At 37.9% G+C, this 72089-nt stretch overlaps 2 protein-coding genes across 5 annotated transcripts; one reads left to right on the top strand and one right to left on the bottom strand.

Annotated features, from left to right (window-relative positions):
* Positions 1-40026: 40026 nt before the first annotated feature.
* POU1F1 (POU class 1 homeobox 1) lies at positions 40027-51111 on the top strand (the record flags this gene model as incomplete). Of its 4 annotated transcripts, none has more annotated exons than XM_082751999.1 (7): positions 40027-40168; positions 43178-43243; positions 44072-44189; positions 44532-44773; positions 46462-46626; positions 48090-48150; positions 50898-51111. In XM_082751999.1, the coding sequence occupies 7 exons, from the start codon at positions 40027-40029 to the stop codon at positions 51109-51111; spliced, it is 1008 nt and encodes a 335-aa protein (XP_082608125.1). The 4 variants fall into 4 exon arrangements, with proteins under 4 accessions (XP_082608125.1, XP_082608124.1, XP_082608127.1 ...); XM_082751998.1 differs by having other exon boundaries at positions 43094-43243; XM_082752001.1 differs by lacking the exon at positions 44072-44189 and having other exon boundaries at positions 44528-44773.
* A 5480-nt stretch (positions 51112-56591) lies between these two features.
* CHMP2B (charged multivesicular body protein 2B) lies at positions 56592-66977 on the bottom strand. The gene is made up of 6 exons (XM_082751549.1): positions 66861-66977; positions 63921-64012; positions 61503-61697; positions 58867-58969; positions 57884-57990; positions 56592-57718 (listed from the first exon to the last, which is right to left on the bottom strand). Exons 1-6 carry the CDS (start codon positions 66892-66894, stop codon positions 57605-57607), a joined length of 645 nt encoding a protein of 214 aa, XP_082607675.1. The 5' UTR covers positions 66895-66977; the 3' UTR covers positions 56592-57604.
* Positions 66978-72089: the final 5112 nt, after the last annotated feature.

Raw genomic sequence — 72089 nt, 5'->3', positions numbered from 1 at the left:
TTCAAGAACTTAGGCTGCCCTGGAAACATGGGGAGCTTTTGGATTTGTTTTCAGTATTTGGGATTGTATCTACAATGAGTTAGATGGCATAAGAAATCTAGCATTCCAACATTCATATGCAGGGCTTTATGCAATATTGTAAAATAAACTTTGTTTGACCTTGCCTTTTATTCTTGAGGGAATAAAAAATAAAAATACAAGCAATCTGAGAAAATGTTTTGCATTGTGGGAAAAAAATAAAATTCTCTACCTGTTTCAGTTGCTGCCTGTGCAGCAACAGGAATATGACACAGATGAATTATTTATTGCTATAATATAGGTTGATTGCTTGGTGATAATTTCAGAATTCAAATCTTTTTCTTCTTTCCTTTGTCTGTCTTCCTTCCTTCCTTCCTTCCTTCCTTCCTTCCTTCCTTCCTTTCTTGTGTGCTTGAATTTGAGCCAAAAATATTTAGTCTGAGCAGATGCCAATTCTGAATTTTATAATCAAATATGTAATTCATAATTTTCACTGTTGGTGGTTTGCAGCATAAATAGAAGGAGTAATTAAATCAAAATAGGAGTAATCAGAATGTCATGCAACTTATCAAGTAGACCACATTTAGAGTTTGTTTTTCTATTACAAAACAGGGGTTTGAAATATTTGTAGAATATAGCAGGCATTTTGAAAGGTTTGGTTTTCCATAGTAAATCAACAGAAGAACAAATGCTCAAAAAGAAATGCTCTGCATTATTTTGATTGTGCATTGCTACCTTGGCATGCTGTGATTCTGTAGATCAAGGTATGTTAAGAGATGGGAGAGATTTTTCTGACAAAATTTCTAGATGAAAATTTTGTGACAGCCTTGACTTCTTGTATCAATCTGTAAAGTGACTCATGCCAATCAATTATTTAATAATTTATTTATTTATTTATTTATTTTTTGTACAAAATCTGATCCTACATCCCAAAAGGGACTTTAACCAATGTCTGCTGTTGCCAGATAGGTAGATCTAGTCTATTTGCCTATGTTGCATGGGAATTGTAGCGTGGAGGGTGAGGGTGTGGGGGTGGAGAAGGAGGACAGGCCTCCAGTTGGCCTTGTAAATTGTTCTCTTTAGAAAACCTCCTCTACCAAACTTAGTGCTATAAAATTCTTACTTAGTTCTACTAAAAATAAATAAATAAATATGAATTCCTATAAGTTTTTGCTAATCTCCATTTAGATTTTCCACAAAACAGATAACTAACCATTTACGATTCTACTCTAGTAGAATTAGGCATTTTTCCATGTTGTGTTACATAGAACTTACTTCTCAGAAGTAAAAGAAAGCTGTTTCACTTCAAAAATTAGTGTTTCTAGTAACCATTTAAAGAAGCATGGAAAGAAAATACAAGTAAAAGTGATGTTTATTTTACCCATAGTTTACCTACTCATGAAAGTGTGTATTAAGTGGCAAATAATTGCAAAGGATTTTGGTAATTTAAAGCAATATGTTAATCCCTTGTGGAGGGTTAGAGAAAATCAGTATCTTCCTTTAAGATTACATCTAACGTTCCCACCTTTGATTTAGCTAAATAGTGAACAACTGAACCATGAAAGCAGGACAGGAAGCAATAACACTGGATGACCTTGCTAATGCAATAAACAGGATCGTTTTGAGACAGTCCCTGCCTGGTGATGATGTTATTTACAGTAACATCCAGAGAGACAGATGTGATTTGTTCCTTCTTTTACTGAGCATTTTACAAAACTACAATCTAGGTATGTAGTTCAGGAAAATGTTGGCACACAAAAATGCAGTATGTTCAATTTACTACTTCTCTAAAACTTCTGCTATCTAAGTATAAATGATTTTGAAGACTTCAGTTGATTTCACTTCTCATTTCCATATCTAAACAGGATTTAGTTTAACCTTTCCCCACTAAGTAAATAACCTGCTTACCTTAAGGTCAATGTTATCATTATATCAGTTGAATGAGAATCTAGGAGACTTCCCATTCTGGCCTTGGTCGTGATGCTTGCCATTTACTTGGTGAAATCTCAGTTAGCTAATGAACGTTATGGTCTCTTGCTTCCTACAGTAATAAACTTGCACTCCTTCAGCTTCTGCCAATCTCTGTTTCATCCATAAAGTTGGTAGGTGTCCCCATGACCACAGAAAGTGTTGAAACAGTGATATTGATGCTACTTGACCTATCCATTATTTGCATCTATTTATTCTGTCAGGAGTTTAAAAACAACATTTTCTAGTTGCCTTTGCTGTCCATTTTCAGTATATCCCAAAAGGCTGTGATCGATAACTGTCTCAAGAGCTCCAACTAACAAAGTTCACAACAGTTCTGTCCTGTCACTACTGAATCTTATTAGTCTCAAATGCTTTGTTGAGCCTCGTTAAAAATTTCCTGAGGGCTAGGAAAGTGGGGAGGGTTTCCTTTCGTTGATGACCAGTCTGAGGAGAGCATGCTGCCATTTCAAGGCAGATAGCAAAATTGCTTCAGTGCAGGTTCTGAGACCACAGGCAATTAAAGGCAGGTAAAGGAAGAAAAAAAAAAATCTATTTCAACGTATCTCCACTCTAAGTATTTGTCACTTACATGTAACTAACCTGATTTCCTTTTATGATAAGATCACCCGTATGGTGGACCAAGGGAAACCAGCTGATGTGATTTTTTTGGACTTCAGCAAGGCTTTTGACACGGTTTCCCATAGGATCCTACTGGACAAAATGTCCACCATACAGCTAAATAAAAACATCATACGATGGGTGAGCAATTGGCTAACGGGCAGGGCCCAAAGGGTTATGGTAAATGGGGCTGCGTCAGGCTGGCGGGCGGTCACCAGTGGGGTCCCTCAAGGCTCCATTTTAGGGCCGGTACTTCTCAATATTTTTATAAACGATCTGGATGTAGGAATAGAGGGTATTTTGAGCAAGTTTGCTGATGACACCAAACTTGGAGGAGTTGTGGACTCAAATGAGGGCGTAAAGGCCTTGCAGAGGGATCTGGACAGGTTGGAGAGCTGGGCGATCACCAACCGCATGAAGTTCAATAAGAGCAAGTGCCGGGTCCTGCACCTGGGACGGGGAAACCCTGGCTGCATGTACAGACTGGGCGATGAGACGCTGGAGAGCAGCCTAGAAGAGAGGGATCTGGGGGTCGTGGTAGACAGCAAATTGAATATGAGCCAGCAATGTGCCCTGGCAGCCAGGAGGGCCAACCGTGTCCTGGGGTGCATCAAGCACGGCATCGCTAGTAGGTCAAGGGAGGTGATTGTCCCGCTCTACTCTGCGCTGGTGCGGCCTCACCTCGAGTACTGTGTGCAGTTCTGGGCACCACAGTATAAAAAGGACATGAAACTGTTGGAAAGTGTCCAGAGGAGGGCTACGAAGATGGTGAAAGGCCTGGAGGGGAAGACGTACGAGGAACGGCTGAGGTCACTGGGCCTGTTCAGCCTGGAGAAGAGGAGGCTGAGGGGAGACCTCATCACAGTCTACAACTTCCTCGCAAGGGGTTGTCAAGAGGCAGGAGACCTTTTCTCCATTAACACCAGTGACAGGACCCGCGGGAACGGGGTTAAGCTGAGGCAGGGGAAATTTAGGCTGGACGTCAGGAGGGGGTTCTTCACAGAGAGGGTGGTTGCACACTGGAACAGGCTCCCCAGGGAAGTGGTCACTGCACCGAGCCTGTCTGAATTTAAGAAGAGATTGGACTGTGAACTTAGGCACATGGTCTGAACTTTTGGGTAGACCTGTGCGGTGTCAAGAGTTGGACTTGATGATCCTTAAGGGTCCCTTCCAACTCAAAAAAAAAAAAAATTTAAAAAAAAAAAATAATGTGTTATACAATTAACAAAAGACAACCTCAACTTGTATCAACAAAAAGAAGTTGTTGGAAATGGAAAAACAGCTGTGTGCTTTACTTCTTGGAGGTCAGTAAAATAGTGTAGGATATGTCTGGGTGCATGGGTGGGGGAGAAGTAACAGCCACAATCTGGATAATATTTTCTCCCCAAACACCTAAATATCAACAGCACAGTTAGCAGATATCACTCATTATACATGTATATTGACCAATGCAATCAGTTCACTATATTTGCTGGGGTTTGAATTCCATGTTCAGCAGTGGATGATGATGCTTTCTGTTTTTAATTAGTGTTATGAGATGAGTGGTTGGAGAGCTGCCAGGCAGAGAAGGACTTGGGAGTATTGGTGGATAGTCAGCTGAATATGAGCCAGCAGTGTGCTCAGGTGGCCAAGAAGGCCAACAGCATCCTGGCTTGCATAAGAAACAGTGTGACCAGCAGGGCTAGGGAGGTGATCGTCCCCCTGTACTCAGCTCTGGTGAGGCTGCACCTCGAGTACTGTGTTCAGTTTTGGGCCCCTCGCTACAAGAAGGACATGGAGGTGCTTGAGCGGGTCCAGAGAAGGGCGACGAAACTGGTGAGGGGCCTGGAGAACAAGTCCTACGAGGAGCGGCTGAGGGAGCTGGGCTTGTTCAGCCTGGAGAAGAGGAGGCTCAGGGGCGACCTTATTGCTCTCTACAGATACCTTAAAGGAGGCTGTAGTGAGGTGGGGGTTGGCCTGTTCTCCCACGTGCCTCGTGACAGGACGAGGGGGAATGGGCTTAAGTTGCGCCAGGGGAGTTTTAGGTTAGATGTTAGGAAGAACTTCTTTACCAAAAGGGTTGTTAGACACTGGAACAGGCTGCCCAGGGAAGTGGTGGAGTCACCATCCCTGGAAGTCTTCAAAAGACGTTTAGATGTAGAGCTTAGGGATATGGTTTAGTGGGGACTGTTAGCATTAGGTCAGAGGTTGGACTCGATGATCTTGAGGTCTCTTCCAACCTAGAAATTCTGTGATTCTGTGTTATCTAGATCAGAATGGGAAGCCATCAGAAGCTTTGAAAAGTGTATTTTCAAAGGACATAGTGTATCACTTTTGGAATAGAAAGAGAAAGGGGTTGGTTATACTTTGACTGAAGCAGTCAAAATTTATAAGACTGTGGTATTTGAAAGATTGCATTTTTTAATATAAGAGAATAAGTACTCTTTGACAAAACGTGTAGTCATCATCTTGTATTCCATGGTGCATGGTGCAGAACAAATTGAAAAAAGTTGCTTGCTTGTTTGTTTTTCGTTTGTTTGTTTCTTAGTAGGAATACTTTCTGGCAGTAAGATACCATTGTAAGGCAGAGTACAACAACAGTATGAATCACTGAATTTTATGCTTCAAGATATAGAAACTGCTCCTCTCAGAAAGTGACTACTACTTCCTAGATGGATGTACAGTTTTTCCTCATTGACCATAGTGCTTATGCTTGAAATTAAGTTCCTTGTATTAGCACAGGATACCAGATTGAATAATTAGTGCAATAAGAATTAGAGACCAGGAAGTACTTTGCCATTGTCACAGGATAAAGGGGAAAAAAAAAAAAAAAAAAAAGCTTTCCAAATACATCTGAAAGTCTGGGTAACAATATGTAGGGAAAAAATAATAATAAAACAAACAAACAAAAAACACCAACAAAAAACCCTAAGTGTATTGCAAAGACTTTTAATATTCCTGATAAAGAATTGCTTTTTATAAATTTGAAAGTTTGATTTGCTATGCTTCAAGTACTTTAAAATTCTTTATTATTTGATGGCTCAGTATTGCTGACTACAACAAAAAGATATGATGTTATAAAGTAAAAGCAGAAAAATATCATGTTTTTGTATTTGTCATTTTGAGCTATTTTTATTTTTTGTGTAAACACTGATGTGTGAATACTGATCCAACAGATGACTGCACTTGTAAATCAAAGCCTATTATTAGAGGTATTTTTTAGGTATTATTATCTAAAAGGTATTACTTAGAAGTATTATTAGAGGTAATTTTTCTCTTGAGTGTCAGGTTCACTTAGGTAATGAAACTCAGCTTTCATCCTGAGGAACTGCAGCTGTGTGACAATTCTGTCCAGCCAAGGACAGGTCTAGAAAAAGGATGCTCCAAATTTGGTAAATGTCTTTACCAAAAATCAAAACTGTAGAAATAAAATACGAAACATGAGTAATTCCTGTTTATTCACCTGAAATGTCTAAGAGTGTGATAGTGGCTATAGCAGAAAGTTAAAGGAAAATCCAGTCCTTTGAACTACCACCACTACTCCTCCTTCATGGCAGTGTGATGAAAATGATACAGAAAAGTGTGCTCACTTTCTGAAATGGCTGGAGAACCGTCTAGGCAGTGGAAGTCACCAGCCTTATGGGAAGTCCTGGACTGACCTCCTGCCTCTCTGGAAACTGGAGAAAGAGTAAGAACAGAGAGACAAGGACTGTGTGTCGGGTTTAGTAACCTTTTGAGAAGAATTGGTCAACCTTTTAGGAGAATAAAGCCAGCAAGTGTATTGTGTTTACAAAGACAGTGTTCTGGTCCTTCTCTAAGAAAATTAAAAACTGTATTTTTGATATCTGTAGTTCCAAAACTCCCAGGCAGAGAAGGTCATAGTATTTTTTTTTTTCTGTTTCTTCTTTTAATTACATCCTGCACATAAGAATACTACAAATACTTGTTGCTGAAGCTGGTCATGTTTTTAGCTGCTGGTGTTAAATAAGGATTAATTCTGAAGCTGTGTAGTATATATATATATATATATATATATATATATATATATATATATATATATATATATATTTTTTTTTCTTTTTAATAAAGAAAGTGACAAGTTACTTTGCAGGTTTAATTTCTGACAACAAATGTTACAAACTTCTCCATGGTATTATTTTTGCTTGTAAAGGATGTCCTGGAAGGACATGACCTGAGGAGAAGAAGAAGAAGAAAAAAAAAAGCAACTGATATAGTGCTAAGTAAACAGCAGTCAGTATACCCTGACACTGACAATTTGAAGACTGCTAGTATGCTGAATACAACAGTGTCTTCCAGCTTGATATACCCATTTTAAACAAGGTAAAGGCAAAAATTAACAAACAAACAATTTTTTCCTGATGATGATGAATTTTGGAAAATAAAGAAATATATTAGCTGTACGTGGGCTACGGCCTCATCGTTATGCATATTTCCCTATTTTTTTTTTCATATATATATATATATATATAGTTGAATGACATTCATTTGAGAAGAGATCATTACAGTATTGAAGTTGAATATTTAGGAAAACTAATGTGCATAACAGTGAAGGGAGAATGTCTGTTTACTGCTTTGCTTGGTTTCCCCTTCTCTGTCCATGTTCTAAGTACTGGAAGGAACATTTAATCTGTAGAAAACAGCAAACGTGGACAGACTTAGACCTGCAGACTTGTAGGAAAGGAAATTTGGCATACTGAAGTTGAGAAAACAGCTCCTTTAAAAAAGCTGGAGAATAAGTGGAGCTAGAAAAGTGTTTTCATAGAAATAATGTACAAAGAAGTCAAGGTAAATAACATTGAAGGCTATAAGCAAAGCTGTAAAAAGAGAAAGAATTCATAATGAGGTATGCAAAAATCTTACTGAAGAGGCTAAGTAATTTGATATTTTTTTATAAAGAGGAATATTAGCTGCAAACTCTCCAAAAGTAGTGTTGATCCTCTGAGCACAATGTGATTTATAATTCAGAGATGGTCTTCTGTGTCAGAATGTCAGCTGCACCATCGCGTTGCCATGGAGGAAGGACAGTTGAAAAAAGAAAAAAATAAATAAAAAATCCACACACACACACACACATGAAAAAAAAAAAAAAAAAAACCAACTCAAAAGACAAGAAGCATTTCTGTTGACTTCCAGTGGTGTGAAACTATAGCAACTTTGGATCACAATACTGGGTGCGGGTGGCATTTGTCTTTTCCACGTCCTGCTTTCTCGCTGTGGCGATGAGCAGAGGCCAAGGTAAAGAAAACAATGGGAGCTGAGCTGCCAAGAGCGTAGAGAGAGGCTCTTCAGTGTCCTTCTTGTCTTATAGGGGTCTTGCTGCTAGGCTTATACTTTCCTATTCTTCATATGGACCCAGTGCATCTGCGACATTTTCAAAGTCCAGCCTTACACTACTCCATATAAACTCCTCTCCAGTAAGTGCAGTACTTTTTGAAATTACCTGTTCAATCTTGCTGATATTTGTGAATATATAACCTCAAATTTATGTCTCATGTGATTTAGTTACATAACTCAGCTTGCCCTCCATTTTCACTATTCTCCCTTCTGCTGCTTTGTAAGTAACTGGGAAAAAAAAAAAAATCCTTTTGACAGTTAAAGTCTCCTTAGCTTTTTCTGGAACAGATTTCAGTTTTCAGAGTGTAAAGAACAGATGCTGCTGTTGACTTGTGCTTTGAGCTCTGTTGGGGGAGAGAAAGAGGAGGGGTACTTTGGCGTTTCCCTAAAATGCTTTCAGAGTTCATTCCTTGAATTTTTTTTCCTACTCCTAGCAGGTTTCAGTACCACAGAGGAGTGCCATCCATGAGTGTTTTTTTTTTTTTTTTTTTTTTTTGTGTGTGTGTGTTTGCAGTATGTTATTTGCTTATTAATAGTAATTAATCAGCTATGAAAATAACCCAGGAAAAGACAAGTGTCCTACTAGAAATCAATGAAGAAATTATTTTTTGTTTGTTTCTAAAAATAATTCATCATGTGTAAATGCCTCCTTTCAGAAATGGTCTAACTGAAGGACACACATGGCCAAAATCATTCCCACAGAGTACAAGTTCTAAAAACATGTCTCTCTAGTCATTATTTCATGTGGACTCCCACTAAAGGCCCCATGACTAAAGAAGGTGCTTAGGAAACTGAAATTTTGGCAGGGGTATGGAACAAGCAAACATAGATACTAAATATTATGCTTTTTTTTTTTTTTTTTTTTTTTTTTTCCATTGACATACTCCTTGCATGTTCTGGAAGGATCCCTGAGTGCCTGTGGGATGGCCTGCAAGCCTGTTTTACTCTTCTGGATCTCTGCTGAGATTGGCACTGAGGATGCCAGCACTAATTGTGATGGGTTTTTGTTTGTGATCTGGATACCTGCCCATTAGGAAATGAATTGGAACAACTTGGTCTTTTAGGGATTAAGCTGAGGGAGAAAAACAATCTGTCAGTTTCAATCAATGCTTAATTCATATCTTTGCCCATGTTGCCTTGTACAAGAATTAATTTTCCAAAGTCCAGATTCTGAATTCATTGAGAATAACATCTGTGAATGTGAATGGGAGTTTTGCGTGAGCAAAGACTGTATTTCTGAATATCACAAACAGGGAAATGTGCATGCAGCAGTGCAAGGTAATAAAATTTAAGAGGACTGCTCCCAGAATGTTTTCCTGGAGAGAAAAAGTTTGCCAGAGACTTGACAGACTTGAGGCCTCATGGGTCTATAAGATATTCTTTAAGGGCAAAACTATGTCTTGTACTTTATGTTTTTGTTTGATTTTTTTTGTTTTGTTTTGTTTTTTTGTTTGTTTGTTTGTTTTAACAAAAAAAAAAGTTTATCTTTTGGAAAAAACACCTGTTTTTGCAAGTTTTCCATAGTGTTTGCTTTTAAGTAAGAATCACAGAATCACAGAATTTTCTAGGTTGGAAGAGACCTCAAGGTCATCGAGTCCAACCTCCAACCTAACGCTAACAGCCCTCCACTAAACCATATCCCTAAGCTCTACATCTAAACGTCTTTTGAAGACTTCCAAGGATGGTGACTCCACCACTTCCCTGGGCAGCCTGTTCCAATGCCTCACAACCCTTTCAGTGAAGAAGTTCTTCCTAACATCTAACCTAAAACTCCCCTGGCTCAACTTAAACCCATTCCCCCTCGTCCTGTCACCAGGCACGTGGGAGAACAGGCCAACCCCCACCTCGCTACAGCCTCCCTTGAGGTACCTATAGAGAGCGATAAGGTCGCCCCTGAGCCTCCTCTTCTCCAGGCTGAACAAGCCCAGCTCCCTCAGCCGCTCCTCGTAGGACTTGTTCTCCAGGCCCCTCACCAGCTTCGTCGCCCTTCTCTGCACCCGCTCAAGCACCTCGATGTCCTTCTTGTAGCGAGGGGCCCAAAACTGAACACAGTACTCGAGGTGCAGCCTCACCAGAGCTGAGTACAGGGGGACGATCACCTCCCTAGCCCTGCTGGTCACGCTGTTCCTAATACAAGCCAGGATGCCGTTGGCCTTCTTGGCCACCTGAGCACACTGCTGGCTCATATTCAGCCGACTGTCCACCATCACTCCCAGGTCCTTCTCTGCCTGGCAGCTTTCCAACCATTCCTCTCCCAGTCTGTAGCTCTGCTTGGGGTTATTGCGCCCCAGGTGCAGGACCCGGCACTTGGCCTTGTTAAACTTCATGCAGTTGACCTCAGCCCATCGGTGCAGCCTATCCAGATCCTCCTGCAGAGCTTTCCTACCCTCAAGCAGATCGACACACGCACCTAACTTGGTGTCATCTGCGAACTTACTGAGGGTGCACTCGATGCCCTCGTCCAGATCATCGATGAAGATATTAAAGAGGACCGGCCCCAGCACCGAGCCCTGGGGGACGCCACTAGTGACTGGCCTCCAACTGGACTTGGCTCCATTCACCACGACTCTTTGGGCCCGGCTATCCAGCCAGTTTCTAACCCAACGAAGCGTGCGCCAGTCCAAGCCAAGAGCAGACAGTTTCTTGAGGAGAATGCTGTGGGAGACGGTGTCAAAAGCCTTGCAGAAGTCAAGGTAGACCACATCCACAGCCTTTCCCTCATCCACCCAGCGCGTCACTCTGTCATAGAAGGAGATCAGGTTCGTCAGGCATGACCTGCCTTTCATAAAGCCATGCTGACTGGGCCTGATCGCCTGCTTCCCCTTCAAGTGCTGCATGATGACTCTCAGGAGGATCTGCTCCATGAGCTTTCCTGGCACTGAGGTCAAACTGACAGGCCTGTAGTTTCCTGGGTCAGCCCTCCGGCCCTTCTTGTAGATGGGCGTCACGTTTGCTAGCCGCCAGTCGATTGGGACCTCCCCCGATAGCCAGGACTGTTGATAAATGATGGACAGGAAATATTCAAACTTCTGCCTAACAAGAAATTGTTAGGCAGAAGTTTGAATATTCTGTTATCTTTATTTGTCTCCGTTTGTTTGTTTTGTTCTGTTCTCCTTTGCTTCCATGTGTAAGAATGTGTGTTTGGGAAGAGGATTAGTATAGCGGGTGTTTCCCATATCACCTTCTGATGTTTTATGAGCCACCAGCAGCCCATGAACTATGGTCTGAAAGACAAATTAATGCACTGGGTTGGAGTCCTCTACCTGTTTTACCGTGCAGAACAGCAGGATGAAATTTTGACTTTATGTTCAAAACTGGAGAGAAATAGAAAGAGAGATTTGACTGACTGTATCTGTTAATATGCCATCAGTCCTGATTTCTTAGCTAGAGGGTAATGCACAACTAGAGGATTTGTTGCAGCAGCTGAGGTGTCTTTTGCATAGGCTTAGATGTCCACCAGCAGGTACAGGCACTGTTCTGCACATCATCAAGGCTGTTTTCCTATGCCTTGGGAAGACTTTGATCCATAAGTAGTGAGCACTGTTTTATAATTAAGTTCCCATTTCACAGATCAGGTTATTTGTTCATAAGAGTATTCTTTTTTTTTTTTTTTTTTTTCTTTCTTTAAAGCTTTCTGGATACTAATGAAGCTGCCTGGAGTTTTAATAATTTTCCTCTTCATGAGCTGGTCACTTTGCTAATCACTAAGATTTAGAACACATTTATAGGTTTTTAGAAGTTCAGAGTCCCTGATATTGCTAATACAATATGCACCTTTGTTATACTACCTGTAAAAATATATGCACATCAATGAATTTCAGAGTGTTATTTTTCATTGCTCAGAAGAGATCACAATTTCTCATCACAAAGTAGGGAGATCAGGCAGGAAGGACAACACAGAATTAATGCACAAAAGCAAAACAAATCATTAGAGAGAGGGTCAGGGTGAAATAGACAAGGTTCAGGAGGTTTCAAGTCTAGGGAAAACCAGGAGATCAGTCTGGTAAATATAAGATAAATGATCTTCCTTTTTAAAACCCTAACAAGTGTGTATTTCTTTACTTCTGAGCCCTTGTGATTCTCCTCTTTTGTGCATAGCAGTGTGTAATGCTTCCATGCTCCGTAACTGCAAATCACAATCCATTTTACATGTAGTAGCTTTCAGTAGTGGAAAGAAAACCAATCAGAATTGCTTGGGAAAAAAAAATAAAAAAAATAAAAAAAAAATAAAAACAGCTTTTTTTTGCTGTTCATGTTCTTTAAAATCATAGGGACAATGGACTGGGGAAATAGTCCAAGGGGCAGAAGATTAGAAAGTTGTCACACACACTCACATGTAGTATAATCTCTTCTGATTATATTGAGTCAACCCTTGCTGCTCCTTCATTTTATATTCTGGAAGTGAACCAGAAAGTTATAAGCTATAGTAAATCTATATGCAACTTCTATCAACATCATTGTCTAGCTGAGATGGAATCAACTAGAGTAACAGTTCCTGGCATATAGAACCTTAGACTGATTAGGTCGCTAAGAATAGCTGCTTAAAATAGTGGTTTCTGTTTTTTGATGTCTTTCCAAGTGGAAAAATACCTAAAACAACAACTTAGGTTAAGTATCAGTGACAGGAAAACAGGTTGTATTAGTGTTGATGCAGTCATGAACAAGGAAAAGATTATGGAATAATGAAGGTAAATACAATAACAGTTGAGGTGGTCACAGGTTTATTGACTCTCCTTTATGTGGGATTTTTGTGTGTTCTTGTTTCTGTTTGTTTTTTGTGTGTTTGTTTGTTTGTTTGTTTTAACATATAGGGTCCAATAATCTTCCTATGACTCTCAGGTCTTTTAAGTATCTATAACTTAAACATACTTTGACAGGTTCTAGAGATGTCAGCACTCATTATCACAAACAATTTGATTTAATCTAATGACCTAAAAATAATTGACATGAAAGAAATTTCCTTTTGACAATTCTTAAATACTTTATTTGAAGTTCAATTTTTTTTTTTTCCATATTCTGGAGGAAAGTCCATTGCTATTAAAAGTAATTTAATTATTTCCCTTTTCCCTTGGGAAAATTCCCTTCCCTCCAACACTCAGTTTTTATATCCCTGGCTTAAAAGTCTGAACCCCATTGAGTCTCAAATTCTGGGTTAAGCCCTGAATAACTGCCTGCTTTTAAAGAACTTGGCTGAAAATTAACATCTTTATTATATCGATAAATCTGAAGGTCATTCTTATTTTCTCCATCTATCACTAGACTGACGAACATCTTTAAAGTTCAGGTTATTTTCACACATGGAAAGGATTCAGTTGTTGAACTCCCTCCCCACAGCACTCTAACTTGAGAATTTGCAGGGGAGGAAAGGGCCAGGAGTTAGTGGTAACCAGGGCCAGCCCTTCCCTATCAAGAAGTCTCCTTTGGGCACTTTCTGTGGGGTTATTAGAAGTCTTTAGTTAATGGGCCATCTGTCTCAGATTAATCTTCCCAGCCTCATTCCTATTCCAACTTCCTCTTTCAGCTGATGTGTGAATCCCAAGAAGGTGTTTCTTGAGGATTGTTATGGATGCAAGGAGAGCTGTACTATACTCCCCATACTCCCACCAAATAAATGAACCCAAAGCTTGTTTTGTTGTTGTTTTTCCCCAGCCTAATTCACAAAATAGGGTCAATCACAAGAGAATTCAGCTGTTTGTAACTACCTACTGCTCTTCCTCTCTCTTTCTTTCTCCCACCTGATCCATTTCTGCTTACAGTGTCTTTTTTTGGAAGGAGAATGTTTTGTGTTTCTCCCAAAAACTCCCTCTACTTGTATAATTCACAAAATGACCAACTTTTTTTTTCAAAGCCACTTGAGACTTCTGAGTTTATGAGAGTCATCTTGCTATTTCTATTTAAAAATTTAGGATTTAATGGTTTTCTGTTTTTTTTTTTTTTTTTTTTTTTTTTTTTGGTCACTGAGTGCTAGTGAACACCACACATTTTAGGTTGTTGTTTCCCTAATAACAAAGAAAGAAAAGCACAAAAAAAAAAAAAAAAAAAAAAAAAAAAGAAAGCACAAAAATTTTGTTCATAAAAGATTCATTTAATAATGTTGTTGTTGTTAAAAAAACAACAACAAAAAAAGTCACATCAGAAAAGAGCGGTCCAGCTCTAGCAGTCAGCAAACGCTGAAGTGTCTGTGAAGTACTATTTCAGAGCAGAAAAATCTGAAAACTTTCAATGGTACATTGCTTGATCATGGTAGATGATCTCATGTCAATAACAAGATGAGCCCTATGCCCCGCTCTTTCATATTTGTTCCATGGGACTGTGTTCGTGCTGCTGCAATGGAACAGCCCCTTCTCAAGGACACTCTGGCAGGGAGGTGAATAGAGTGCAGAGGAGGTCCTTGCCTAGCTCCAAGCAGATGGCTAGGAGGCAGTTGCAGTATCCACTCTGCCATTCAGTGTAATCTGTGCCTCACTGGTCTCATTTTAAAGAAACATCTACGGTAATGTATTTTCTAAACCCTAACAGGCAGCATTTTGTGTTAGGAGAAAGGGCTTTGAGAAGTATTGGTAACAAAATCTAAGTGTCCATTATACTTTAACTTATATTTATATTTTCAAAGTTGTATTTTTTAAGAAGGGGAAAATTAGAAGCTTCAGACAGCTCAGAACTATTTCCAGGATCTCCAAAATCAGAGGGAGCCAACTGACACCGTAGGTTTCATGGTTTGATGCCAAGCGATTAAAATAGCTTTGTGATTCTGCACAAATGGTTAGCTTTCTTCATCACTTGATATGAAACATCCTTTTTCCTGGCAGTGTATTTCTAACACAGAACAGTGGGATTTTAGACTTCTGGCTCCAGCCACTGTGATAAGAATCAAGCAGTAAAATCTCCTCTTGTTGCTTTGAAACTGTATTTTCTGTGTTCTATTGTATCAGTGTCAGATCTGTGCTCAAATACTTTGTCACCATTACCCATTTCTCCATCACAGTCAAACAAAGAGCTGGAAAACAGGTCTGTTAACAGTACAGAGGTTTCCACTTATTTCTCTAGTCCTTCTTCATTCCTGAAGAATGAAGACCATGAAAGTCGTGATTGACTAAAACAGCTCCTTTTCCACAGAAAAATAACAGAAAAGATAACAGAACATTTGCAATTCACCTGTGTATGTGGTAGGAGCAATTGAAAGAAGGTATAAGTGATCATAGGATGGTTCAGAACTGATGCACAAGAGTGCTGATTCCTTTAAAGAGAGGGTCACAAAGGAAAATACTGTGGTCTTTTTTCCCTCTTCAAATTAACATGTGCTAATCTTTGTTCCCTTCCAGTGCAGCAGGTTTACAGAGGCAGGTAGGTGGAGGCATGGGAAGTTTAGTCTTGTAACAGAATTGAGAAGAGTGCCCAGCAGTTTTGAACATTAGTACTGGGCCTTAAATTAAGACATTGAAGCAGCACAAATGTTATGATGTGGCACTGCAACTGTCGAAGTTTGGGATGAACACGCACACACTCTCACTCTCTCATGTGACACTGGGATGGGGGTGGCTGGTTCATTGCTTGTGCAGCCCATCAGTTTGGAAGCTCTGCTAGTGGTGTAGAGACCTTTTTGGACACAGTTAACTTTTGTTTGGTGTTTAAAGTTCTCTTTCTGCTATGGGTATGCAGAACAATCAGTGCTGGCCAAGGCTCGTTCATGTTCATAGCAGCTGTCCTACTGCTTTTAGACAGTGAAGAATTGCCCACCATGCAAAACAGCACAATCTCTTTGCCCTCAACACTTCAATATGAGAAGGCTTTTGAAATGATTCACTGACACTTCCATGACTTGTATAATTCTAAAGCATTTGATTCCTTAAGTGCTCTTCTCACAAACAGGTTATTCATAGTGGCAGCACATGAAATGACAGAATGTGTGGAAATCTGGTGGGGAGCCAGAGCCATATCTGCCAACAGGCGTATGGAAAGTGACACTGGTTGTGGCTAAAAGTCTTGCTATAGTTCTCTAAAGGAGAAGCTAAAAACTTACAACTCCCTAACAAACACACCTTCTACTGCCCTCTCCTGCTACCTTTCTAGGCAGAAAATGTGGAAGAAACTGCCATGGAATAGCTCCCATTCATCAACAAAACCTAAAAATTAAGCTAGAGTTAGCAGAAGTTTGGCTGAGCTGGCTGCACTGTGAACAGACTTAGAGATGCACAGTCTAGGTGGAAGATATAAACTACATGAACAAATTTATTTCCGGAATTTCTACCCTGAAGTAATGATATTAACACGATGGACAAGATTTTTAGTAACAAAAGCTGTGAATGTCCCTGAGTGCATAAGAGCTGGGTCTAACTTGGACTGAATGTTTATAGACTGCTTAGCTCATCTTAAAACGATGTTGCTAGTCACTGCTGTGATTAGAATAAATATTGGACTGAAAACTCAATGGACAAAGAGTTGTAACTGAGATGCACTTAATTGAGATGGATTAAACTATTCCCACTGGTTTATCAGTTTATGTTCAATGAGATGGAAATGAATGTAATTAGCTAAATATCACTAATAAAAATAATTTTCCTCTCAGTCAGCAATATATTCTATTGAGAGAAATTATGACTTAGTTCTGCAAAACACCAAATAAATATAGCTTTGAGACCACTGATAATGCTTAAGACCTTGGAGGACTGAACCATTTCTATTCAGAATATCCTGAAAGGTTTAGAGTTTAGCTCATGAGAAAATTCAGTTTTTACTGTCATTCTCTCACTATTTCTAACATAACTATGTACATGAGAAACTTCTATTAAAGGATTAAATTTAATACTTGAAGGTTAATTCTATCTGTTTTACTGAGATAGTCAATTTGATTTATTGCTCTTGGCTTATACAGAAAACAATTCTCACTAGAGTTAACTCATCGTCTCAGAAGGTGGTCGCATAATTAAACTGGTTTTTTATTGCAATTAGGTACTCCATATAAAACATTATTTTTTTTTTCTTGTTTGCCGGGAATTGTTCATATTTTAAACTAGTATATGGGATCAGTAAAGGTATTCTGGGGGGAAATGGCTTCGAGCTTTATTCCTCAGGAATATGTCCTCTGCAAAATGGGCAGTCCAGGTTCTTTGATGGTCTGTCACATCAAAGTCTTAATATCAGTTCCCTTGACACCTCCTCCTCCTCCTCCTTCTGCTGAAATGGTGCTTCCAGTGCACAGGTAAAATCTTGTTGTGCTACATCTTCCACTGTATTGTTACCCCAGCAAAAGTTACGGTGATGAGTGGCTATTTGGACTTTTAGTAACTATGAGGAAAATTAGTAAAGAAAGGATCGGGGCCTACTGTCCTATGCACTGTGCATGTGAATGGATAGCCTCTTAGTGCACTATATCAGATTGCATGGAAGAGCTCTCAAGACTAATTAGATAATCTGGGGAAAGGAGGAAAATCTTCACTTGTGAGAAGTGCCTCTGACTGAGTAACTGAAATTATGGAAAATAGACCTGTGCTAATTCAGGTATGTTGTAGCCCGAAAGAGTTTACCAATAGTACACTCAGATCTTGAATAGCTTTCTGAAATGTTTATTCATGTCCCCCCAAAACAGTACTAGGTTCATCCTTTGTTTTGCTGTAAAAATGCATGTGGTGTTTTAATGTCTCCCTTTTCAACACTGCATCTCTTAAAACCTTACCTGAAGATGGTTGTTTTTCTGGAAAGATGCAAAACATTTTGTAGGCAAGTGGCTGGGTTGCTTCTGAACTGGTGATGTTAATGGTGCAGAGCAATGTTAATGGCTCTGCAGAGCTGCAGGAGAAGGGAGGTTTCCCTGTGCAAATATGTATAAACTGATGTCTGACCTGCTTGTCCTAGATCTGCTTTATGACCAATGAGAGAGGAATGAACACTTTGTGGTGCTTATTAAAAAAAAAAAAAAAAAAAAAAAGGTGTCTAAAAGAGGTCAGCTAAAAGAGGTCAGGTAAGAGGGTCTAAGGTGATAAGCTCAGCTGCTGATGTCTTCACTGGAAATGTCTAAGTTAAGTGAAACCCTATGCCTTCAGCCTGGAAATAAGTCCCCTTTTAACCAGAAACTTTTTTTTTTTTTTTCTTCATGTTCTTGACTCTTTGGACTTTAGCAGCTAGGCTCTTTTATCTACTTCCTTCTACACTGAAGCATGCACCCAGATTAAATTAGCCAAAGGATTAAAACCAAGCAAGCCCTGGTAACAGTGTCTTTCCACTGACTTCTCTGGGCATTGGATCATTCCCATACTGCTTTTTTTTTTTTTTTTTTTTTTTTTTATTATTATTATTCATAGATGGTTTTGTGGTTTTGTTTGCTTGTTTTGAACAAATGAATTCTCTTAGGTCCTGGAGATATTTTGGAATGAAATGGATTCGAGGATGATGATTTTACTTCTGTGTTCAGTGGGCCTTAACATAACTCTAGCCTGTCTTGGAGGCTGGGGACAAAGTAGCATCAGATGGTTTTGGGTGCAGCCAAAACAATGTCTGCTGAAGTTCAGATTTGTGCCTGACATTCAAGACTCTGAGACCTGAACGAACCTGCTATGTTCTTGTGGATTGCCAGATCTCTAATGGACTGAGATCACACTGCACCTGCTCTGTGCTCAGCTGCTTTTATTTTGTAGTCAGACCTGGGAAAATACATATCACTGAGAGAGAACTTTAGATATAAAACCAGATGTGCATACATGCAGACATTTAAGCCTTGTTTCACTAAGAAACCAAGCTAAAGACTAGTTGTTATTGTATGCTCTCTCTCTTTTTTCTCTCTCTAGGAGGAAAACCAGGAAAAAAAAGAAAAAAAAAAAAAAGAAAAAAAAAAGGCAAAAGTGTGGTAAATGTAATCACAGGGGAGATGACACAGTGTTGTGCCTGTTTCTTAAACCTGACCCGGTGGCATGTGTCCCTGGAGCACTGTGCAGTTTTGCTGGCTGGCTGTTTGGGATTGCCACCTACTGGCAAAAATAGTGCATGGCTTGTTTCTTCTTCCTGGAAGACAAAAGTACAAATGAGCTGCAAGAATACTTTTTAATGTTTTTAATTATTTTTTAATTTCTTACTGAATATTTTCATTTTTTTTCTCAGATTTTTTTTTTGAGTGTGATTATAGTGATTGTGTATGCCAAACAAAATAACTTAGTGCTCTACTTGTTTTTGTTTGTTTGTTTGGTTGGTTGGTTTTTGATTATGTAAATCTCCAAATACTCAGAGATATGCTTGTTATTATGTAAATTGCCAATGGCTAGTTCTTGCTTCTTGCAGGTTAACTACTGTAACAAAGAGGTTTTCAAAGCAGAATATAGGGTCTGAATTTTGTATTCCTGTTAAAACTCAAGGATTTCTTATTGCCTACAACAGTTTTGAAGAGCTCATCTTGAAATATATTTTAAAAGTTGATCAGGAAAAAAAAAAGCCCCCCCCCCCGCAAAAAAAAAAAAAAAAAAAGTGAAGAGTTGAAGCCAATATGCATAGACAGCATATATTTTACAGCCTTCATTTCATCCAAAGAAGATGCCATTATTATTAGTTTTTCATTTTTTTTTCAATAAACCACACTCCTAAGCATGACATCAGGAGGTAAGAGCTGTGGATTTCATCCTAGAATCAAGTGCAAACACGTAACAGCCAATGTTGTTTCTGTCTCAAGCTCAAATGCAGTGATTATGATAATCTGCAAACTGTCATACTGATGACAGTGCTGCAGTAACAGTCTTTGCCCAGGGAGGTGTGAGTACCCCACAGAAGATGCTGCTCCAGTGTTGTGCTGCCCGCTGCCGGTCACCACCAACCTGCTGGTTGGAACAGCTCAGCTCTGGGACCTCAGAGCCCTGGGGAGGGGGCAGTGGAGCTCGGTGGCCCTTTGCTAGTCCCACTAGTGGGAAGGGGGGGGATCCTGAGGATCATGTTACTTTTTAAGTGATTACCTGTAACTCCCAGCTTAGTGTTGCCAGCCTTTTTCAGGAACTAATCTCATTGTTTTCTGCATAACATGTACTTTTGCACAGTACAACAATTATCAGCTATCTCCTAGAGATTAATAATTTAAAACACCATGCAGCATGTGCTGTTTTTTGCTTGAGCAGAGTTCTGGTAGCATGCTGGGGAAGTTTGAGACTTCCTGTGGCAATCACAGAGGCGGGAAGACTGTTCACACCACTCATGCAAGGACTTACAGGACGGGTTGGAAGGGGACTTGCCATTGCAGGGTGGTTTTAGGGAAGGCTGTAAATTCTGTGCTGCCTGGTCCCACTCTGCACTGCCCTGTGTGCCTGTCATTCCCCCCTGACAGTGGGGGGGGGGCGGGGAGAAAGTTGCAGCTAGATTCAGCCGTATCTGTATGGGCTCATGGGTACAGTCTCCAAAGGGACACATGGGACGTGATTTAGTGATGGGACTAGTAGGTCAGGTTGATGGTTGGACTTGATGATCTTTTCCAAAAGGTCTTTTCCGAATTAGATGATTCTATGTAGGCTTTAAACTAAGAGAGGGTAGGTTTAGGTTAATAAAAAGAAAAAATCTTTACTCTGAGGGTGGTGAGGCACTGCCACAAGTTGCCCAGAGAAGCTGTGGATGCCTCATCCCTGGAGGTGTTCAAGGCCAGGCTGGATGGGGCTTTGGGTAACTTGGTCTGGTGGGAGGTGTCCCTGTGCATGGCAGGGGGGTTTGGAACAGGATGATCCTTAAGATCCGTTCCAACCCAAGCCATTCTATGGTTATATTCTGTGATTCTCTGCAAGGATAAAGGGAGAGAATGGGCATGGGGTTCCTGCTGCATAATTTTTGGGGTTCTCCCTCCAGTATGGAAATAGTTGTTTCTCACCTCTCTTTCAATATCTCCTGTGGAGTTGTGTGGAGGACTGGAGTTGGCCAGCTGACTCCTTGGCCTTCAGCTATGTTTCTTTCAAAGCATTATAATAAATATCTATTCCCTTTCCTGATGAAAAAATCAGTTGAGTTATAGCCAGAGTTGCTGGTTGTTAAGGCTGCCCAGCCCTTTGTCTGATAGCATGGTGTTTGCAGTTATTTATAGCTGTCAGGCTTTGACCATTCAGAATGAAATTTTTCATGCTTAGTGGGAGTCTCAGATGAATTTTTATTGACAGTTTCACCAATTCCACTTCTCAGAAGAGAAAAAGAATGTGCTTGGCTTGTGTTTCAAACAAACAAAAACCCCTCTCTTGTATTGCTTCTCTTTTGTCCCCATGCTTAAAAATTGGAATTTAGATTTTCTTCTGTCAAAGTGAGATTTTTTTAACATCTCTTTAAAGATATGCTTGTACTTGGCCAATGAAGCAGCCTTGAAAAGATGCAATTTGCTACATAAAACCAAAAATTTTCTGGAGGTTAAGAGGATGCAATAATAAATCTTCATGAATCTTACCTCTTAAAGAAGTGGAGGAGAGTGGAACAGTAATGATGACCCAGAGGTTTGGAGATAAATATGAGATATGGAGAGATGAGTGAAGACAGGACAAAAAGGGAACAAACATACAAAGAATCATCAGGAGTGAGGACTGTACATGTTTATTCCACTAAAGTCTTATTCATGCTGGGTGTATTTTGAGAAGGTTAAGTGAAGGTATCCTTAATTTTGAGATATCTGCCTTTTTGAGTGTTTGACTTTGCAGATATAGTGTGTGCCTAAGCTGGAGTAGATAATCATTTTGAGTTGCTTGTAACAAGAAGGTATATAGTAGTAGAAGCTGACCAATTGATCTATCAGAAAAGTTACTCCAAAGGTGGGACTTCCTATTTTTCTCAAACATTTTTGCTCTTTTAGACATTTACAGGTTCTCTGTTGTTTCCTCTGCCTCTCCTTTCAGAAGGAATTCCTCTTTTGAGCATTCAGATGTGAACAAAACAGTCATTACCACAAAGATTGCCCGTCTGCCCAGCAGAGCAGGCAGGTGTACATGAGGAGCTGCTCACAGGATGGGGCATAACCCAACTTCAGAGCTGGAGGCCAGAGGCTGTATGCTAACACGGCTGCATTGTACTGTAGTAGTACCTATCACATCAACTGATGCTCCAGCAGGAACCATGGTCCTCTTATGCTTCCCGCTCCTTTGCAGCCAAGGAACATGTGCGGCTACAAAATGCTTCATGTCTGGCACAGGGTAGATACTGAGTATGTGCTTTGATATAGGAGGAGGGGGATTGAAAAGAAGGGGTAAGGGAGGCCTTGCTGCTGGCCATGAGAGAATGTTATGCACTTGCACATGTATTTTAAGGGTCCATGGGGAAGCAAATCTCTGTCTCCAACGCTGAAAGCCAATGATGTACCTTTGAAAGCAGTCTAAATAGCTACCACTGAAAGCCTAAAGCTTTCCAAGATTATACCTTAGTGCCCCCCCAAGATCTGTAGCTTGCCAGTAAAATACAGTCATCGTCAGGCTTCGGTCCCAGGCCTCTAAGCTCTGAATATAAATGGCCCACTTTTAAAGGCTACAGTACAGTGAATGAGATTGCTGAGACCAGAAAGGTGATGCTCTCAGCAGCTTGCTCATGGCTCCAGGGTTGCCCTTGGAGTACATTAGATCTGCTACTGATTTCTTAGCTTTCTGAGCAAATCAATTGCTCCAGGCATATACGTTACATGTGCCCCTGGGTCAATAGGTAGGAGTACAGCCGTACGTGTTTTATCTTTCTTAAATAACAATTCAGATGAATTTAAAATCAAAGTTTGTCACCATAGGATCAGAAATAGGAACATAGGGAAGGAGACCATACTTTACTTGGTTTGGATGACAAAGCCCACAGTAGTGAGTGGCACCACACAAGAGCAGCAGCGGCATATTGTAGCCTTGCTCACTACTGATGTGACTTAGTGCTCATCACTGCTTTCAGCAATGAAGCGCAAATCAGGAATTATTACTGGGTAAGGAGGAGAACCTGAGCTACATCAGCAATCCTCTTTGGTAAGATAGAGCTACAAACTGTGGGCACAGTTTGTCTATTATGTATAGATGTCTACGGTTCTATATGTTACAAGAAAGGAGGATTCAGAAAATTAAGTACATGTTATTTCAGGAAAGAAAGGGTGGGGGACACCGGTTAAAGAAAGAAGCCAAGACTTTGGGTGATCCAACTTACCACTTCTGACTGCCACTTCTTTTGTCAATCCTGACCTAAGTTCTGTAGAGAAGCTTGCAACAACTCTGGGCTACCATTTCCACCAAGTGTAGTAGGGTCAGTAAGTTCTGGCAGGATGAAAAAGCTTCTGCCTGAGGTATTAAGCTGAAATAAAATTAAAATGAGACCAGCCTGTAATTAAATTTTATGGTATTTGATTGGGTTTAAGCGCTCCAATTTTGCCTAATTATTTTATTCACTGTTACTCTAAAATTAAAAGAGTAAAGTTGCAAATGTACTACTAAAATCTTTGTGATATATTTTTTCTGGCCCACTGTTAAACAAACAAACAAAAAAATACCTAAATGAAGCCTACATAGAAGGGAACATTAAATTTTCTATGAGGGGTTAATGTATGCACTGCTTTAGTTTGGATATAGGTATAAAATGCCTGCTGAAATGAAGAAACCTTGCTTTTAATTTTTGATGTGCCAGAAACTCAAGACAATGCTATGAGAAATACACAATATAGAGATTAGTGTGTGTGCGCACGCATGCATGTGCATGTGCACATGAGTACACAACTTCTCATAATTGGGTTCTTTGTAATATCCTATTCATTTTTATGCTAATTTTTCCATAGAAAAGATTCAGTGTGTTGTAAAATTTGGCATTCAAGGCACACAGAATGCTGCCAGCTACTTCTTTGCATGAAAGACGGATTTCAACTCAGTTTTATTGTGCCTTTATTATTCAATTTCCAAGGAAAAAAAAATCAGTCTTTTTTTTTTTTTTTTTTTTTTTTTTTAATGCTTCTTAATTTAGCCCTGATTTCTAAGGTTTTTCCTAGGTATTTTATATGAATGTTTATCTGTTGCACATGTCCACTTATTAGTCCCTCTATAGAGGTGTTCTTGGTAGTGTAGTATCTGAGCATCTCCCCCTTATTTTGTTGACTACTGTAAATGACTGATGAAGTTTGTAGCTTTAAGGTGTGCATTGTTTCTGAGGGGTTAAAAAGGAGTTTAAATGCATGTGCAGATTACACTGGAAAAGTGAAAGTAGAAGGGTACTGAGTAAATGTAATAAGATTTGTGATCATTCTGTGTATTGAACCAGTCACTAAGGAAATTCTGTGTGCACAAATAACCTTTGAATTTCATTCAAAGATTGCACTTGGAGACCAAAGTGAACCATTTTTTAACATATTTTCAGTTACCGTTTTAATATATGCAGTAGTTTTCACTGTCAGTAGACAAAAACATTGGTTGAAATCCACCTTAACTCACAAATTCTTACATCACTTTATATTTTCCAGATTTCAGGTAAGAGGAGATTGTTGTAGACTTATTTAGGCAATTGTAATTAAAAACAAAACAAACAAACAAACAAGGTCAAAGAGACAAATACTTAAAAATGGCATAATGCTTTGCAAAAAAATCTAGGTTTTGTAAAACATTTTCTTCTCTGTAGGAATCCAAGTTGGCAGGTGAAGAAAGTTGAACTAATGATATGTTTGAACATAGGGTGATCACCTTTTCCATGTATAAATACATGTTTCAGTGTTAACTTTCCAAAAGTGACCTGTACGCATGATGGTGTTTGGGCATATATGAAATGTGGGACAGACTGCAGAAACTCTAAAACCCTAAATACAACTTGATAAAGTGTAGCAGCATTTCAAACTGGAAGATGTTAACAATATTTTCTCTGAAAGCAGTAGTGAATATCGTTATTTCAAATTATATTCTAGAAATCTTAATTTTGAAAGGGGCTGTATGGATATTAAATAGCACTTTATTTCTGTCAGTGGCATAAGCACACAATCACCTTTCTGTCCAAAGCAAAGCTGTGAAACATGTATATGTACTTGTATATAATCAAATATATGTTTTAAACTTGCAAGTTTTGCTCCAGGATTTTATACACTTACATGATGAGTTTTGATCATGGAAAAATTCTCATCCTGTGTAACCTACCTTCTGAAAATCTGTAGGAAGCAAAAATCAGATCCACAGTGAGAGCCAAGAATGCTACCATAATTATTATGAGAATAGTAGACTTATTTTTTAACATGTGGCCTAGGGTAAACACAGAGAAAATTTTACTGAGTTGTTCATGTTTTTAAATCCAAATACACATTAGAATGATGTCTTGCCTACCTCTGGCTTTTACAGCAAATAGCTGTACAGCAAAAAAAAAAAAAAAAAAATAATAATATATTTTTTTTTTACAGCAAAAAAAATTTGTATTAGCATATGTCTTCTTTCTAATATATTTCACTACAGGTGATACTTCTGAAGCAGCCATCACCTGATGCAATATTGTGCTGGTTTATATAATTCTTAACCATCGAGCAAATAGTGAAAATTGAATAAGCAGTCATTACCTGAGAATGATTATTTAAAGCTAAGCTATTAATAAAATCCTCGGACAGGTGGAGGCACTTAGTAATATCAATTAGTTCTCTCTTGAGATATGAAGTATTCATTTTATAAATTTATTTATTCTCTATATAAAGTTTGTTGCCTCTTGAAAAATGGCTTGCTATTGGGAATACATCATGCTATTCATTTAGAAGAATATTCTGCAGATGACATGGATGTGCTTTCAACAGTTTGGGGAAAAAAGAACAAGTGGTTATGTTTTGCAAACATGAAGATGAGCCTGAGTGTTGGATTAAGAAAAAGATTAAGAGATGGCTTTGTGGAGATCTTCCGCTCAGGTACTGCATTTGCTGTGTGGAGACAATAGGTTATCATAGACATTACTAGCAATGCATCTTTTTTTTTCTGTAATTCCATGTTTCTTAGTTGGCTTTCTCTGTTAAAGCTTTTGTGAACTCAAAGGTAATTTGCTTCCGGCTAGTGTAAAACCGTCACTGAAAGTGATAGAATTTAATTGTAAGGACTTCATTCATCATCCAGATTGCTCAGTTGATGGTCTCTATGAAAACTATATAGCAGAATAAATAACAGGAATTGTGAATCATGTGAGGATAGGAATGTTAAAAATCAAATCTATTTTTTCCCATGCTTTTGGGAAGTCATCATGTGCTCAGTGCACTGAGATAGAGATGAAAGATCTGATTTTGTGCTCTTCTCTCTCTGTGTTGGAGTGTGCAATGCAAACAGGAGGGCAGCTGCCTGCATGTGCTCTGGCAGGAACAGTTGTGTAGATCACCAGCTTTTCTAAACAGCACTGGCTAGACTGGAAATGGAAAATTGGTATTTATTCAGATGGAATGAAGCCTCTCTCCTGTGGGGAAGGTAACTATTTAGTCAGGCTGAGACATCCAAAAGAAAGTTCTGGAAGAAATCAACTTATTGTCAATAAAACTAGCATGAAATAGAAGTGGTGTTGTTATGATCAGCTAGTAAATGCCAACTGGCAGAAAAAATGGTGGTAGTGTTCACTTTTACTACAGTTTTATGACTGGGGATGTGCAAGGGTTTTTATAATGTTCTTTTTTTTTTTTTTTTCATTGAGGAAATAGTAACGCACTTCTCAAATTAGCTTCCAGTTAAATATGATAAGGTTAGACTGTACCTAATTTATGAGGAGTTGTGCTAAAACTGGCTATCTTTCAGACTTGAAAGACTGGCTATCTTTCATATCCTTGTTTTATATACTGTTTATTTATATACTGTTTATTTTTGCTCATTTTGTAGCTTTAAATTTTACTGGACAAGAAAATGCTGGTGTCCTATGATGCAAGTGATTTTGCACTTTGTGATTGAGTCAACTAAGTGGGAGGGAGCTTAGAAAAGGAATTGTAGCCAATTCCATGCTGGTGGGAAATCAGGGTCTGAAAAGAGGTGGTAACAACAAAGAGAAGTAACAAGAGGACAGTTTTTATCAATCAAAGGTTGTAGAAAGGTGCAGCCATCTAGACTGCATTTTGCAGGGTAACATATTTTACATAAGTGTTTGTCTTGAGGTTTTGCTTTTGGTGTGTAAAGAATTGTGTTAAGGAAAGTTCAGCAAAAGCTGCCTTTTCTGGTGTTCTTCACTTGAAATGTTGAAGTTCCTATTTGTGGCTGTAAATATAATATATACTGCACTGATGGAGATGCAGCACCATCGTCAGTGTAGTCCTCAAGAGCATGTTAAAAACAAAGATTCTGTTTCCAAACCTCCTTTCTGTGCTTGCTTCAACTTTGCTTCTGAAAATTTACATTTGTGCTGATCTGAACTAGTAAAGGTGAACAGGGAGCACAATTCTGTTTGTGCTCTTACATGGTCCTTTCTTTTCCTTTTAAATGACAAGGAGTTCCACTTATTTCGGTATATTCACACCCTTTGACCAGGTAGCACATGTAGGAAAGCCTACTATTTCCTTGTATGTGGTCCTTTTGGAGTATGTAGGCTGCACAAAATCTTCTGTATGACCACCGTGGTATTCAGCATCACACACAGTTGTTCTTGCAAGTTTTGCAGTGATTTATAAATAATATTATTTATGTTTCTTGGTGTTAAGTTACTACAAGGACTGGGTTATGATTTTCAGTTAATATCTTCCTTGTTGCCCCACAGCTGCTGCAGTGTCATGACAAACAGTGTAAAAGACATGAAACAGTGGTTAGATTTTGTATCCTCTTCCCTCCCTACACCATCTCTGCTATGCTGGGAAGGCTGCAATACTGAAAGGAAGAATTTCACTGTGATGAACTTCTTCCCCTCACAAGATGGAGCACATGGAGAAAAATCATGCTTAAATTCTCTAGGCTGTGTTGTTCTGTGTAATATGAAAGTTCTCTGACCTAATGCATCTTTTACAAGAGCATCCTAATGGAGACTTCCTTAAAAGCCCAGCTCCCACAGCCACTGTTAAAGTCCCAAGATAGGCAGGGCTAATGAAAGAAAGCAGCATCACCTGAGTGGATGCTTACGGTTCTTTTTAGGATTCTTACAAAACCTGGGGAACAGGCTTTGGAGTGCTTGACTGCTCTGAAGAGGAAGAAATACCTTTCCAAAAAGGGGGTTGTGTCTATGGCCCAAATATAGGGCTTCCACATATGGGAAGAAAGATGGATTTCAAAGGTCTAGATACTGTTGAGCTAAACTTGGGCTTTCATTTGCCTGGAGAAAAATATTTTCCATATTTTTCTATATGGAAAGAGAAGGGCTCCCCTTCCCACTTCCCCCACTCATGTACAGGTTTGAGTTATGATTATTTCCTTTAACACCTGGAAAGTGATATGGTATTTTATTTAAATATCCACCTGTTCAGGCCAGCACACCTGCCAGTACAGTAAGAAGCCTCTCCCCATGTGTTACACATGTCTGCTGTCAGATTAAAATGCAATTCAGTAATTTAAAGGGAAATTTCCAAACCCTTTTTTGCCAACCTCCCAGCATGGCTTACATAAACAAAGTGCGTGTATGATGGGGCATTTTAAAAGGAAAGCTAAGTGCTATTTACCAGAACAGTGATTTTGTGAAAAGGCTGTAGGTGCAATTCGAACCAGAAGCATTAAAATCCCATCGGGAGGAAGAAACGCATTCAAACTCTTTCAAACAATAAGTAATTCTCGTAGCCTTATGCCAATGACAATTACTCTATCGCTGTTGTCTGAGTTTAGTTGTGTTCATTTTGGGAAGGTTCCCACTTTCCAAATTTTCCTGAGCAATAATTAAAAAGAGGTGTGTATATCACAGAACTGAAGGGGTTGGAAGGGACCTCGAAAGATCATCGGGTCCAACCCCCCTGCCAAAGCAGGTTCCTTAGAGCAGGCTGCCCAGGTAGGCATCCAGACAGGCCTTAAACATCTCCAGAGGAGACTCCACAATCTCCCTGAGCAGCCTGTTCCAGTGCTCTGTCACCCTCACTGTGAAGAAGTTCTTCCTGTGCTCTATCTTGTGACCATTACTCCTTGTCCTGTCCCTGCAAACCACTGAAAAGAGGTTGGCTAAATCTCTCTGACTCCCACACCTCAGGTATTTATACACATTGATGAGATCCCCTCTCAGTCTTCTTTTCTCCAGGCTGAACAAACCCAGGTCGCTCAGCCTTTCTTCATAAGGAAGATGCTCCAGGCCCTGTATCATCTTTGTGGCCGGACTCTTTCCAGGAGATCCCTGTCTTTTTTGTACATATGAAGAAGATCGTTTTATTTCTCACCTTAAAAAAAAAAATCAAAATCAAAAATTATCCTTCCTTTAATTCCCATTCTAATTCATAATTGAAGGGAGAATATGGTCACTCCCCTGCCAGTTCATGTTGAGACTGCTCTTAGATGGTGGCTTCTGAATTCAGAGGCTGGACAAGCATAGTCCTTTGCCCATGGGTTCACCCTGGAAAACGCAAGTGGAATTTTTTTTAATATCAATGTGGTGGGACATCTCAAGCTTTCCCCCATGGCATGGGAATACTTTTAAAAGCTATGTAGTTTTATAAGTGCAGCATTGATCAAAATGTGTGTTGACAGATCTGGCTGCTATCCTGATGTTCGCCACCAATTTTGCATTCTTTTGGGTGAACTACTTAACACTTCAGTTTCCTCACCCTTAAAGTGGAAGCCACACCTCTGGGGAAAATGGCAAGGTCTTTAGATAAAAGAAGGTATTCAAAGGGTGGAGTGGTGCTATACCATGATTATTCTTTTACTGTGAAGGTACACACTCCAGGTTTAACACATGTTGGTAATGATTAATTGAGTTGTGTGGATTAAATTTTTAGTGGGAGTTATGGAATATGTTCCTAAGGAATAATGCATTTTAAATGTTATGTGAGATTTCAGAATTAAAACTTTGTCTCATATTTCAAAGAATTTTAAATGACCTTCAGACAAAGCCAGTCAGTGGTTTGAATATCCTAATGAAATCACTTTGCTTGCAAGATGTTTTGTTTGGAAATGAAACTCAAAACTACTGACCGTGTTGAGCTGATGATGTTTGTCTGTTTAATACACTAATATTCATCAATGCAGTGTGTGCAGGCAAAGTTCAGACATGAATATAGATAACTAGGATTTTCTGGGAGCTCATATAATAATCTCTTTTAGGTATTGATCTTTGTAGCTACCTCATGACCTTTATTTTACACTGATATCAAAAGAAAGCAGCATTATTTTATCACTTGGGTCCATGAATACAGAAATAATTGAGTTCTCATCACTAACCATTTTAGCAAATTAGAAACTCTCATTTAGTACACACCTTGCTGGCTGCGCTTGTACTGAGTAGTGTTTCTGGAGTATTTTGAGACTGTTTATTTCTTAATGTACTGTTCGGTGATGATATCCAAATCTGACCCTAATATTTTGAAAGTATTTTAGAGTCCTGTTTTGCTTTTTTTGATTTACTTGAGCCTGCCATTTTAATTAGACTTAACTTAGATGAATATATGTGTTGTTTTTTTTTTTTTTTTTTTTTTTTTCCAGGATGAAGCATGAACATTACAGTTACCTTGGTACAAAAGAGCAAAGTGTATTTGTGTAAACTGTGAGTTCAAATATTGAGGTTGTTTAAAAAAAAAAATAAAAGGGAGTAACCTCAGAAGGTTTGAATTAAAATAAAAACCCGCAAATTTCACTTTTACTTTGATCTTACATCTTTACTACTGTAAATCTTATTAAGTAACATTGCAATCCTATAAATTGTTACAAATTCGGATTAACCCCAAAAGAATTAATATCTTCCATTGCAGTTTGTCTGGAAAGCTTTCCTCCCATAGGAAAGCTATAAGCTTACTGCCTCCACATAAGCTATGTGTACATTATACTGCAAGTATAATACTGCAGATTTAAAAAAATCTATGAATATATTATCTAAAGCAACCTCTGATAATTTTATAAAAACACTAGCTCATGTATTTATGGAAGATTTTCAAAGGCACCCATAGCACTAGATGAGACCTTTAAAATAATAGTTTCTGAAACTCTGAATAACTTTTCTTTAAAGCAGAAACTTTGCACATAAACATATTGATTTCACTATGGACCATAACTGAAATAAAGCAGTTTGTTATTTTATTCCAAATTTGTTGCATTTGAACATGTTAGGATTATAGTTTTAGATTTGGAAAGACTTTATATCTGAAAAGTGTTCATCAGTTTATCATTTTGCCATCCAAATATAATTGGGCATATATCATGCTCAATTCCTCTTTCCTGGGACATATAATGAGGGGAGACTGGGGATTAAGGGCTAGCAGCACAGGGTGAATGAGGGAAGCAGGTAGGCACATCAGGGAGTGATAGTTATGCTAGAGGGAAAAGGAGAAAAATTGAGACTCTTCATTATTCAGTACATGTCCCATGACTTTAAACTTATCCTTGTCCCAGGTTTCCAATAATGCTGAGCAACAGGCAGAAATATTAATCAGTCTCCCAGAATGCGATTTCAATTGTTACCTGTTACAGTCTTCTCAGACTTCGCTAGAGAGACAGGGGTATGTGAGGCATTTGCCTCTGGCTGTAAATCATGTAAAATTGATGGTAGCTTATAATAAGTGTCTAGACTACTGAAGTTTCTTTGGTATTTAGTCTAATTAAATGAATTGTAAGGAGTTGGATCTGAAATCACATAAAGATAAAAGACAAAATACGTTCTTTCACTATGTGATGTAAGCAGGTTGAAAATGCTCATGAGGATTGTATTGCAGAAACATTGCTGTGATCCAGTGGGAGATGGGCCTAAACAGATTTCATGGAATGCATCGTCCCAGGAAAACACAGGAGGAGCCTTCAAATGTACTTGGGTCTTTTTAGCATATTTGACCTCTATATGGAAATTTCTGAAATCCTTTCAATAGATAGGGAGTCTTCAATTCTCTTTAAATTCTAATTTAGAAGATTTTTTGTTTTTGGAGATATGTGAAGTGAATGATGCTTTCAGGAAAAATAGTTGGGGGGCTGTTTGTTTTTCATTGTTTAATATTCAAAGACATAGTGTAAGCCCAACTGCTGAAAAAAAGTTATCTTCAGTAGGTTTATGCATATTCTGTAGGGGAAAGCTTTGCACTGCCAGGTAGATTGTAGCTTTTCTGATGGACCTTGTCATCTCGAATGGTAAATGGATCAATTCATAGTGAAGCTGCAGAGGTTAGATGATACGGTCTTGGGATATGAGTTGATGAGTTGCAGCAGTAGGTCAGTATATACTTGAATGGTAGATCTGGAGTATGCTATGGTTCCAAAGCACTTCCTGGGGAGGGTTTTACTAATTTAAGGATCTGGGCTAATAGCTTTACTCTGGCAAGATTTCTCTGTTCGTTCTGATTCATTTGTTATACTTTCTTTCCCTAATGTGCTTAAATTAGTTCTTTTACACTTAGTTGCTTTCCACCTTTGTGTCAGTTCAAGATATAAAGGGGCATGTCATTTTAGACCTCGACCTGGTCAAATCCTATTTTATTTTATTTTTTTTCTCTTCTTTTGACTCTTTGATTAACTGTGCATTTGGAGAGAAACTGTTTTTTTAGTGAAAATGTAAACCGAGAAGCAGAAGGTGTATATATATATGTTTCATTTGTACTAAAGCAAATTTGCACCATTTAGGGGAATGTGAATGGACCTTAAAGCACAAATGAATGTAATTCATTTCTATGCTATAATATGAATGTTAGGGTTTTCAGAATATCTCATGCTGCTATTCATCAGGCAAATATATCTATGCTTATATATTTGTCTAACCATTTTCTTCCCCAGATATCATGTTTAAAGCTCTTATCTTTTTAAGATGCTATTAAGAAATCAAAGACAGCATTTTACAGTGTTTGATCCTTACAAAACTGCTGACTTTTTTGTTGTTTAACTAATTTTAGTCAAGGTATGCTATATCATACAGATGAATGATATGATCTTTTGAAAGCGATTCTGGTTTCTATTTTTTTTTTAATTAATTTGTAGTTGGACTTGGTTTAGAATCTGAAAATATCAAGAAATGACTTCAGAGTGCTGAAATGTGATTTATAATTGACAACTCAGCTACAATAGAAATCAAATATTAATAACAGTTTTTATCAGTTTAGTTGGGGTAAGGGAAGTTTAATAACTTAAAAAAAAATAAAAATGACTACTTTGAAGCTGTACAGGAAAGTTTAATTTTCAAGATTCACAGTATCATTTACACTGTATTCAGCATATGTGCATATTCAGAAAAGCTTTGTGAGAGCACTATTTTGTATATATTTGAATACTTATAAAACATTTATGTGTAGGCATATGTATTAAATAGTATAAATCTAAAAAAAAAAAAAGTAATACTTTTTATATTATATTGTACAGGGATAAAATGGTTTGTACTCTTGTAATATAAAAGGGCACACTAGGAAAGAACTAATGGTCTTGATACTGTAGCAAAAGCCCCTGTTTGCATGATAAAAGTTTCCTGGTGTTACAGGTATCCTTTTTGAAATGATGTAAGAAAAAATGAAAAAAAGTCACTTGGAGAGGATTGAGTGCTCACTTAAAAGTTTGGTTGTTAGAAATAGCACTGTATGGATTTAAATTCATAACCTCAGGTATGTGAAACACTTTTTCTGTGTGGAAAAGATCTAATTTTCCAAATGAAAAACCACTTGGAAAAATAGATTTTTTGCCAGTGAAAAGAATCTTGGATGTGGTCCTCAATTAATTGAAAATGAGTCAACCATTATACATCTGAGACTTAAACTTGGCCTTTAACAATTGTTAAATCATCACTAGTAGTAATAGTTATGTTAATATTTTAAAGATGTTAAGTATCTTATTTTACACATACTTGTCTAAATTCATGCCTGGTACAGGTCCACATTTGGGCCCCATTCCAGCTGTTTGCAGCCTGATCCCACGCTGCCCCACTGAAAACTGGGCTTACACTGGAAGGAATTTGAACCACTGCCATGCAGTGTCAGGGTCTCGCTCTGCAGCAACTTGTGTGTAATATATGTAATGTTTTGAGAAGCACCCTCTGCAGCAACTTGTGTGTAATATATGTAATGTTTTGAGAAGCACCAGTCTGACTGGGAGCATGGAGAAAAACAGTGGAAATTGTATATCTGTGTTACTTAAATTTGTACATCTTACTTCCAAGTTGAAATGTATTTTAGGATGCTCCATGCATGGGGAGCTGCTAATAGTGCTCAGGTTGTTGTGTGAGAGCCGTGGGAACACCGCCATTCCTCACAGGTAACAGATCATGTCTGTGCTGCACGCTCAGAGGCTCTTTTCTGCAGGGGTGATCTAATGTAAGGACAGGTGGTTTGAAGAAACAAATAATCTTGCATTCTTTCTGTTCTTTATGAAGTAGTCCCGCTTGGTCTAAATCAGGCTTTAAGGCTATTGTTTGCTCTAATGCAATTACACATGTTTTTTACTCAGACTCCAGTGAGCCAGACTTTGGCAGCAAGACCTGATAAGCCTTCTATATGTCTATGTGTCTTTAAAAATGAGTTGCATTGTGCCAGTCCCTGGGAAAGTGTCTTCCATGAAAATAGTTAATCCTCCTTCCCCATAATTTCTAGATGAAACCATCCATGGCATATACACTGACAGTCAATTTATGTCTTACCCAAGGAAAAAGATTTTTTGCCTGTGCACAAGGTATTTTACTTAGAGATGTCTTTTTCATTTACCAAGTGGGAAGTAAACAGTAATCTATTTTAACTTTTTTCTTTTTTTTTTTTTTCTTTTTTTAAAAAAAAAAAAAAGTCTGGGTAGTATCATTGAAGGGAAGAACAATATAAAAGTGCAGATCTATAGAACAGTTATAAACTATTGGAAGTACAAAAATCTTGCAAAAATTCTACAGCATCTGTGGTTATATCACTGATGTTTATTTGTGTCCAGATCACTGGTTAGGGGCAAAAATACTGGTATATATCATTCTTAGAATCCAAGGTAATCCAAATCTTCACAGCCTTGCCTTTCTGGTGTTGCTCAGTACTTCTACCTTCCATTGACAACACCTAACATTTTTGCTCTCTCTGTGAGCAAAAAACCCAAAGGTTCAAGAATGCTACCAAGTTGACATGGGGAGAGGAAGAACTGTGCCCTTGCTGTTCCAGGATGGACCTTTCATAGTGCAGATGCACATGGAATGGCTTCCATTATGTTGTGCAGATGCTCTTGTTGGACAACATTGAGCAAGCAAAGTTTGGACGTAGAAGAGTTAACACCAGATTCCTCACCTTTGCATGATTGCTAAGCAGTGCGGAGTGTGCTAGGAGTAAAATGAGTTAAGAAAAATACCCTGCACAAAGAAATGATACAACTGAAGGCCAAAGCAGAGCTGGAACTCTTTAGAAATCTGGAATATAACTGAAGAATATTAAAACCCTTGTTTTATCACATATATGCTAAAGACTATTTGTAGCAAAATAGAAACATGTCAGAAAATATTTTTCATTTTCTCCTTTCAAATTATTTGATAGATTTTACCCAACTCAGTGAAAACCAACCATGAAATTATGGAATTTAAAATTGGGAGGTTGCACAAAATTTAAACATATGTTAGGTATTTTTACATACAAGTACATTGTGCAAAAATATTTGGGATTACCAGGATGCAAATTGTAATAGTATCAAAATAGAAAGAGTTAAACAGATCTTCTACCCCACGTACAGAAAAGACAAAAGTGAAGGTTACTTTTCAATCAAACAGAGTTTCTGTGAGCTGCACTATTTACATGTATATATGTTTGTGTGTGTGCATGTATACCTCTCCAGAATGCAAATGTACATATGGGTGATTGTTTGACTCGGACATGTTTCAGCCTTAGGAGTATCATAGTGATTATGCCTGTAGAGACTTTCAAGACTATAAACGACTTATATGAACAATCCTTAAGTCTGCAGCCTTTTGCACAAAATTCCCAACAGGATCCCAAAGGCATTTGAACAGTTAAGGCAGGCAGGCTGTGCAAGTAGATGCTGCATCTCATAGAAACATCTGTCATTAGTGTTATCTCCTTTGAATATTTGTATTTATGCAGGTTCTGTGGGTGACTAAATTGTAGTTTCCAAAATGCAAACATTATCTAGAAGAATGTCGTAGAGACCCATGAAAAGAAAAGAATGAACGATGCTAACAAGACCAATGTTGTGCCTGATTTTCTTTGTAATGACGTAGTGCTTGGCGAAGGTGAGGAGGAAACTTCATGTCAATCAGCATGGGATCACCTCTTGGACACAGATTCTGTGCTCCTGTGGAGAAAAACAATGGGGTTTTTCCCAGCTGCCTCACATCCAGTCCTGAAAACCTGCACTAGAAATGCTATCTCAGAGCTGAGAAAACTGTGAAAGGACCTTTCTGCCAAGAAAACAAATAACTTAATTCTGTCTAGACAAAAACTTAAATGGTTTTTGAAAGCTCTCTTCAGTCTTTTGAGTTCTAATTGGAATAGATTTAGGAAGAGAAACTCAGTCTCCTGGTATGAAGTAAAAATTGTAGATAACTTAAGGGAGGTGATTTCAGTATATCCCATCATGGACAGCACAAAAGAGGCTCAAACATTAAAATCTTAATTTTCCCCAGTCCTCCTTACAAAAATAATAGTCACTTGAAAGACCAGTTTTAACTGAGGATTCAGAAGGGAGCAGATGGGCTTTACTGTGATGTGTACCAATCCAGTTGGAGATTGTGGTGTGGGTCTCAGGACAGAATCCCCTCTGCTGTATTTTTATGTATTTTTATGACACTCATAAGTGTAAGGAAGGGTGGGGTATAGACAGTCTCTTTAAGTCAGTGGCTGCAGGTCTGAAATTGCTGTCAGAAACCCTCAGCTGAATGACAACCCTTTTGTTTTAAGTACTGGAAGACAACTCAGAAATGAAGAGGCCTCTCTGGGTGATAAAGATTTACACGTATATTACTTCATCCACTTTACTGAGTCTAGTGAAACCTTCCTTATTCATAAGGCTTAAAGGTGAAAAGGGATACATCCATTCAGTTTCTATAAACTGACCAAATTTGGGATGCTGAGTGTTGAGATTCAGATAGTGCTTGGGATTTATGAGGATAATAATAATTAGTACAGTCCTGTCTTTCTTTTTGAGATCTCACCAAAGAATGCAGTTTGAAGAATGGTCAGATACAGGTGATATAATGAAGTGAGGTGGGGCATTTCTGTTCTAAAGCTATAGATAAGGTGTATATCCAGTTGATTTCTGAGGAGAAAAGAAGTGTCTTGGGAAGTCTTTACCATCCTATGAGATTAAGATTCAAAAACAAATTAAAATCTATGTCCCTGGCTCTCCCATTTGTGATCTACCAGTCTGGAACAACTTGAGACTTCTGTGGGTGTAGTCAGAGGAGAGAAACTGCTCTTAGTTCAGTCTGACTTCCCCAGCCCCAAAGTTTAATTCCATCCTGACACAGGAGAGAAGCCCTGTATCATTCCTTTTTCCTATGATTAGCATATTCTTATGGCCAGAATGGAGGGTCATAGAACTACAGAATGGTCTGGGTTGGAAGAGACCTTAAAGATCATCTAATTCCAAGCCCCCTCCTATGGACAGAGACATCTTCCATCAGACCAGGTTGCCCAAAACTTAATTCAACCTGTCCTTGAACATTCCCAGGAATGCTGTCCTTGGACAAACGCCTGGCACAGCTTTCTGAAATGTCAGCATGGTGGTCAGGTGGTCTTTTTCAGGTCCATATGGCCCCATTACCTCCCTAAACAAGCGGAAGAATATCTATTACTGCAGACCTGGATAGGAGCTGGGATAAGAAGAGCAAATATAGGCAAACTATCTGCTGTCAGAGTTTAAAGCTGACTGTGAAATGAAGGTCATAGAGTGCCTTTTGGGAAGTGACTCTGAAATCCAGCCAAATAGCTGAGTATGGCTACCATGACAGAGCTTCACCCCCAAGGGACTCTTCTTGGCAGAACACAAAATAGTGACAGACTTAGGAGTTATAACCACAGAGGGTTGTAGCAAAGCTTTAAGAGAGTCAGGAAGAAATCTTTCAGTGTGTTCTATCTTGCATTCAGGAAAGGCTGCAAGTTCTCTGCATCTAGCTATGAATTTGCATTAGAAATTTTACCTGTTGGGATTTTAGAAAAAATAATTGCTAAGAACAGGGCTGTAAAGTCATCCTTAGTGTTTCTTTTTATCCCATGGCTTCAAAGCCTCAGTATATAGGTGGACTGAAGACACTTGTGGACTTATCATGCTCCTTGCTGAGGGAGAAAAGGTCACCAAAAGTGAACATTCCTAAAACAATTGTTGAATTTCCACAAAACTGAGAGATAGTTTATATACTTTTCATTATGTATAGCACTTTGGCCAACTGTGCCAAGATCCACTATTGAAGCTAACAAAATTACTTGTGTCATAAGAAGGATATGCTGTTTAACTGTTTGCAATGTTTAAAAGCAGTGTCAGAATTACAGACATCTTTCTAAGTTTCCTTCAGTGCAGTGCCCTGATCTGAAAATTTTGAGGGTTCCAAATACACACTCAGCTGAACAAATGCTGTTTGTTTAAGGCTCAGTTCTCATTCATTAGCCAATGTAGTCCTGAGTTCACAGGCTTTAAGATATGTAGGGCCAAGCCCAAAGTAATATAGATGGCAATTCTTTTGGTGGCAGTATCATCCATAATATTGTAATGATTATTTTTAAGTTTTTGTAAATTTAACAATATAGAATTGTGTATACAAAAAGTAGTTAAGCCAATATTAGCCTCATTACTGCTAAAGCACATGTGCAATTTGCAAAATACAGTAATTCTGAAATTTCTGCACACCCAAAGACACAGCCTTCACAAAATCACATTTACAGATAATATCTAGGATTCTACAGGAAAAAAAAAAAAAAAAAAAAAAAAAAAGCAATATATGATCTCTCCCATACCACATATTGGAAGTCTGTAAGTCTGTTACATCAATATGCTACTTCGGGCATTTGATCCAGCTTTGGAATATCCAGGAAGACTTACACCAAGAGTAAGAACATCTTCATCATTTTTATGGTCTGACCCAAACATCTTCGGATACAAATTAAAATAAAAAATACGTTTTACCTCCTAAAAAGTAAAATGAATGAAATGGAGCATCTGATTCTTTTTTTTTTTTTTTTTTTTTCTTTCCTTTAAAATTTATGACCTATTCATAGAATATATGACTATGATGTACTTAGTGATTTTTCATCGTTTTCAGATTAACATGTATGCTTTCACTGTTTCAAAGTCATTCCGTTTTCATGCCAGCAAATCATTTAGATAGCTAATTCTTTGTAAAAAGATTCTGCTTTTACTTAGTCACTAGAACAATAAAGACCAGGACCTTCTGGATGAGACTGTAGATGTTGCAGTGCTATAAATTAATAATAGTAACTGTGAGTGAATTTCATGTGTCACTGTAGGCTCTTTCAAGAGTTTATCTTAGATAAACATTCAGCAGTTCTTGCTTATGTAAAAGTGTCTGTTCAGCAGCTTCCTCTTGGATACAGTTGATCTGTGTTACACATCACTTATTTATACTAGCCTAACAAGACAAATGATGACTGTGTATCTGCTAGGAATTTGGTTAATTCAGAGTATTTTGCTATAGATTCTTGACTTCTGCAGACTTTTGATTGAGCTCTCAGCCAGGTTGTCTTCCAGACAATTGCCTAGATGAGATTCTGGGGGCAGGTGTTAACTGTGGAAACCTACTTAGTATTAAACATACCTGTCTCTTTGCTACTGACTTTGGAGACGGCACTTCTATTTATTTCTTTTCTGGTCATTGTTCTTCACAAAAGACCTAATTGAAAATATCTGTTAAATCATGTCTCTGGTTTCCTTCTTCTTCTCTCCACGGTAATTGGACGCGTATTGTGTTTGTGTGGGAAGGAAGGAGGCTCTATAGCAGTATAGCAATATTGCTGGGGAAAGAACATTAAAATGGATAAAGGGATTTCCTGGTGGTATAAATACCTGCACACGACGTCCCTGTGCTCTGCAGCCCTTCTGTATATGTATATGTAAGTACAAAGACTGGAATACAGTTGGAGCTGCTGTTAATCACTCAGGATCTGTTCTGTTAGAAAACAGGGGAAGGTGGCTCTTTGTCTTTCATCTCTTTGAGGGTATGACTTGCCAAGCGTTTGCTTCATCTGACACCTTTGTACCCTTGAATTCTGACTCTTCTCCCTCTCTGCCTCTGATAATGCATCACAGCGCAGCAGAGTGCCTGCCAGTTTCTAACCATGCGACCAATGTTGTCTCTACAGGTACTTTTTTAAAAATAATATTGCTCTCTATAACTCTCATTTATAATGTTTTTAGATGATACGCCTGCATCAAGTTTCACAATATTTAAAGTGTTTGGTATCATTTATGTGCAGGACTGGAAGTATTTTAAAGTAAAAACAATTTCACAAAACAGCATCATGAGTGAATAAGGAACACTCACAATTTTTGCATTTCAGCCAAACTTTAGCTTTCTCCTAATTTATTGCAAGATAAAATAGAGTAGGTTAGAACAGGTTCAAATGCTGACACTTTTTTACCATTGTAGTCTTAATGATAATAGTTGTGTAAATAATTGAAAAATTGTTTATGTAACCACAGTTTTGAATTATATAAATTATTTTAAATAGGAAATGTATTTAAAATAGGTTTGAATACTATATGGAAATGTTTTCAAGGAGAAACATTGCTCTTTGAAGCATATTACATACTGAATAAAAATGAAAATTGAAGTGAATGTTCAAAATTGGTGATGGAAGTCTCATCTACATCTTGGAAATTCAAATGTTTGTGTATATAACCCAAATAATTACATTTAAATACTAAACTGTCTCAGAGAGAGACAGAGAGAGAGGAATTTCTTGCAGCCTCAAATCTACGGTTATGGGATTCTAGAATACAACAGTTACTGAAAATTCAGGAACTGAAAAAGAAATAGTTTTGATTTGTTTGAAACTGCATAAAGGTAATAATTTTACTTGGAGTCTTAACAAGGAACAACTCTTTTGCTGAATGCATTGGAAATGAAATATTTTAATAAAATAAAATAGCATATAGGTAATGAAAACTAAGCATCAGTGTTACCTAATGTGATCTTATATGCTAGGTATGCTAGGAAGCTCAAAATATCCTAACACAGTTGTTGCTAGTAGTGTTAGTAGGGACCTATATAGGAGAATTTAAATTTTACATGAGGCCACATTTATATATCTGTATTATAGCAGTATTTTTTAGATTGTTTATTTTTCCTTATGGTTCTGATGTAGGAAAAAATATATGGTGAGAGGCAGTATTATCAAAAGCATTTTCAGATCTGTTTTGGATTTGTTTTTTGATATTTTCTAGTTACACCACAAGGACAAATATGACTAGTCAGTGGGAATTTGATTCACAGGATCACATTTAGGAGGTGATCCTGTGAGAACAAAAGTTACAGAAGGTGCTGTTTGCAATGACTAAAGGTTTCCAAATTTTGTACATAGATTCAGAAATTGTAATAAACAATGCCATTCTGGTGAAAACATCTAATGAAAACTTGTGGAAAAAAGTAGACTTGAAAGAATTTTGAATAATGACTTATTTAAATGTCAGATTTTATTAAAAGACATGTAACAATGCTGCACCATTAAATGTGAGTACTTTTGTTCAAATAATATACAATATCATATAGTTTTCTGTAGTACCCCATACATTTTCATTATTATTATTTAAGTAGCATCTTCCTCCCTACCTAGTATCAACTGTTTATTAGTAGGTTGAAAATGGTAATTTTTATTTATAAAAACAGTACAGACTATGGATTAAGAAAAAAAAAAAAAAAGGAAAAAAAAAAAAAAGAAAACAACAAGTAAACACCTAGATCCCTAGTTCTTAATTCAACAGAAAAGCTGTATTGCTCTAAGTGCATGAGTATTATTAATGTAATTTCTATTTTGGGTGTGTTTATACTTGTACGGGCATGCTTCTTTTAGTAGAGTTTATAGACGTGTCTAAACATGACATTTTACTGTTATTACTGTTGTAAAAAACAGAGATTCTAATCCCTAATTAATTATTCTGTTTTGAACAACTGGAATGTGTGATCTAAAGTGCAGTTCTACATATCTGAATGCTCACAAACATGAATTTTTAAGATTACCCTTTAGAACAGTTGTTAGACGGGACAGTGTACATGTTTCTGCTGTCTGCTTACCTGTCAGGAACCATAGCTTTTGCATTGAGTAAAATGTTGTCTGAATCTCCGAGCATTGGAGATAACTGAGCACGGAACAGAAATACCTCTCTTCATCTGAGTGAGCTAGAAAATGGTGATTTCTGTATTCCAGGAGAAGTGGGAAATAGAGCATAGCTTCATCTTTCACTGATGAAAGTTTGATACTGTTTGACCTCTTTGCTGATTTTCTTGAGCAGCTGGAATATTGATCTAGTGAGGCAAGAAACCAGTGGAATATGCTTCCTGAATCTCTTCCTCAGACTTATGCTTTTTGCTATGCTGCCTGGAAGACCCCTGTGAAAAGACTTGGAGATAAATTCATTGCATGCTTGCTGCTGCTGGTGATAAAAAATGTTGATATAAGCCAAACTTTTTAGATAATTCCAGAATCTATCATCCTGTTTCCTGACAACCTGGCAAAAGCACCATGAAATGTTTTCAGTGGCTTGGCACTTGTGAAAATGACTTCTGGATGCTGCAAAGCAAACGTCCCAAACAACTGCTTTTAAGAACATAGGTCTTATGCATGCATAAAATATTGCCTTTCTATATGTGTGTGTTCACTCTGGGATTTTATGATAGTGAAGGCAACGATGTTTCTGGAAACACAAAACAAGTTTTCATATATGAACAAATGAAATGGTATGTGGAAGTTGGGTGGGGAGCCTCTTCTTGGAGAGTTCATTGCTTTGCGTACTCAGCAGTATATATAAACTGTGGCTAGATCCATAGATGTTGTTTAAAATAATACATCAAGACCATGACATGAAAATTTCTGGTTTGGGCTCAAAAGGTATCTCACTACTTGTAGTGGCAATCTCATCTGGTGTGACTGGGCCCAGTGTTCTGGACTTCCAGCAGCATCAACCTGATGGCCCAGAGTTAATGATTAGAGAAAAAACAATATACGAGGATACCTTCTACTTCTAAACTGAAAGGATGTATCTTGAGTCCTTATACATTTTCTTACCAGTCCCATCTGTTTTGTTTTTGATCCAAACTCCTAAATGCTCCCATCTCCATTTTGCCATGATGACTTTGGGAAATACATTGGCAGGACTTCATTACTCTGTGCCCTCTTGTCACTACGGAAATCAACCGTCTACCTATGGGGTGATGGCAGGTAAGAGATGTAGCTTAAACTGGATGGGCTACTAGAATGTTGATTTTGGTCAGTTTTCATTTAGAGGGATCAGTTCAAGACAACTGCTTAAAGAAGACAAGATAAATGTGCATTAAACTTGTAGCATGGAAACTGTGACAGGATTTAGAATCGATATTTGAGAGTTATGATCAAGATTGTTTGTTTGGTTGTTTTGCATTTCTACCAGTTTAAACATGTTGGGATAGCTTTCAAGGCCAGAAAAAAAAAAAAAAAAAAAAGTTTGCAGTCAACATATGTTTTTTCTGAATGCCATAAAGCAGTATGATGTGCTTTCACAGAGATGATCATGGATTTTTCCACTCACAGGTATGCTAGCATCACACTCAGTTTTAAAGTTTCAGGCCAAGTAAGAAAGCAGAAATATTATTCTATGTAAATTCAAGTTGCCCTCATTGAGACAATTCCATGAGCCAGATTAACACACAGCCCAGGAAATAATTGTTTCCCAGAGCTAATCCAGATCAAACTCAGCATTTGATTTCACTTAAGATTGAAGGAAATATTTCACTAAGCTGGTATAGATTAGTACATCTGTATAGGGACTTCTTACAGACTGACAGTAGACTTTCTTCACTGTGTGCAAATGTCCAAATCTTCCCATTTCATTATCCATTAATCTGTCTAACCTGTCTATTGCAAATGTTTCTGGCATTGTTTAGATCCCCTGGTAAAGTCTGTAGGTATTAAAAAAAAAAAAAGGTATTGCTCAGAAATCTATTGTGTTCTGTTCCAAAATAAATAGATCTTCAACCTTCTCCTTTCTTTTTGTACCCTTTTATTTCTTAGGTATCAAGCCTGCAACTCCAGAGATGCTATCAGCAAGTCTCTCCCAGAGCCGCATTTTACAGACATGCAGCATGCCACATCCAAACATAGTCAATAGTGTCAGCACCTTGCAAAGCAAGTCCTTTTCTTTTTTTCTAGTCTTTTCCTTATTCTTTGGGATTGTGTGTGTGTGTTTGTGTGTGTGTGAGGTTTTCCTATCTGAAATCTATAATGACATGTCACAGTTTGACTATGCAATACGTATGGCTATGGGTTGTGAAAGTGGTTGCTATTCTGCTTTTGTATATGGAGACAAGAGAAAGACTGGGTCTCTTGGGAGATCCTCACCCTTGCTCCTGGGTAGCCTTTCACATAAATTACATAAAAATATTACAGATTTGGTTATGAGATGACAAAGGCATCTTTTCATAGTTTAGCAGAATAACTGTATGTAGTTTTCTTTTGGGTTTTGCTCAGGCAGCCTGACTCCTTGCCTTTATAAATTCCCTGAGCACGCCCTGAGTGCCAGCTCCTGTGCTCTGGGCCACGGCTTCACACCCATGCACCAGTCCCTTCTCGGCGATGATCCCACAGCTGCAGACTTCAAGCAGGAATTCCGCAGGAAAAGCAAGTCTGTTGAAGAGCCTATTGATATGGATTCACCTGAAATCAGAGAGCTGGAGAAATTTGCTAATGAATTTAAACTGCGGAGAATTAAGCTGGGTATGTGCTTTTTGTCAGCCAACAAAAGGCTGAAAATTTCCAAAGAGAGCTCGATTATGTCTGAGTGTTTTATGGTCTGGTCCATGCAGTCATATAAACATAACTTTAATCCTTGCCTTGTATGGCTAATTTTTTTCCATTCCTAGAAGACTTGCACAGAATTGATAAACTTCAGCTTTTTGCAGCTTAGTATGCAGAAAGTAACTGTAAAAGTTCCTGCTTTTTGAATTATTTGTCTTCCTTACAAGAGCAGAGGCTTTTTTGTTGTTGTTGTTGTTGTTGTTCACTAAGTTGCATTCAGTAGCAGGTGCATTAGTTTTTGAATAGCTCAAAATTTTCTGCAGCTGAGGGCAGCACATTCTCTAACCTCTTGTACCCATTCTCTTCCCCATGAAGCACTCCATCTCACAAGATGGTGCAATGCCACCTCAGTATACAAGATGGATGACATCCATAGCAAATTTTTCACACCAGTAGGAAGATTTTCCTCCTGTTTTATTTTCTGGTAGCATGGCACAGGTACAGCAGCAATTGATTTCTTTGTTCCTATCTGATAACTAGTGGGGATGATGTGAGATGAATTGTATCAGTAGATCTCCGGTGAGCTGAATATTGGGTACTCCAAACAAAAAGATGCAATTTTGACAGTATTGCTTATAGAATTATATTGTAGCATTACAGTCATAGGGCATCTTTCTATTAAAAAAAAAAAAAAAACACAAAAAAAAAATCTTTATAAATGTAAGAAAAGAAAAGAATACAAGATTGTTACATGTGTCTATGCATTATTTCAATAGCTAGAAAGCTCTTGTGTTCCATTTGCAGTACAAAAAATAAGGACTAAAGCAGAAATTTATGGTTTATAATAATATTTGTGTACTTAGGTATTTTCACTGTATATCATGTATTCAACATCAACCACAACAGAGGAAAGATTATCAGGGCCCCAAGCTATTAATCAGTGTAATTATTACTCCATCTTGATGCAGTAATTTGTGAGGGAGCGAAACTTCCTCTGATGTAAACAAATGGCAGAGAGACTGTGAGACTGAGCTTAATGCTCTGATGGGAAAAATGCAATTTGCAGAGGAAAACTAATCTGAGGTTGAGCTTTACAAGAGAAGACAGAGTTAATATGGGCTTTGGGTCTGGGACTGAGAGACACAGTTAGTGCAGTCAAAAGGGAAGCAACAGGCTGCCTTGTGAGACATTCAGCATCTAAAGAGATTGTACTCATCCTGGCGCAGAGGTAGAGAGGGAGGAAGACAAGCCAAATTATTCAATGCACTCAATGGAGAGCTGCTGTTTACCAAGTCAGTGCCCACATGTAAAGTGCAGCACTTCTCTGATCGCTTCAATTTAGGCATCACAACAAGTAACAGGAGGCCAGCAATGCTGCTAGGGATTAGCTTATTGCCATGGCATCCTCTAAAGAATGGTTATGGGGTCTGGACCTTTCTCAGATCCCTAATCTCAGAGCCTGTAAAACTCTGAAATCAGCAGAAGACTCCACACAGCTCTGAGGTGAGCTGAAAGTCAGCCTCAGAGACCTCTGCAGAAAGACCATCCTGAAGACACCACAGGCACACAAGTTTCATAACAGTTGGCAGTGAAGGCTGAAGTGTAATAATGACAGTAACACTTTTTAGAAAGCTTTAGAGTGACATTTTCCTTTTAATTTTTGACAGGTTATACGCAAACCAATGTTGGGGAAGCGCTGGCTGCTGTACATGGCTCTGAATTCAGCCAAACTACAATTTGCCGGTTTGAAAACTTGCAGCTGAGTTTCAAGAATGCGTGCAAACTGAAATCAATACTGTCTAAGTGGCTGGAGGAAGCAGAGCAAGTGGGAGGTAGAGAGCTGAAATCCTCTGAATATTGACTACAATTAGACCATGATATTATAAATACTTTGAAGGACTAATATGCATCTTCTGTAAATAAAAGTTTTTGTTTTACCAGCTTTAAATACTAAGATGTGCTGATGGCATGTCATGAATTTTAGTATCTTTTTTTTGGGTGAGAGAAGAGGGGCAAACTGAAAGGCATAGAAGGTACAGAACAGCAGAAACATCGTTTTTCCTTCTGGAAGTCATTTCCTTCGGTCCCACTGTAGTGAGCTAGTCCCACTACTGTAGCATTGGTCAGAGTCATTACCACTTCTTTAGGATCTGCAGGACAGTGCGTGCAGCACTGAACTGGCATTCTTCACTAGCAGAAGACTCTTCCTTCCAGTCTGTGGAATGCAGGATGTGGCCATGGGATAAAGAATTTGAGTTCAGTCAGCTAAGGCAGTCCTCTTTGAATCCCTGAAGAATAGCATGACATAGAGGTTTTTGATGTGATGTTTTTGTTGCCACCTTTTTGCTGCTTGAGGGTTCCCTTCCTTTTGCCCTGTTAATTTCCACTTGTAGAAAGAATTCTGAGGTTCACTGGGCTAAGCTGACTTTAGAACAGGTTGGTCGATTCAAAGGAAATGGGTTGTTTTAAGGAAGCACCTTTTCAACAGGATGAATGGCAGTGATGTGAAGCAGTATGCCTGGAGGTGATTGAAAGCCAGGACTTACCACTGTGTGGCACTCACCTACCATAGGAAGAAAGAGATGATCTTAATACTACTTCTTGCATTTGCCATTATATTCAACAGTAGGAAACATTGTTAAGGAGCTGATTCTGCCACACAGTTCATTTTCCTTTGAACCAAATGGAACCAAAACCTCTTAATGTGGTCAGCACATCATAAAGATCACTTCTAAGGGGTTTATGGTGGGTAGCAGCTTCTGACTGTGTGAGCATTGGTGCAGGCTTGAACTGCAGGGTAAGATCATGCCCGCAGACAGTGGCCTCTGAAAAAAATGGGAGACTTGTCCACCAGAAGGTGGAGCAGATGAATAAATGGGATAAGTGCTTCTTATTTCTGAAGAAAGAGGGTGAGGTAGCTGAAAAGTACGGAGATAGACTGCATCTCTCCAGGCAGTACCCAGCAGGCAAGGAGGAAGAAGGTATGTAAAAGGAGGGGGCTGATGTATGGTTCCTTGGGTACACTGGCAGAGAAGCAGAGCCAGTGCTACTTGCAGCTTTACCATTGGCACACCATTTTTGCTTATAAACATTTATAACTGTAGTTAAAATAATGACGAAAGATCTTAAAGAAAGAAGTGTAACTGTGCATGGTGCCCTTCTTGCAGTGCTGCCAGCAACAGTATTTGTTACACTTTCATCTGTCTTCAAACAAAAGGATGTTTTCTTTCTAGAGATGATTGTACTCAGTTTCCATTCCCTGTATAAGTTAACTGCTGTTTTGTTTTTAATACAGCTTTATACAATGAAAAAGTTGGAGTGAATGAGCGGAAGAGGAAGCGCAGAACCACCATAAGGTAATACATATTTATGGGGTTACACGTTAGAAAACCCTTTGGCTAAGATTATTTTATTTTATTTAATTTTTTTTGGGGGGGGAGGAGAGGAGAGGAGGAAGTGAGGCTGAAATCGAGATTTTTTTTGCTATTAATGAATAGTTAATAAAAGATAAATTATTTGAAAATAGTCTAGTGAGAAACAACAGCATACCCCTCCAAGCCCCCAATTTTCTCCAAATGTACTAAATTCCCCAGTTAAAGACTTTTGTTTTCAAAATATTGCAACATACTTCAGTATGAAAAAAACAAACAAACAAACAAACAAACAAAAAAAAACATTTTATTACAATTCTGCCCCAATCTTATAATCTTTATATAGTAACATAGCAGAGCACTCTTGTTTTCATTTATGGGAAGTTCTACATTATACCAAATGAAATTGCATTATTTTTCCACAGAATTGTGGTCTAGGAAGTCTGAGGATATCTTTTGCAGGTCTCTCTCCCTATTTTTTTTTTTTTTTATCTTGGGTAACCAAAATTTACTATCAGTCTAGCCTCAAATCCATAAAGAAATAAAGTAGGCTGGTAAAAACATGTTATATAAACAATTACTAAATAGATAAAGCCAATAACATGATGAAAGCAACGGTATAGGGTATGTTCTTCTCCTTTAGATAAACCAAACTCTTATTGTTGGTGAAGAAAATTCCCTCAGGGGGCCTCCAAGGAATTGTAGTACTCTTCCACAGAAAGGAAATTTGGCTGCCTTTGGGCACAAACCTGGTGCTGTCAGGCCTTACCTCTTAGGGTACTGCACCTGTTCTTTGAACAGGGATCATATCCTATGTGCAATGTCATCTCCCAGAGAAGTAGGCTGCTCCATGGCCCTGCAATCTCAGAGTCCCACAGTGACAACTCGTATCTTCTCCTCTCCCCTTCAACTTGGGCTTTTCTTTTTGAATCATATTGCCTTTTATATGAGAAATAAAATGAAAATGCGATTTCATTGACTTTTAAAGTATTCCTCTAAGGGGATGCTTCTCAGCTAGAAGTGAATTGGGGATAGGAAATACTTCATTGCTCATTTGCTAATCACAGCACCTCAAAAGGGATGAAATTTTACTCTTGGGATGCCAGTTTCTTCTCCCAGCTTCTCTCCAGGTGAGTAAGGTCTTCAGGGACAGTGCCATGCCCTTACACAGTTTGTGAATTACTGACTGACTGAGAACAGTGAGTTCAGAGCATCTCTGTTCTAGGCAATTTCCCTTGGCAAGAGAAATCCCCTGAAGACCATTCCTCTAATATTGTGGGTTTTGCTGTTATTGCTTTTTAACAACTGCTGAGGAAATCAGTCTTCACATTAAGCTTATTATAATTCTTCCTGCTTTTATATCAAATCTCATCTCATTGAGACCATCAATTCTGGCAAGTTTTCAAGGGCACAGATAATTGAGGGGAAGTTCATATCCAATATAGTAAGAAAATATTAATTACTTCTTTGAAGGAATGTAGGACCTCAGTTTGAAGACCTCAAACTAATCAGGGAGAGGGACTTATATGAACTGTAGCTTTACTCTTAGCAATTCTTAATTGATGTTTGAAGTCAAACTAGAGGTAAAACAGAAGTCCCACTAAATACATTAGGTTAGTTATACCCTGGGCAAAAGCTCCTTAATTTGAAGTTGTGGAAGTTATTTTATTTTCTATTTTCATCAGGAAAACTAAAAAACTCTAGTCAAAAACAATTAACTATACATCTCTGTGTGCAGAACATTATGCTATTAATAGGTAGGCTTGGTAATGCTACTGAAATTTTCAAAATATGCCTATAAATAAAAGACCAACAGCATATTACAGATGAAATAACTGGAACTCCAGCAGCTATTTTGTACATTTGTATAATGGAAATACCCATATCTCATTTCCAGAATAAAGCATGAAGTGCCCTCTTGTGTCCAAAGAAATTACAGCTACTGCTGAAGCTAGTTTTGGGTGCACCCTGTTGCTCACAGGCAAGCATGTTACAGATACTCTTAAATTTTTGAGAATACATTAACACAAATAGGAAGTGAATTAATGAAAGATAGTACTCTTAGCTTACTTTTTTATTCAACTGCTAGACTTTGTCACTGCTGACTGTGAAGAATAGGTTAAGACTGTATTATTTTTAGAAAATGCAACAAAAGAGACTGCTGTAATCTCTGATTTCTAAAAGTAATATTGTGTCTGCTCCATAACAAGGTGAGATATAGAACTTGACACAGCACGTCCCAGATGATAACTGATGAAGCTCTTCCCCTTTTTAAAGGTGAATGATATGACACAACCAGGTGACCCCAGCAATGTGCATTCGCTGTGGCTGGGGCAGAATGGGTGGTCAGGTTTGTTCTCATTCCCAGGGTCTCATTCATGTCTAGTTAGTAGCGGTTCTAGATGTTCTAGAGAACATCAAGGAGCACAAATATTTCATGATTACCACTAAAATTGTACTGAACTTGATGGTATTTTTGTCTTTAAATGACTCTGTGCTGAAATTCTGCATTCCTTTTTCCTAACCCCTAATTTCATGCATTCTGCATGTTATGATGTCCACATCAACAACATGCTACAGCAGTAAGTTCTATGGGTTTTTATTTACTCAGCAAAAGAGGAAACAAACCAAGTCATTGACTTCAGTACTCTGACTCAATCCTTCTAACTAGTGGCAAAAGCCTGAATGTGTCAGAAAAGTGTCTAAAGGTGAAATTTTGTCCCTTTATCCAGTATTGCTGCCAAAGAAGCCCTAGAGAGGCACTTTGGAGAACAAAGTAAGCCTTCTTCTCAGGAAATTATGAGGATGGCTGAGGGGCTCAATCTTGAGAAAGAAGTTGTGAGAGTTTGGTTTTGCAACAGAAGACAAAGGGAAAAAAGAGTGAAGACAAGTTTGCATCAGAACGCGTTTAGTTCTATTATCAAGGAGCATCATGAGTGCCGGTAAATCTTTTTCATGCATAGTTGTGGATTTCTGTTTTGCTTTTTGTAAATATTTCAAGTACTTTGTTGTTTTTTAAAATATATATATATATATATATATATATAAATCAGTAAAACACTTGATTCCCTTACAAACTAGCCAGCTTCAGCTGCAATGTAGTGTGGAAGATCTGATTTTAATGTAAAAATTCAGGAACAAATTAAATGTTACAGCATATATTTAAAGACTGGGAGGCCTCTGCTTAACTGCAAGGAGCCTATTATGAATTCGTGTAACTGGAAATGCTTTACAAGTTGCCCAGGTAGATGCAGTTTCCCTGTACCGTGCCTTCCTTGCGTCTGTGCTACATTTAATGATTAACAGAGAGCCATGTGTAGGTAACCTAGGCATGAGGAAACAAATCCTTTGTGTTACACATGAAGAAAGGTTACAAAACTTGGTATCAGCCGCTGTTGTTTGGAAATAATTTTGCCTCTGCACATAGATGTAATTGCTTACCCTTCACCCCATGGTAATTAGCTAAATGAGCTAAATCTGTGAGACTGTGAGCCATTAGGCACATGCAGGGTCCTGTCTCCAGCAGCAAACACTGAGTTCACTAAATTGAACATGAAAAATAAGTTAGAACCTCGAGGAAGAGGAAAAGGTGAATAAGTGACCTTAAACTTGTGGTGGTGGTGATGTCGACTATCTAGTTATGGCCGAAGATAAAAAATACCCACAGGATCTTGTGGGACTGCCACTAGTTGTGAGCGAGCCAGGAAGGCAGGCAGAGGAGCGCTGGGTGAGGACAGAAGAGCTGCCTTTCCAAAACTGGCTGAAACCCAGGTACCAACTCACAGAAGCTGCATGCCCCTGACTGAACCGTTTCAGGTAACTTCCTTGTGTCTGTTCAGAGTGAAGATATGAAAGATGTGCCATAACTGTGGTCTTTATTCATGGTACAATAAGCTTACCAGTACTGACATGTCCACACAGCCCCTAACACTTAATGTACCACTTAACTGCCTTAAGCAGACACCAACTATAAATGACCTTTTTCTTTATGCTAATTATCAAAGGTATTTATTGCTATTTGATAGGGTTCCTTAAAGTTTGATTTGGATAGGTTTAGCTATAAAAATTGGGAAACAATTTACCTTACCTTATGACTTTGTGGCTTGAGGGAAAAACTAGAGGATTACCTTTATTATTATTATTATTATTTATTTATTTATTTATTTTTATTACTTTGGGCTTTCTCTGCAGTGTATTTTTTTTTCTGATTAAATCTTTTGTGGACATGCTTGCACCAGATACAATGTATTAAGCTAAAAAGCAACTTTTTTTTTTTTTTTTTCTCTGAAATAAGTATCCACACAAAGCATTTATTGCACTGTACATTCCTACTCTCTTACACTCCACTAATTGAAAACAATCCTTCGTCCTCCCCTAGCCTAGGGAAATAATCACGGGGAGGAAAAAAAAATAAAGGAAGAAAAAAACTTTACTAACATAAACAAACAACGAACGACAAAAAAAAAAAAAAAAAAAAAAAAAGGAACAAACAAACAAAAACACCAAAAAAAAAAAAATGCCAGAGCTTCACCTATCAGAAAGCCAGACACTAAGAAACTAAATTAAGGACTTTAGTGCTCACCAGGGATAGATTATCAAGCCATCTCATCAGCCCTGCTCATTGTTATTAAATAGTCCATTACCATATATGTATTTTACTCTTTTCCCAGGACTGAAATTAAGTGAGTACGTGCAAGTAGTAATGGCCGGATAAATTTTATTTTTCCATAAAACAGACCTGATGATTTAGAAAATGTCTAGATAATAGGCCCACAGAAAGCAAAGGGGTTTAATGTTCAAGATCACTTAAAAGCAGTGTGTACAAGTTGTGTTCTCATACTGCTGTATATTAAATGGTCTCTTTTTACAGTGACCATAAGCATATTCAGCTATGGAAATTAGGCCTCTGGATTAAGAAAATATATTTTTATGGGTGAATTGCACTGCTATAACCCCTTAATTTAGAAGTAGCCTCTAGTCTAATAATTCAAATTGGAGAAATTATGTTATGTTCTCTCTTCAGATAATCCTCATCATTAGCGTAGCTCACCCACAACAGCAAAGACTGAGCCTTAGTCTTTATCAGCCACGTGTAGATTATTAGCTTTCCAAAAGGATGAAAGATAAATGCATTTGAGAAGACTGACACTCAGTGAAGGTGGTGGCATGCATCTGTGTACCTTTGACGTTATGTAACCTAGTGTTATGTATGTTGAAGCTACAGACAAATATGAATTTTATTTATATTGTAAGTTATTTTGTTGATTATAAAAGAATTCCTAAAATGATATAAGCCTGTATGTTCCCCTCCTTCCCAAATAAAGTATTCCTATATATTTGGTATTCCACATAATGGTTTGTAGTTTTTTAGCTGTGTATTGTGCTGATGCACTTGTTTGTTTTAGCATGCTGTAAGTTAATTCAAGAACAGACTTACCATAAAATTGTGATTTCTAGTTTTCCATAAAGTCTCACAAGTGAAGACTAATTGCAGAAGCATAGCAAAATAAAATGAAAGGTGACATGCAATGACATTTTCTTGCAAAAGAATGACAAGAAGACTAAATGGAAGAAGCAGCCACCATCTAACAACATCTATCTGTTTCCATGGAAATACTAACAAATTAGAGTAGAATTGTTTTAAAAAAAAAAAAAAAAGGATGAAATCAATTTAATGTGCTGCAGCTGCAGCTTTTAGACTTAGAGAAAGTAGCAATTCAGTGTTTTCTCTAGGAACAACTTACTCACTGGATAATTGCCATCATCACTCTTGGTTGGGAGAAAAAAAAATACTAGATAAGACTTCTGAGGGTTAGCTTTACAAGCCTGCAAGTAAGTTTAGGTGGTTGTTTGACAAGCATGGGCTGCACTATTTTTCTTTTCTTTTTTTTCTTGCTCTTACTTTTCCTATGGTAACTTTAGGTAGCATTAAAACTAGAACAGAGAGAAAACAAGGCATTACACTAATATGTAAATATGTGGTTCACCTGTCTCCGAAGTGCTACGTACTCTGTCACTCTTGTCTGAAGGATACAACAGGCCTAGAAAGGGTCCCAGTACAGGAAAAGCTGATGACCAAAGGTAAGTGGAATTAACTAATTAAGCTAGGACTCTCTCTTCTAGATATGTGTACATTTACAGGGGTCTATTGAATTATGAGCTGTTCCAAAAGGGTGGATGGAGACAGGTTATTCACCATCCTTTGTAATGTAAGAACTGAGAATCAATGTGTTAAACTAGAAGAAAACTGAAGGCATTAAAAAAAAAAAAAAAAAAAAGTGATGGTTCTTAATATTGTGGGGACTACATGTATATTGTGGAAATCCTCTACCACAAAGTGTGGGTACCAGTAGTTTATTTACATGGCCAAGTTCACAGAAAAGAAAGACAGTCAAAGCTGTCATATACAGTGAAACTATGCATGGTTCTAGGAGTACCTAGAGGCTAAGAGATATTAAAAAAAGAGGCTAAGAGATATTATTGGTCATCTGTGTTTATCTTATTCTCATGTTTTCCTGGGCACTGCCTGCAGGTACTAGTGGAGTAGGATTCTGGGTGAGACGGACTTTGGTCTGGCTCAGAACAGACATTTTTACACGCATCAAGCAATCATGGTGTTCTTCTTGGATAGATTTTCAGTTGCTGTTAAAGTGTCAGCAAAGATAAAGGAGTTTGAGGACTTTTAATTGTTGTTGTTTTTTAGTCCACTAAGAATAATTTAAAAGGAATGTGTTTCCTTGTAATGTGGTTATAGAGAGCTACAAAATACTTACCTATACTTGAGACAAAAGCAAGCCTGCAAACTTACAACACTTCTCAATCTGCTGCTGAAAGATAGCAGAAAGACACAGAGTAGGGCTGCAGAATTTAAGATAAGTCTTTCCAGAAACACTGGATAGATCTTATCAGTGATTCTACATGAGCAGTCTTACTGACACCAAAAAGTAATGCCTTTATTCTTCTTCTTCAGAGACCCTACAGATAGAGAAAAGAGCTCATCACAGAATTAAGTCCAATTTTAACAGCCACTGGAAGTATAAAATACACACTTAGAAAGGACACTAGCCTTGATGTTCAACCAAAATACAATCAGTAATGTTTTATACCTAAATAATTTCACTTTATGGTTTCTTCTTCAATGCCTAAGAGTAGTCAATCCTTCTCAAGTGAAAAGAATTGCAAACTTAATCAAAAGCTATGCTTAATGTTGAGTCAAAGGCCTACGGGCAACTTCAGTAAATATGGTCCTTTATAGCTTGGGTCAAAATTAGGAAATGGATCTATTAGGGGGAAAAAAAAGTCATATTATAATAATTAAAATTAAAATAATTAAAATTCCAGGTTGGTCAAATGTTCTGAACTTAGCTTCTGCCTTTGTGGCTTTAAGCTTGGATTTTAATGCTGAAAGGCAACGAAAGGAGATATACTGAGTAAGGGAGCAGAACTGATACAGCATCAAAGTAGCTCTTGTAGCTGTACAGCCTGAAGAACAGAACTGTTTCAAACTCCCCACAACCAAAAGTAGCAATGGTATCAGAATTCTTATGGAAGCTAAGAGGTCATCAGCAAGACCCATAACAGATCTAATAGAAGATCTAATAGAAGTCCAAAGAAAGCCCACCAAGAGATTGATGTGTAAGACTAACCTTACAGAGGACAGAATCGCTGTGGAGTAAAAAGCCTTTTATTAGATTTTTACAAAATAAATTGAGAAAAAAAATTTCACCTCGTATCAGAGATATATGCAATATATAAACTTACACATTCCTACCCACTACCTCACAGATTAATAGTATGTCCCTTACTTCCTCCAAAGAGAAAGAACACCTCAATTTCTATATCAAAAAACAGATGAAGGTTCACCTGTTTTTAGTTTCTCTGTTGATTTTAACCCTAAAGCAGATGATGTGACAACAGTAGATTCATAGAGATTATGGTTTCTTGCTACACTTTTCCTAGCAGCAAAGTCTTTTTATGAAATTTGTACCCCAAAGTTATTCTGGTTTTAATCTTAGGAGGTATTTTACTTTTTTCTTTACAAATCACAATGATTTTGTTGTTTCTGTTCAATGAACAGCCCCAGTAAATCAGCACAACTTAGGACAAATAATCTACATCAGAGTAAGGGCTGAGGAACTTTATACAATCTGGGAAGTCATAACTGTGAACTACATTCTCAGACTTTTGTCATTTGTTCAAAAATGTCAACAGTTCTTATTTTGGTAGCCAAATGTATTCCACCTAAAGCCGGAATCATGTTGATGCAGCTCAGAGACCATAGAAAAGCCTTCATGGAACCAGAACACTTTCATTATAGTGTTTAGACAAGTAATTAGAATGTATCATCCAAAATTGTTCTTCTAACTAAAATTTAGATTTAGCTTATCAATGTGCTCAACTGCATCTTAGTAAACAATTCCATTATGCACAGTTATCTCCCATTATGAAATACTGTAAAATATATACAAATGTTTCAGGCAAATGTCCTTTTTGCAAGTGCGCAAGTAGCATTTCTGAACAAGTGCATTTCTAAACTTCACTGAGTCTCATCAAGTATACACGGAGCTCACACCATAGTGTTTTGTGGAAACTATCTTTCTTACAGTTTACTCTCCTTTCAAAGACTCATTTGGAAAAAAATCACAGGAATACAAGATTTATATACATAAAGGCACAGCAATTCTGTTGAAACTAGCTATGTTACAGTACAATTGAGTTCAATCAGTGCCTTTCATGCAACAAAGTTCACTAACATAAATCCTTTTCCAGTAAAATTAACTTCACAAGGACTGTATCCTTCCCCTTCAGTAAAAAGAACAATCAGCTATTTTTAATCAACTCAAAGTTACTACACAAACTTGAAAGAAATGCATAAACTGCTTTTTCTTTCTGCCTAAATGTTCTGGATGTCCAAGGTTATTTCTCTTTTTTTAAAAAACAAAACAAAACAAACAAAAAAAAACAGAAAAAACAGTTTTCAACTAAGAGCAAAGGTGAAGTTTCATTTGTGCCAAAATGTCAGAGTAAATTTTTTTCTATAGCAACAGTTTTATAAAAAGGATATATATTATACAGGTGCTGTCCTAGGAGACACCACCACCAGCCACAGAATTGCCAATTCTAAAGATAGAAAAGGAATTGAGATAGAAGAAAAAAACTTTGAATTCAGCAGAGGTCAGATTCAGATTGGGTATAAATTTATCATTAGAACTGCATCCCTATTCAATCCAATGCTCAATAAGATGGCATGCACTGGTCACAAGTGTACTTCACGCTATCAATTGATTCAAAGTATTCTCCCCTTCTCCCTCCCTAGTACCACTTTCAAGTTGTCATTTCTGAAGCTTCAGAGTTTTCCTAGGCATCAGTTGCATTGAAAGAGTATTTGCACTTTTTACATCTGTCTGCAGCTGTCAGAAGGCAGACTATTGCCATCAAGCTAATCAACTCCCAATGCTTTGAGCTGCCGTTCGATCTCTTCATCTGATATGGTAGAAGCTTTTGATGTTGATGCAGACGGTAAGCCTCTGGCAGCTGATGGAGCTTTGGCCATCTAGAAGGAGAGAGAAATTTTATTTAGTCAAAAGAATAAATTATATGACAACCTGACTTCCAGAACAGGACTTTAAAATAAAGGATGTTAGAATAAACTCTTTTGGAGGAAAAAAAAAAGGAATGAAGGGTAAGAAATATGTGAACTGAGTAAAACCATCCATACCTTTCCAGAGATTTCAATTCCGATCTCATCAAGCACCTGGTTAACAATATCCTGGCTCTCTTCCTCTTCATCAGAAGCATCAAAGATATCATCCAGAGTATCATTAACTTCAAAGAAAAAAACAAAAACAACACATTGCATTATGCAAAGATGAGATTACAAAAATAACCTAGTGTCATCTTTCAACTCTCCCACAATGCAATAATAACAACACTGGATAAGATATCAGCAGAAAACACCTGTATATTGGAGAGGTTTTCTTACCTCTGCTGTGCAAAGCCTGTGAGTACAACTGGAGGGACAACAGGGTAAGGCATGTCTGCTTTTATAAAAATGTTAGGTTTCTCCAGTAATAGTTTAGTTGCTCTATTTCCCTCCACTAGATTTTAACATTTCTCTGAAATATCATCTACAGTTCCATTAGAAAAGCCCTTCCTTCTTCAAAACAAATTGCAAAATTGTTACTGACCTGTTTTCTGAACTGCAACAATAAAATTCTGAGCAGTAGAGATGTTGACATCCTGCTCAACAATCCTGTTTTGAGTCCATGCTACCTACTAGGGCCAACACAGTGGCAGGGGTTAGGATAGGATGCAGGCTGTGCTTGCAACACTGGGAAGTTATGTACGATTTAGTTGGCAGTGGATTGACACTGAAAGAAGCTCCTTTTCCACATCACACCACAGAAGTAAGTTTGTGGCTTAAAATCAAAAAGGAGACAAACATATTCCATTATGTATATAAATTATTCCACCATGTATATAAAGCTGAGATGATCAATAATCTCTGTTAAACTCAACATTTTTAAGTGTCCAGTCCCAGAACAAAAGGCACATACAGATCAGATATGGAAAGGGCATTTTTTCTCATTCTCCTATTAGTTATGCCAACAAGGTTTTGAAGTGGTCTCAAACCCTGTTCCTAGACTGGTTCTACCCCTTCAAGAATACTATGGCATGCTGCTAGCTGTTCCCAAAACTTACTCATTTCTTCAGTCATTTCCATCTTCATATTTTCCTTCTGGAAATTCTGCATAGTTTGTAGTGTCTTCTGTGGATCCATTTTCTTATTAACTGCTTGCATTGTCTAATAAAATTGAAAAAAAAAATCAATTATACAGTGAAACATTAATACTGGCCAATACATGCATTAGGAAGGAATAAGACTTCTCTAATAGAAAATACCCTTCAGTCCAAGTTTCACTTTCCTAGTCTTTTTATGTCCCAAGAGAAGTATAGATACACAGAAGATCAATAGTGCAGTCTGTACTCAGTAAGAAATACTGTAGTCTGCTAACCTACTACACCCCTTCTCCTAGCTAGCTGTGCATTAGGAAAAAATCTGCCTGATCTTAATGAAAAGAATAGGAAAACATTTCCTTAAGTGCAGGCTATACATTTTACAGAGGTAAATGGCTGCAGTTTTTTTATTCAGTATGGAACATTTATTTCAACCACCACTAGAGGACAGACGTTAAATTGAAATTGTTTCTCTATGTTGCTTTTTCATGGAAAGAATTTACTTTTAAGTGAAAAGTGAATATTAAAATGCTCAGGAAGTACGCAGCTTATGGTAAACCTTTGCACTGTGTAGACAACTTTCTGTGATGGCATAATGAACCTGTTTTACTATAAGTATGCAGCATTGCCTTTGCAGCTTTCTTCCTTTCTAAGAAGCAAGATACTACATCTCATTAGATGTCTAAATATAAATATAGAAGTGAGCAGTTTAAATGGAAAGTCTAGCTATATTTAAGACTATAAAAGAGTTGACTTGATAGCAACACTTTTGATTAACCTATACAGCTACTACTGGCTTCATACAAGCACTTCTGCCTTCGTTTCTGATTTTGTTTAAAATGGTAATGTACTATGCTTCACATGTTATATGAACTTCAAAGGTTATGTTCATATTCATATTATATGAATTTAAAAACTTGTTATGGACTTTGAGGGTGTTAGTTTGTTAGAATTTTTCAACTCCAGTTATAGATGATTATCAAAAATATTTGCACTAAATTAAAATATTTATGCATTTTCAGCAAATATAGGTCAGATGCATGATTAAACAGTAAATAGATGAATATAAAAAATAGTTGCACTAAACTGAAATAACAGTTATGTTTCTTCAGCAAATATAGGTCAGATGCATGATTAAAGTCCAGTGAGTAGTCATCTATGTCCAGAATTTGTGCTATATATGCTAAAAAGTATTTGCATGATATTTTGAAAGCTTCACATTCCATGTATTTGTCTTGCATGTTAAGGCAACTGATTGCATTCACTGACGGTTATGAGACTGAGAACAATTTATAAGCTTCAAAATGAACTACTAAATACTTTCTTTTTCAGCCTTCCTGTGTGGATGAAGCAAAGATGTTCAGTTTAGAAGTGACCAAAATAATTTAATACCTTCTTCTGATAATGTTACATAAATTTGTCCATAGAAGCATCTGCTGTGTTTCAAAACCCATCACCTTTCTAGATGCTGCTTAGAATAGTTTTTTAAATATTTTAACTGATTACATCTTAATAATTACCTTAGTGATACCTTGGTTTTGAGAAAATCCAAGATATCTTATGGATAAAGAGCAAGTCAACAATGTAATAATTAAAAAGCAAGATCAAATTATTCATATGTAAGACTTTTATAGGAATATTGAGTAAACTGTTTAACTTGATTGACTGCGTAGTCAGACAAGCCACTCTTTTGTGGGTTAGTCCTGGTAAATAGAAAGCTTGTTGCAGAGCTACAACTTTGTCTCACTAAGAGGTTGATACCTGCCAAAATAATGCTTCTAAATACCTTTTTCAGAAAGCCGTACTTACTTTCTGTATTAAGTGGCACTGTTTTTTTTAAGGTTTAACTGCCACATAACTGGATTTATCTTGGACTCTATAAAAGTAGTATTTGTCTACAATTATGTGTGCTAATTCTGTTTCCTGCACCTTGAGCTGAACAATCCTGATTACCAAAAGAAAGCTTCCTATTTATCAGTTTGTAGAAATTGGAAAAAGTTCAAGACTAAGAAAACTGAGATTTTTCAGGGCCTTTTATGAACTAAGATTTGTGAGAAAACTTAATGTAATACTGGATCCTTAGCACATGGAGAGTGAGAATGACAGGGATTAAATTTCTGCAGAAATGTAAGATCTGAAGTAATAACATACTCGTCACATAAACTACACAGCTACTGTGACACACTGCCTTGATTTCTATTTGAAGCGTGCCCCACTTTTTCCCAATAAAAACTGCTTGCAACGTGACATACAAGCAAGATACTGTAATGGCATGGTTTGTTTGTTGATTTTTTTTTAATCTATTAACAAAGTTCTTCCACAGGTATAGAGTTGATTTTTATCATGTAAACATTTGACAGATGTCTAGCCCAAGAAAATATGCTTAGTTAGATGCTAACTGGCAGAATTGACTATTCAAAAAAATGGTAATATGAATCAAATTACACTTCCCTATTATATCCTCAATACTGGTCAGGTTATTAAGCAATACACTTTACTTAATTGCTTTCCTTCAATTGCTGTAAGCAAAATAAAACAAGTTAACTTTTTGCAAGCATATACTGTATTTTAATGTAAAAGAATGTCTTGTAGCACCTTACTTTTGCTGTAGTTGACATAGCTCCTGCCATCTTCATCTGAGAGTTCATAACCTTTGTTTGAGTTGACATAGAAGTGACTTTAGAGCTAACAGCGTATGTTCGATTTTTCTGCTTCCGCAATTGTACAAGCTGTTTTGCTAGCACCTTACAGGCTTCCTTGTTACCAGTCTTAGCCATCTTCTTTATTTCCAGTTCCTATTAAAAAAAATAATAATTTCTACTGAATTTTCATTCAAAGATTCTACTGTATATTCAAGCCTTAACTTGAATAAAATTCCAGAAGTTAACTATCCTCTTGACTTTTTTTCAGGACATCAAAAGTTACATAAATAGCCTTATTTGCTTTTCTTCCAAGGTCACTTAGTAGAGTAAGTGCAATGCTGTTCAGCTTTGACAGAGGGAAAAAAAAAAGAAAAAAAAAGAAAACAATACAACCGAATTATAGCACAGTAGCACACAGTTTCCCCAAGAGCCCTCACATCAACTTTTGCATAACGTCCTATTAATTTATATATGAACATTCAATTCCATATCTGGTCATGGAGTAACACTTCAAAAAAAGTGAAGAAATTATTATGGCCAACCAGTTGTTAGTGCAATTTCTAATCTTCTTTACTTTCTTACATTCACTAGTAAGCCAGATTGTGAATAGAAGAAATGGCAAGTTCATATGCTCTGCTAAATGTTTTTTCAGCTTAAGAGGCTCATGTGGCTTCATGGCAGATAGGCAACAATCATAGGCTCTGTTTGCTGACACCACTTACCTGGACTTAGCTTAGCACATAATAAAAGTGGTACATTTTGTCCATCTGGCAGTGCATGTTGTAGACAGCAATGACTTACAAGAAACAAACCTATTTATCAATCCAGGGAGAATTATTTAGCCCAGAGGTACCAAGGAAAAGTTTGTCAAAAAAACTCTTTGCTAACAGAGTTATTTAAAACTATGCCTTTTGATTTGTGACTCGGTAATGTAAACTTTTGAAACGTTTTTCCTTTAGCCTTTTTAAAGAGAGTTTGCTATAGTAACTGAGTTCTTTTTATGATGCCAGTTATACATTTTTATTTTTACCATTAAGCAAAAGTAACCTTTAAGACCAGCACTGTAACTCTTCAGGAGAATACACCTGCTATGATAATAAAGATGCTTTAGTTTATGTACACTGGTGGTCCAGAAAAATGCACTTTAAGTGGATATGTAGCACCGAAAAAGTAAACGCTGGTCACTAGAATATGCAAAACAGTCATATTCAAAGGCAAATGTAAACTGACCCATTGTGTTAGGTTAACCACTAGGAAAGATCGTGGTTAAGCTTACTATAGACTTGGCACCAGCACAAGATGTTCTCCAAAAGTCTGTAATTTCTGGAGGGCTGTGTCATAAATATTATTTTTAACCCAAGAAAGTACAGATCAGCAAGTAAGGAACATAAGACTGTTCAAATATTAGTGGCCAGAAATATATGCAAAGATGTCCTCTTCGTAGGTAGCTCATGGAGACCACAAAACCAGAATTCTGTAGCAAGCTCAGACTTTTCTTTTTTTTCAACACCTCAATAATTGCAAAGGATAGGAGAGATTAGTTTGTTCACCAGCAAATTCTAGTTTGCACACTAGTTTTAATGGCAAGCATTTGATTTTCCCACTGAGATCAATACCTAAGTAGCATATATAACTTGATTTTAAAAGTGAAATACAAACCAACAGCAGCTATTGCTATATTACTGCAGACAACCCAGATGCAGAAATCAAACCCTATATATTGATTGTTTTATTCTTAACAAAGAAGAATTTGGATAGCAAGCTGCAATACACTATTTGCTTTTGAGATTTTGGGGGTTAGCTTATCCAAGTCAGTTATGTTCTTCTGGAAAAAAAAAAAAAAATCAAAATTCATATAGTTATATGAGGTTACAGAACTGAAATAGAACTGTCTGTACAATACTAGGTATTCAGAATAGTATCTCATAGTTCAGGGGAAAAATACTTTCTGCGGAAAGAACATAACAAAATGTTCTGGGATTGACTGACAAGCCCTTGGTCCTTTTTCACCTGATCTAACTCAGAAAAATTAATATTTATTGTCCATTGACTCTCTCACACAAACAGTGTATTTTTAACTTTTTTGAAGACCTGATTCACTTTTCCTTTCTTCTCCTTAAAAATTCAGTATTTCTGAAACAATTTAATGTCGCAAATAATCAGAATTTCAACATAAGTATTCATGAAAATTAAGGTATTTTAGATAGTAAATTGTTTTCCAACAAAATTTTAATAACTGAGAAGTCAAAAATCCAATTTTTCAGTGTTCAGTTGTTATGTACTGAGTAGTATCTTCAGCACTTTGCAGATTTTTTTTGTTATATTGGGAAGGTGTTTGTCTTTAAAGAGTAAAATAAAATTCCCTGTTGTACTTACCAGTTGCTTTTCCTGTTTTTCAAGTGCTGCTCTATCTCTGGTTATAGTCCTCTGTGTACCTCTTAACTCTCGATTTTGCTCCTTTATTATATCTGGAAAGAAAATACAGATAGAAAAAGGTTTTCAGTATTATATAAACATCTCATTTGCTGAGTGCTCTGCAGACACAGTTTCTTCTCGTTCAGAACGAACAGCCAGAAATCAAAAGAACTGCTGGTATCTCAAATACATTGTATTTTGCCCATATTTAATGTATGCAACACAAGTATGTTTCAACAAAATAGGCCATATGCAGTAACAAAAAGGCTATTTTACCTAGCATATTTATTTGCACCACAGCAAGAGCCTTAACCGCATGGTATGGGTTAGGTACGCACACTTTTTCGCAAGTTTCAAGAATATCTCAGGATTAACATTGTCACTGTAAGCTCACATCTTTTCAACAAGCCAGACCCAACTGCAAGGAGGTCAGCTGAAGAAACCTAATATATGAGATCTCGGAGAAGTTAGAGTTCTTAGGTCCATGAAAACAGCGAAGTTACTTTGCAATGCGAATCTTAGAATCTTGCTCTTCTCTGTCCTCATTCTGGTTTAATGGAGGTTATTTTTCTTCATAAATGTACATCTACATCTATACAGCTCAATTTCAAATTAGACTATGAAGCAATAATTTACAAACTTTTTCAATTAGTAGAATCCTAAGAATATTTAGGTACAAAAGTGGAGGCCTTTATAGCAAATTTAAGTTTTCTGACAGCTGACAAAGCATACAGAAACTTGAATGCTATCACATGAAGTATATCATCTTTCATAAATGTTTTGTCCACTCTGCTATTTAAAAGTTTTTTACTGGTAACATCCACTTACTAAAAGTAAGTATTACTTTTAATATAGGTGTCAGTCACACTAGTTGCAATTAACTTTTGTTAGAATTTACAGTGAGTGCTTAGGTGTGATTCACCTGGGCAAAGGTAGAGAGGTCTGCATGTGACTCAGCATCCTCTGACCTTTATAGAGGAAACAACACTGTTAGGAAGATTCATTTATTCCTAATGCATGCATCTACTATTAGATGCATAAACTTTGGATGAAAGGTTAACAGGAGTGTACTGTCATGTAAATTTTGTGTCTAACCCATGGAAGGAACATCCTAGTGGGATTCTGCCATCTTACTAAAAAAGTCTGAGGCACGTGAAAAATCAATGCAAACAGGCACAGTTTCTAACAGAAACGATGGCATGAAGGATAAATTGTTGATACACAACCACCCTTTTCAGTTGTTAAGGCCTGCACTATTTTTCTAGAAACAAAGAGGCATTCAGATTCTGTTTCCTCACATTAAGAGATACTGTAAAACATCCATGGCTGAAATAACTTCAAACTTAACAGGTTCAAATTAAAAAAAAAAATTAAAAAAAAAAACAACCTTCAGTACTATTTTGAAGATGCATTACCCCCTCCCAACAATCATTTTCACGCAAATAAACGCATATTGCAAACGAACTCTGTAAGAAGACTTCTTTTTATAGTGCTAGCTACCCCTGTTCCCAGAAATACATAAAAATCATCTTTGGGAAATGCAGACTTTTCAATGGACATTCATGAAAAGCTGAAGGATGATACAGAACATAACATTATGTTCTTCACATGAGCAAAGCATCATCGAGAATTATTCTGAAAAAAAAATGCTACAGGCAAGTAATTTTGAAGGTAGACAATCGTATATTACTTGCACAGCTGCACTTGTGAAAATGAAAGAAAAGGCTTAATAGCTACATACAAGACTGTCTTCTCTAACTGAAGTAACTATTAAAAAAATCCCCTTAGCGCAGAAAACTTGAGAAGTAGGAACTTAAAGACAATAAGAAACTCAGAATATAATTGTCAGGAGACAATAAGGGCTAGCACAATGCTTATTTCTGTGTTTTGTTCTTTTTTTGCTTCCCTCTCTCTGATCTTACATCATGGCTTAAGCTAAAGATAGCAATAAACCAACTAGAACAGTTGCCTTTGATTACCTTCAATCCCTTTCATTTATTTTTGCAAGTGAGGGACAAGATGAGCACTCTGAACAAGAACCCAAGCCCTAGCTCTGCTCCGGCAGCAAGAAGATGACGGGGTATTTCTGTGGCAGCCCTCTGCCGACGGCCATCCCCCTGTGGCACCTGCTCTTGCACACCGGGGCAAGGAGGACGCACCTCCATTCCTGAGAACTGGTTGGACCAGAGATGCCCTGACCTGGCTGCCGTCACCCGCCTTGGCCATGGGAGCACAGTCATCTCCTCCTTCTCCCCCCTCACAGGTTGTGCGCCAGAAATGGGAAGGAACAAGTGGGAACTACGTACTCATCCCCGGTGAATAACAATTGGCTGACATGCAGCGTCATTTTTGGTGAGCACTTCTCAAGCCAAGCCTCACATGATTTGACAGAGGACACCCAACACACCACACAGCCAGTTTTGGGGCTCTTGCCAATGTCTGGCCTCTGCCCCAGGTGTTGCATGAGGCAACAATACCTCCTTGGGGGGCTGCCTGGTGTGTCCTGGACTTACTCGGGAGATAAGCAATCCTTCCTGGCTTCGCTTTCCAGAAGGTGACTCCCACACACAGATCTGTCAACAGCCCAGCCACGCCAACAACGAGACCAACTTGTCCCAAGACCCTTGCCCCACGTCTCCTCCCCGACCTCACAAGCACTCAGCCGCCTCCCCGTTTGCTCCAGCAAGCTCCCCGCAGGCATTTTTGGTACCCCCCGGGGCAGCGACATGCGTGTGTCCCCCCTTTACCTCCCGGCACCCCCAGACGGGATGCGGGGCCCTGTGCTCGGCGAGCCCCCGAGCTCCAGCTCCGCCGGGACTCGGGGCCCGAGGCCGCCCTGCTCGGTCCCAGCTCCCCCGTGCCCAGGGCCCCTACAAGGGCCGGGGACAGCCGCCCCCTCACCGTCCACGGTCTTCTTCTTGAAAAGCGAGGCCATGGCCTCCGCGGGCTCCCTCAGCCTCCTCCTGCTGCGGTGACCAGGAAGCGGCCGGGCCCCGCAAGCTCACCCAGCTCCGCCTCACCGCCGGCGAGGGGCGGGACAGGGACGGGGACGGGGACGGGCCGCGGATCTTCCACGCCTCCCCGGCCGGGAACGGGACCGGGAATGGGGACGGGACTGGGAATGGGAATGGGAATGGGAATGAGGTGGCCCTGGCTCGGGGCTGGCGCTGGGGCTGAGTTGGCCCCGAACTGAGGGAGGCCCGGGGCGGCCGCGGTTCCCTCTCCGCCAGGGGCCGCGGCTGCCCCGGGGCGCGACAGTGTGGGGGGGAAAGTGAAAATTCTCGTGGGTTTCGGTGTCTGATTGCAAGCCTTAGTGTTTAATGAGGTGGCTCATACCTAGCTGTGGTTTTATCGTTAGCGATTAGCTATGTACGCTCCAACTAATTAGGAGAAAAACAGCACGCTGGAGCTAACACTGCACTGAAGAAAACACAGAGCTGGCAGTTTGAACGCTAGCTGCGCATGCCTTCCCTCCCATGAAACTGCTGGTCCTTTTTAAAATGTAATCTGTAAGGAAAAACAGGCAACTGTAATCTATTTTGATAGCTGGATATAAATCTAACCTGGGGAAGAACTGTAAGTTTATGGTGGCGGTACCCTCATCAACCACACTTTTATAACCCTGTGTGAATCTACTGGAATGTTATAATAACAGTGTAAAGATTTATGTGGGCATATGTAGCTATAAGCTATGTATTTTGTGACAGTGCTATTTAATTTTCTGGAAGTACTGATTTTAATTCCAAATAGCAAGTTTTCTTTGTTCTCTGCATGGCCTTTTAGTGCTAGTTGTTCTTCTAATCTAGTTGCGCTAGCCTAAAATTCAGGTCATGCTTCATCACATAAATACTATGGGAATTTAACAATTCACTGTGAAGTAGGTAAAATACACTTTGCAAGTTTGTTCCTTTGCATCTGTTACTGTCTGTTCAGTCAAATCAGTCAGGGATGAGTTAGTAAGCAAAACTGAAATTCTGGCTTTAAAAACGCACAGATGAAGGGGAGGAGAGACCTTGTAACTGACGCTCAGTTCCCCACTTTCCTGAGAGAAAGTCTGGGCAGTTTAACTACAGGCCACTCTTAAAATGAGTTAATTAGCTATGAGACCAGAAAAGCACTTTTCCATAATATTTCTTCATGAATATTTTCTTGTGATGAGAGAAACAATAACAGTCCATAATAGACTTCATGACTGTGATAAAATAAAGTATGTCTGAGCTATTGCTTGCCAAGTGTTTTTTTTTTTTGTGTTTTTTTTTTTTGTTTGTTTGTTTGTTTTTGTTTGTTTGTTTGTTTGTTTTTTGTGTATGTGTGTGCTCCAAACCTGATTGCTGTTATGGTACCATACACTGAGAAGACCTTGAATTTATCTCTTAAAAAGATTATATAAAAGATAATGCTTAAACTTCAGTGTTGCCTGTAGATTCTCAATATCCTGTTTCAAGGTCTATTTGAAATATATAAACTTAGTCTTTTATGCTATAATCAAACTTTAAAAATCAATCAGATGAAATAAATAACCCTTCCTTCGTGACCATATGCAAATATCAGTAGCAAACGGAAGAAGTGGCTGTTTATTTTCTGTTTGTTGAAGACAGAGTAAAGCAAGTCAACAACACTGGTTCAGAAGAATGGTATGATATCCTGTATTAGCTTGAAACCAAACACCTTCAAAGTGCAAAAAGTGATTTATTCATTTATTTATTTATTTAATCTGTGTGTGTATAAGCTCTTCTGTGGGCCATTAAAATATTTAAGCATATTGTTAATTTAAAACAGGTGACTTAGGTTCAGTCTACTTAAAGCAGGTGCTCAGAAAAAAATGGCTGGTATGAAGATGCCTTTGTAAAGCAACACTTCTACTTACTGTTCTCCAGGATAGTCCATGTTGCAGCTGATCTGGAAAAATACTTTTTGTATACGCTTGGAGAAAAGGGGGGGAGGGAGGGAAGGGAAGTGAGCTTCCATGCATACAAGTCTTGAAGAAGCTCTCAAGGTTATGCCTGAAATCTTTTCGAGCTTTCTGACTATATCAGTTGGTCTAATGCAAGTTAGTCTTTACCTCCCTTGCTAGGGTGAGTGAAACCTTGCAAGCTGGCGATCTAAGGCAGGCTGTCTTGGGATGCTTTGTGGATAATGACCCAAATTCAGTACCGTTTGATCTCTTCTGGGCCTAATTTCTCATCTGCAGATATAAGAAAATTAAATGAGGCCATGTGTAGTAAAGAATGAAGTGAGTAAGCTGAAAATTGTAGGAGCCTGACTAAGATAAATGATCAAAGAACTGTATAAATGTATTGTTGTATGAAATGCTTATAGCATAAAACAAACTTGTAAAGAGAAGCATCTCCGGGGCTTCAGCAGCTGGCCGTGTTCCAAGTCCCACAAAGGCTTGCACGTGCTTTACTTTATCACGGAGAAGCTCCACTGAAAACAGACACAGCACCTTTGCATTTAAGAGTTTGTGAGATGATTGTGTAAAGGCTAATGTGACTTATGCCTTGTAATATGAAGGTAGATTGAGTTAGGAGGTGGACAAAATGGAAAAGTCAGGCTGATTGTTATGGTTGCATTTAGGTGTATGAATCCCTTTAAGTAAGTAAGTAAGTGCGTGCGTGTGTGTGTGTGTCATGATCCTACCTCTAATTGCACTCATTAGTAACACTTGGAAATCATAGTGTCATCAGAGCAGGGAGGTGGTGGCAACGCACGCTGTGGGAGTAAGCTGTGATGCTCTGGGAAGAAGGTGAGCTGGAAAAGTGCAAGAGAGGTTAGGTTACTATCATAAAAGGTTTTTGTGGAAATTTGTGAAGAAAATTAAAGTCAGAAAAAAATAGGAATAAATGAGGACCTAAAGGAGAGGATGAAGACTGAGAGAAATACTGGAGATGCTGGAAGTTTGATCTGCTATCATGGTTATGAAATTCATTTCCCCTACTTTGTCCAAAATGAAATCACTTATTTATGTATGCAAGTATTAAAAAAAAAAAAGTGTTTTATACAGTGCATCTCACCATCATCTTACAGGTTAGACAACTTTTCTGCAAAGCTCACAAGAACTGAAAAATACTTCATTCATAGGAGGAGAGGGGGAGTTGCATCTAGCAAATGCACAGGTATGAAATAACGCAGCAACACTGAAACTAAACAGAAACTAAGACAGATTTAATATCAACTATTTAACTATTTCCAAATGACTAAAGAGTTGCTGTTTGGTAAGAATAATGTAAGAATAAGCTAGGTTATGATTAGAACATCAGTGAGCTACAGATCAATCAGTGGATTATCTATTTGGAAATAGTTTATATCCTTAAATTTTTTCATTGTCCCCCACCTCCCCCCCAAAACAAAACAAAACAAAAACACATGGAACATTTTTCATTAATTTTAAAAAATATTGAGGAGAGTAGTGAATCTAAAAGTCTTGCTTCCTGTCTTTGCTTCCTGTCTTCTAGTAATTTAAGATGAATTGGGCATGTATGTGAAGCAGAGAGTGTACTGTTGATCTTACAAATAACTTAATTGATACTTCCTTTCACTGTTCAAAATGAATCAATTGCCAAAGAGCTGCTATTCATCTGTGACCTATAGCATGCAAGATGTGCAGGATAGAGGAGAAATACATATGTAGGTATAGAAGCATGTTTTGATTTAGTTTCCTCTTGTGAGGACTGTGTGACATCTGTGGAGACTGAATTTGTCTGTTTATGTGAGAAGGGGTTTGTGATATCAATATTTTGCCTGATAATCCACTAAATTCACTTAACAAGCTTCTGGGTTAAAAAAAAAAAGTGAGAATGAGTTAAACTGTAGTATCTTAAGTGTAAGATGTTACTGCAGAGTTACTGCTGAAGATCTGTTGGTGAACTGGAATGCTGAATGTTTGAAGGATGTTGTCTTCATCTTAATTTTTTACTCCTGGACATGTTTTGTTTGCAAACAATTAGGGTTGGGGAGAGGAATAGTAGTGGTGATGGGGTTAAAAAAAAAAATCCTAAATATATGTGATTTAGGCAGATAAGGTTTTGTGCTGTATGGAGACAGAATATCAAAGTATATAGAAACACTTACGTATAAAAGATTTACATGTTAGTTTGAGACTTTCGGCATCTTCTTAATATAGCACAAGTACTCTGCACCATTTAGCATGTGCATGAAGTGTGATACTTTGTAAAACCCTTTAAATGTCTAGCCCCTCCTTATAGAAATCTGGTTTTAATTATTACCTTGATTGGTGATGATAAGGTTCTTTCGAGTTGCAGGCTGAATACTTTATAACCTTCACATCTGATTGCAAGGTTCTTCCTTGGTGAAAGAGGAAACACTTTGTTATAAAATAGTGACATTACTTTGTACAAGCAGATTTAGTTTTGCTTCAGTAATCAACTACAGTAGGACATCATGTTTCTGTAGGGCATTTATGAAATCAAGGGTTATACTTTTAAAAGCATTTACTTGCAAATACCATATCTTTAAATGACTTTGCCCAAGGAGAAGCAGAAATCCATGCTATCAACAAAATAGGTAACTACTGTTAGTATTTTATCACAAGCTTCAAGAACTCCTCAAGGCATCAAGTTTAGGGGGAAAAAAAGTGAGAGATTATGGGGAGGATATTTATTATTACAAACTGCAAAGTCAACAGGGACCGCTAAATGTTCTTACAGTCATAATAGCCTATCTCATGTTAATTCTAGCCTCAAGCTGTGTGACTCTTTATGTGCAGAGATAATGGGGGGTAAAACTGTATTTTTAGTTTAGCAGCAGATTCCTTCCAACCATGGAAAATAAATTAGAGAGCTTTGCAAACTAAAAATGATTTGGGCTTTGAAGGAATTCCCAGCAATAATATACAAGACTTATTACCCTGGGTACTTAGAGGGTCCCGTATGTTTATGGCTGAGAGTAGTCATTTTGATTGAATATTGCTTCAGTAACTTGTTTTCAAATAATCTGCTTTTAACACAAATATGTCAATCCTAAAAAGAAGCCCTTTTTGGTAATGTTCTTATTATTTGTACTTCCTATGTTTACCGTAGGTAAAAATAATTAGCATGTTACTCAGGAGGAATGCTGCATTAATAGTGAAGTTGTTATATTTAACTTATCTGGAATTCATCACATGTTCAT

This window comes from Aythya marila (assembly GCF_965140915.1).
Source record: "Aythya marila genome assembly, chromosome: 1".
NCBI lineage: Eukaryota > Metazoa > Chordata > Aves > Anseriformes > Anatidae > Aythya > Aythya marila.
The sequence above is the reverse complement of the archived record's forward strand: the minus strand, read 5'-3'. Positions and strand labels throughout refer to the sequence as shown.

Coding starts and splice junctions, on each gene's coding strand:
- CHMP2B (XM_082751549.1), bottom strand. CDS start 66,894: ATGGCCTCGCTTTTCAAGAAGAAGACCGTGGACG. Junction 57,991..58,866: donor GGAAATGACTGAAGAAATGA/GTAAGTTTTGGG, acceptor TTTTCTTTGAAG/TTAATGATACTCTGGATGAT. Junction 57,719..57,883: donor GAATTGAAATCTCTGGAAAG/GTATGGATGGTT, acceptor CTCTCCTTCTAG/ATGGCCAAAGCTCCATCAGC.